The sequence below is a fragment of the Nicotiana sylvestris genome, chromosome 3 (assembly GCF_000393655.2).
Source record: "Nicotiana sylvestris chromosome 3, ASM39365v2, whole genome shotgun sequence".
Classification (NCBI taxonomy): Eukaryota; Viridiplantae; Streptophyta; class Magnoliopsida; order Solanales; family Solanaceae; genus Nicotiana; species Nicotiana sylvestris.
This window is the reverse complement of record NC_091059.1, coordinates 111355029-111426499: the sequence shown is the minus strand read 5'-3', so window position 1 is coordinate 111426499 and position 71471 is coordinate 111355029. Positions and strand designations below refer to the sequence as shown.

At 37.4% G+C, this 71471-nt stretch overlaps 6 protein-coding genes across 6 annotated transcripts; 3 read left to right on the top strand and 3 right to left on the bottom strand.

The window, feature by feature from the left end:
- Positions 1-27416: 27416 nt before the first annotated feature.
- Positions 27417-28939, bottom strand: LOC138887834 (MAR-binding filament-like protein 1). The gene is made up of 3 exons (XM_070169623.1): positions 28552-28939; positions 28309-28464; positions 27417-28051 (listed from the first exon to the last, which is right to left on the bottom strand). The coding sequence occupies exons 1-3, from the start codon at positions 28937-28939 to the stop codon at positions 27417-27419; spliced, it is 1179 nt and encodes a 392-aa protein (XP_070025724.1).
- A 9614-nt stretch (positions 28940-38553) lies between these two features.
- On the top strand, positions 38554-44240 carry LOC104238908 (cytochrome P450 714A1-like). The gene is made up of 5 exons (XM_009793412.2): positions 38554-38962; positions 41927-42153; positions 42259-42509; positions 42628-43000; positions 43367-44240. The coding sequence occupies exons 1-5, from the start codon at positions 38605-38607 to the stop codon at positions 43799-43801; spliced, it is 1644 nt and encodes a 547-aa protein (XP_009791714.1). The 5' UTR covers positions 38554-38604; the 3' UTR covers positions 43802-44240.
- A 1417-nt stretch (positions 44241-45657) lies between these two features.
- Positions 45658-47664, top strand: LOC104238906 (uncharacterized). The gene is made up of 2 exons (XM_009793409.2): positions 45658-46133; positions 46301-47664. The coding sequence occupies exons 1-2, from the start codon at positions 45692-45694 to the stop codon at positions 46819-46821; spliced, it is 963 nt and encodes a 320-aa protein (XP_009791711.1). The 5' UTR covers positions 45658-45691; the 3' UTR covers positions 46822-47664.
- On the bottom strand, positions 46991-51756 carry LOC104238907 (uncharacterized). The gene is made up of 6 exons (XM_070170946.1): positions 51552-51756; positions 49971-50466; positions 49123-49462; positions 48157-48255; positions 47898-48018; positions 46991-47506 (listed from the first exon to the last, which is right to left on the bottom strand). The coding sequence occupies exons 1-6, from the start codon at positions 51718-51720 to the stop codon at positions 47292-47294; spliced, it is 1440 nt and encodes a 479-aa protein (XP_070027047.1). The 5' UTR covers positions 51721-51756; the 3' UTR covers positions 46991-47291.
- Positions 51757-52386: 630 nt separating this feature from the next.
- On the top strand, positions 52387-59599 carry LOC104248745 (uncharacterized). Its single transcript, XM_009805058.2, has 6 exons — positions 52387-52884; positions 54106-54214; positions 54329-54420; positions 54501-54759; positions 55656-55799; positions 59265-59599. The coding sequence occupies exons 1-6, from the start codon at positions 52538-52540 to the stop codon at positions 59358-59360; spliced, it is 1047 nt and encodes a 348-aa protein (XP_009803360.1). The 5' UTR covers positions 52387-52537; the 3' UTR covers positions 59361-59599.
- Positions 59600-63121: 3522 nt separating this feature from the next.
- On the bottom strand, positions 63122-63694 carry LOC138887833 (uncharacterized). The gene has a single exon (XM_070169622.1). It carries the CDS (start codon positions 63692-63694, stop codon positions 63122-63124), a length of 573 nt encoding a protein of 190 aa, XP_070025723.1.
- Between the last annotated feature and the right edge of the window lie 7777 nt (positions 63695-71471).

Here is a 71471-nt window from a genome sequence, read left to right as displayed (position 1 = left end):
TCTTCAGCCCCATCGTCTTCAAAAATCCCCTGCCCGTAGGTTTTCTAGTACCAATAGCCCGGGACTGTCCCAAGCCAATCCCGCAAGCCCTCCAATTTCCTCTAGAAGCGATGTCATTTCTATGTCACCGAAACGAAACACAACTCTTTCACTATCCCAGAATAAAGTGGCAGCCTCGATCAATTTGTTGTTTGGCTCAATATTTAGCAAGGAAGGCAGGTTACTCTGGTATTTTCTCACATGTTTCTTGTCACTTGAGGAAAGGTCCTCCCAACAATCTAGCAACAAAGGTGGGATGTTGCTAACCATACCGAATCTGAGGACCTCGTGCCTCATTTTCTGCAAAACAAAAGGGTTAGACCTTTCCCTCACCGGACTCGACTATTTATATATTTATGATAAACATATCGACATTTAGTTCTCCAAATTAATGCACAGAACGTGGTTGTGTCCGTTGGGATTATGGAAAACCCGATGGACTTTGGATAAGGCTTATCTTAAAGGATCATTATATGAACAACATAACTGATTCAACTAGGTTTGACCATGATGCATGCACAATTTTAACCAGAGTAAGGTTTTTATGGGGTTTTAGATTAGTACCCTCGAACGGACAACTCGAGGGGGAAGGCACGGAACCGTCGACTGCATCACTGATCGACTAGTTTTACCGCAAATAAGCCTTTTCGAATTTAAGGGTAGTAAATAGGAAGAGCGAAACCACTCAATAAAGCGTTGCTACAGGATTTGATACGCACGAGTGGAATATGATTTGAAGCATGATTTATGCAGCAGTTAATAACATGTAGTCAAGTATTTGCACGTAGGAAAAATAAATACAGTATTTAAATAATTGAAAAGACAGTTACATGAAAAAGAAAACAAAGAGATAAGTCAGTTTCAGGGATAAAGAATCATAAATGCTTAAAAGAAACGGACAATTAAATTCAAGTAAGGGAGAAGGGTACGGGATAAAGCATGCTTGTACTAATTCATAAAAATAAGTACGTTATGGTAAGATCCTAAAAGGTATTCCCCAGCAGAGTCGTCATGCTGTCGCGCTCCCTTTTTCCCCTCTGCGGAGAGAGATCCGGGTTTCGACATTCATGGGGGTAATAACTCATTTCCTTTTAGGAATTGGGTATTTGAAGAGTCGCCACCTAACAGGTTATGGTGCGTTAGGGCGCCTAGAGTGATTAACTCTTAGATTGGTTTGCATTACTAGAGATTAGAGTAAGGGATCGAAATGACCTCGAGGGGAAGGTGTTAAGCATCCCTCTTGGTCCACAATTATGGGTCCCGACAGAACTCATATTTACGAATTAGTCCATTAACAAATAAATAGTTGAATCAAATAGGTTGCAAGTAAAGCACGTTGTATAACTCAAATAATAAGATAAAGATTTTGAACAAGTTGTATAAAACAAAGTTTTAAACAAAAAGGAATTTTGGGAAAATAAGGAGTCCTAGGTTGGTTAGCCTATAGGATCACCCCACACAATGTTAGGTAAACACTCCTCAATGAGGGGCTACACGTGACATTAACGCGTAGTCATCATATCCTATATTTATCCTTCCCATCTCCTTAGTGGTCATTAAAGCAAGTGTTGGTCAGCGATCTCTATTGCGTGCTGTTACCGTCCCTTCTTAATGGTCCTGGAGGAATTTTAGAACCTCTACCTATAGGTAGTTCTAGACAGACCCCTAAGGTTTTAAAGGTGAAAATACTAAGGCGAGAGGCAAGAACAATTAGGACTTTAGCACATAAGATAAAATGGAGTAATTAGAGGCTCAATTTTACATCCTCAAACAATACACATAAGCAGCACGACTCAAGCACAAATAAGGGCCTTTTGTTAAACAGTATCCTTAGGCATGATGTCTAAGTGAATATCAATATACAGAAGACGTGCATTTTATTTTATAAACTCGGAAGTAATGACCCTATCAGTTGCCTACTGATTTTTAAAGCCTATTTTAAAAAGATCAGAAAGACATTAAGTCACAGAAACAACTTCAGAGTTACAGGATTTGGGAAACGCCCTATAGGCTTGCCTATACGCGGGATACTGATAACTACATTTTATATAGTAAAAATAGGGCAGATCTTAAAACGGACTCTTGAATCCCTATAGGCATGCTGTCTAATGATAGATTAGAGCAGTTTTGAAAGAACTCATTTTTTAGGGAAAACAAACCATTAATTAGACCAGTTTCGAAGTGAACTAATCATTAACCGGATTAATTTATTTAAATTTAACTAGTTTAGATCTATAGGCAGAATTTTTGGTGTTGTTCCCTACAGGCATGATATCTAGTTGTTTAATACTGATTTTAGAAACTTGCAGGCGTGATGACAAATAAAAAAAACGCATGTAAACACTTGTTATAACATAATTTGGATTGGATTATATCCTATAGGCATGGCATCTACTTGTAAAATTGATTTTAAGACCTATAAACAAAATTTCTATTATGGAACCACTTAAGACCTATATGCATGATTTCTATCATAGCAAAATAAAGAGTCCTATAGGCATGGTTTCCACTTGGTAAGGCAAACATAGCAAAATATAAAGTACTATAGGCATGGTTTCTACCCGGATTACCCCACAAGCATGTAACTACCCGCCCTTTTTCACTAGTTATCCCAATATTTGTTTACAAATTATTACAGACCATATGAATGAATTACATAAGTAGATAAGAAAAATAAGATGTTATTCTATATGGAGCCTATAAATAGGCCCAGATTTCCAAAGCCTCCAATAGCCTCAAATGCCCAAATTCCTTGGACGGTATCATTGCCTAGGTACATCAAAGTTCCCTAAGGATCTCAAGGATCCCGGGCAGTGCTTACACCTAGACTTGGTAACCAAATTGAGTAAGTGCAGTGTGGAATGGCCAACCACAGTATGCCAAAGTTCAGAGGGTTCTCAAGAGGATCCCAAGGCAGTACACATACTGGAGGGGGAAGAACTTATACTTAGGAGTAGAGTGAGAGTGTTTGACACAGTTTGAAAGGTTTCAGTAGGAAAATAGTATTAAAAGGAGGTTTGTTTGAAATAGTTTAGTAAAACAACAAAGACAGTTTTAAAAAAGAGTGGAGTAGTAAACAACAGTCCAAAAACAACACCCCTAAAACAGGTTCATACACAGCTAGAGATCATAGAGCCAAAGCAGGTTCAGTACTCACAAACAGGGGGGAAGGGATTTGGGGACACATAGGTAAACACATAGTTATAGGAGCACTTAAGTACAGAATCAACAGCATGCTAAGGAACCCCAGACTTAATGTAGAATCAGGTCACTTAAAGATGGCCAACTACTTTGCATAGAACATTAAGGAGAGTCATATTGGGATACGCTAAAGGGTTTAACATTTCATAAACATGTTGAATCTAAGGGGTAGTATATAATTAACATAAAAAGATTAATTACATGTTGAACAGCAGAAACAGAGGTAGAAACAAATCAGGAACATGATGAACTGGAGGAGAAAAAGAAACATATTATTTTGAGACTTAAATTGAAATCAGGACATACTAGTAAAGTGACAGCACACAAAAAAAGTGAAGGAGCAGGACAGCACAATAGTTAGTCTTGGCGTGCAGCCGGCTAACTCAGAATAATAGCAAGTAGCACAAAAGAGAGCAGAAAGTTTAAGTGTGAGAGAGAGCTTTTGAACCAAAGTTTTCGTGTGTTTGTGTTAATGAGAGAGTGTGTACATATAGTAGTTCAAAATTAGATAAAAATAAGGCAAGAATCATAGTAGCATAGTAATTATGGAACCAAATACTAATCAGAATCAAATCAGTGCAAGTACTCCTTTAATTAAGGGGTAGTTAACCAACGGTAATAGGCAGAAATGGTTAAGGAAAGAAATCAAGTAGAGCATAAGATACAAAATAGACAATTAGGGGTAAGTACATAGGGGTTCAGTTAAGGAAACAACTAATGGAAAATCAGTAAATACTTGGTTAACCAAATAAGGTAAGAAAAAAAAGTTGCAGAGTATGGAAATCAGCATATAGTAAATCATGGAATCAAGGATTCAAAATTACTGATTTAAGGAGAGTAACATGGGTTCCCAAGTTTAAACAAGAAAATTGAAGGTCTAAAGGGAAGTCTTCCAAATCAAGCCCAGAAACAAGGAGTTCAGAGTCAATCAAAGAGAGAGTTTTAGCATATAAAAAGAGTGAGATAGGAGTAACCAAACATAGCAAGAAAAGAGGCAAGTATCGACCAGTCAAGATGAACAAAAACACATAGAGGTAATATAAGTTAGGCTAAAAACTCAGTAGGAACATATTTGAAGCAAGATAGTCACACAAACTCAAACAAGCAACGATTAGTCATGTTAACACACAGAACCAAAAGAGGAAAATCTAGAAAATTAGGGCTTTTAACATAGGCGAGTTGAAGAGGTAGTAAAATCACAAAATTAGTTGAAATATGTAGAAAATAGAAGTTTAAACATAAACAATCAGTTCAAACAAAGTTTTAAAAGAAGTTCCGAAAACCCTAATTTTAGAAGAAGACGAAAACACTTGAAATCACATGGTTCTTGTAAAGAGTTCCTAGGATATTGTAAAACAACAAAGAAACAAAATCAAATCGTGTTAAATTTGTATAGATCTAGGAGATGTAGGCAGAAATTAGGGTTTCAGAAGAAACCCAAATAGAGATGAAAGAACCTGCCTAGAATCCCAAGGATCGTAACAAATACGACGTGATTTTGCTCGAAATCACACTGGAGTAGCCAAGAATAGATAGGTGATGAACCCTAGGTGCAAGTCGGCGTGACCCTGGGCCCTTGAAGACGTTAGAGAAGGCAAGCATGGCAATAGAGGAGCCATTGGAGGCTTAGGAGTTGATGGGAGATCACCGGAGAAGACCGAAGAAGAGAGGTTGGCGGTTGAAAGGGCTAAGGTTAGGTTCAGTTGCTGAGAGAGGAGAGGAGATAAGAGATACAGGGGCGGGGGATTTAGAAAATGAGATAGGGTTAGGGTCGTTTAGGATTAAAAAGGAAAGGATTAATACGGGTCGTTGATCTCTCAAATCAACGGCCATGATTTAATTATTAGTTCTGGGTCGGGTAGGTGGGTTTAGGGTTTGGGTCGGGTAATCTGATTAGGAATTGGGCTGGGGTTGGGTTAAAATTGGGCTAAAAGTGAAATGCTAATCTGGCTATGTTTTAATTAGCCAATTTTATTCCTATATAATTTGTAATAAATAATAGATAATTTTTGAAAAATAATTTTGTACACTAAAATGATTAAAAATAGATATTTAACATTTTAAAAATATAGAAGGTTGATTTTATGCATATAAATGTAATTATACATTAACAGGGCTAATATTGCAATTATATGCAATTTAGCTTTAAAAATCCCAAATGCAATTATAAAAATGCATAAAAAATATTTTAACCATATTTTGGCATAAATATAGGAATTAAATGACTAAATCATCCCAACAACAATTTGAAGGATAATTATTGAGGATTTTATGAGTAAAAGGGGAGGAAATAAATCAATTAAAAATCTTTGAAATTATAGGAAAATTATAAAAACCTTATGCATGCTTATATATGTATATATATGCTATTTTGAAGATATTTATGCATATAAAAAATATAGAGAAAAATTGGGTATCAACATCGATCATTTTTGCAGTATAAAGAGGCTTAACTTCTTTTTTCCTTTTTTGGGACTTAGTTATTGAAATAACAACAATGCATTCCTAATTTTTGTAACATATTATTGATAGAATATAAGAGTCCACCAAACTCTATAGAGAACCGGGTTCTCTATCGGCTCCACTAGAACACAACATACAATAGTAAGTAAATGACAAAAGGAATTTTACGTGGAAAATTTCCAGCTCAACGAGATCAAAAACCACGACCTACCCTTGTAGGATTTCAACTTCACTACTGAGCAACTTTTAGATTACAACCTATTACAACCTAGGAATTAACCTCTTAATCCCTCACTAACTTATAATACTCTATTACAAGCCACTTTGTAATAACTCTATTACAAAGACTTTACACCTCGACTAAATCTAGCCAAGACTCAAACACGAAGGTTTAAGGTTTACAAAGAGTTTCCTATATAATACTTCTAAACAAGCTAAGTAGGAATTACAATTGAAGAACTATTACAAAGTTACAACTCAACTAAGGACATATAATGACTTGCTGTGGGGAATTCGTCCGTAGTAGTGTTGTTCTTTGTTCTTGATGCACTTGAGAATTTCTTGTTGGATGATCACGTGAGAGAGCTTGAGCAAATTCTCTAAAAGTTCAATTGACTTTGTTTTACCTTCCTTGATGTTAATAATACATGCGTGACATCACTTACAATGATGTAAGCAAGGTAAGGAAAAAGTCTTCCACAGAAAGTTGATTGTTGCATTGTTCCTGTATAGTAGCGTGTGCAGGCAGCAACTTTACAACTAGAGAGTTGACTTCGTATAGTTGCCTTGGGAGCTGGTAGAGATCTGTTCCCTCAGTTGTTCCTTCAACACTGGAAATTTGAACCATATCCAAATCTAGAGCCTTGTGATCTTAAGGTCTTGAGAATATGTAACAGGTTCCTTATTTTGTTCTTGATAGTAAGTTCTTGATAGCAAACTATAGTCTTGGGAGCTGGTAGAGATCTGTTCCCTCGGCTGTTCCTTCAACTCTGGAGATTTGAACCATATCCAAAGCTGGAGCCTTGTGATATTAAGGTCTTGAGAATGTGTAACAGGTTCCTTATTTGGTTCTTGATAGTAAGTTTGTTAGACTATCAAAATATAAAACAAGGTACTTGTAAACTATTAATTTCCCCTTTTTTTATGATGACAAACTCATAATTGAAAATCCTAGAAACGAACCAGAAAGACCTTAAGTTTCCCCTTGAATCTCTGCATTCCCCCTTAATTAGTGCACATCACAATTATGCAATTATTCTTCCCCCTTTTGTATCATAAAAAGATTAATAACAGGCTTTGAAGCAAAAAACAAGTCTAGCTTTAAGTTAACTCATGCCACTTATGTGCACACAATCATGATTAATAACAGAGCATAAAAGCAAGGTATAAACAGCAAAAAGGGAAAAGCTTGCATTAACATAATTTGGATTTTACAGCAGGAGGAGAGTCAATGTTACTACCACATCCACAATTTAGAACAATTAAAACAAGAATACCACAATAATCATCATAAGAACTGACATTGAGGGACTTGACCACAAACTAGATTATAGACTTGACCTAAGGGAATAGTATTTAGGGAGCACTGGAAGGAGAGGGATTGGAGGCAGAGGCAAGAGTGTTGAGGACTAAATCGATTTGAGCATTTGCTGACATTTGCTCATTGAGCAGTCTTTCTTCCAGGTCCTCCACTTGTTTCCTGAGCTCAACATTCTCCTTTGTCAGGCAAGCAACCTCTTCGCTTTGAGAGCTACTGGAACCAGGTGCCTCTTACAGCTGACTTAACTAAGTCTCAAGGATAACATTCCTTGCTTTCAATTGCCTTATCACAGTAGTAGCACTATTTTGAGCATTTATCAACTAAGATATGGTAGAAGTGCTTCCAACCCCTCCAACGTTCTCAATACACTTGCATTATTCAAGAGTGGCTTTTGAAAAAATTTGCTTCTTGGTGCCCACTTTAGCTGGTCCTAGAAGAACCTTGAAGTGTTCCAAGACCTTAGTAAGAAGGAAACCATACGACATCCCATGATTACCATCTTTAAAGTCTGCCACTTTATTCATGTGTTCTATCATGATCCCTGGTAGATTGATGGTAGTGAAGTTGTCCAGTGCTTCCATGAGGAACAAGTTTGCACGAGAAGTGATAGATCTTCTCTCAGATCAAGGCAGCAATACTTTGTTCACCATCTTAAATATCAGTTGGTATACAGGAAGGATGGCCTTCTTCTGAACCCGTTCCCCCTGTTGAACTGCTCTATCCTTTAAGATTACGTTTTTGAAGTTTTGAGTACATGCTCCCTGAAAACTAGACAACCCTTTAACGGGCACACCAAGAATAGACCCCAACAAGGCAGAGTCCATTACCATATCAACTCCATTCGCCAAGACACAAATGTGATCATCCTCAACCTTGAACAAGTTGGCATAAAAACTTTGAACTTCCTCCTCATACACCCTAGCAGCATCACTTGTGAACAAGTGTGTCCATTGTTGGAACTCACAGATCTCAACCAACTGTCTCATACCAGCCTCCTCCAAGATATAAGGGGCAAATGTGCGACCCCAAACTACCTTTTGATTTCTCAATCTCTCTTTCCCCACACTCTCTGGATCACCAACTCTGGCCTTCTTTGAGGAACCGTGTTCCTCATCAGTATGAGTTTTTCTCTTAGTAGACTTGCAAACACTCTTCCATTTTTTATCAGACTTCACAGATTTTTCACCCAATTCTTCCAGCACATTCTTACTAGCAGTAGCATCATCAGACTTAGTCAGACATTTAGCAGGCATAGAAGATCCCCCTTTTGGCTTGGAGATACCATGCTTCTGTGATAACTTTCTAGTCAAGGAACTAGATTCCTCGGCTTCTTCCTCATCCACATTCACAATAGGCACTATTTTCTCATTCACAACTTTGCCATCTTTCATTAATTTTCTTCTCCTTGACTTAGCTTAACTGTTCTTAAGTGCAGACTAAAGAGCCTCCTTCTTTTGCAACCTTGTTGTGGGTCTCTTAGGAGTTGGCTCTTCACTAACAACTGATCTACACCGAGGCACACTGGCAATTGGTAAATCATCAGAATCCCCTTCACTATCCTCCTTTTGTTCTTCAGACACAGGTCTTATCTCAGTCACAACCACACTCAGAGGCTCAACATCTAAATGAGGAGAGGAAGTAGGGTTAGCACTGACTTGGAGTTCCTGAGAAAACCTCTAAGTTTGATCCTCCGAAGGGGGATCAGGTCCTCCAGCAGATTCCCCAATAGCACCTTCATATGCCAATGGTTCCACAGGTATAAGCTCATTACCCTCTCCAATAGTCTCGGACTCTTCCCCCTGAGTCTTAAGACCATCCTCACTTCCTTCGACAAAAACCCCTTCATTAGCTATGGACAATATATTTTCTATGGCTTTCTTTTCTCGTAAGTCCATGGGAAACTCAAGAGAAGTAGGAGTGTTACCTGTGGACACGGTATCAGGAGTAGTATTTGTTGAGTCAATGCTTTCGAACCTCTCAGTTTGATCTACCTTTGACCTTTCTTCCATAGGAGAACTTGAGATTTCCTGATTTTCTTCATTCTTAGCAGCACTCTTTTCATTCCCTTTTTTCGTTGAAGTAGGAGAAGAGCTCTAGGCTAGAAATCTTTTGGGGGTCAATATTTTACAACTCCTTTGAGAACCAGAACTCGATTGGGTAGGAGAGGAGACGGGATGTGAGGGCGACTCTGTTCTAGGGCTTTGTCTAGTAGTAGTGTGGAGAGAGTAGTCTAGGGTTGGTGTTTCAACTGGTGAGGACTTAGAGGGGATGTTGCTTGGAACACAAGAGGTTATCTGATTTTCATCCATGGTGAGAAGAATTTATAGACTGAAGAGAGAAAGAAGAAGAACCAGATTTTTTTGAACTGTTGATGTGAAGAGTGTAATGACAGTGAGAGATGTATTTATTATGAATGAAAGACCGGTTAGGAAGGGCGACAGTATTTAGGGAGTTGGGTCGATTACTAACAGGTGAGACATTTGGGTTCAAAGGACACAAAAACTAAAAACAGACAAGCTGATGACTTGGCACTTGTTTTAATCGTTCAAAATTATGCATGAGAGCCAGGAGAACCAGGTTCCCTGGCTAATCTTGTATCTGTAAGCTTTGCCCCTTTTACCAGCGTATACGGCCTCAATTTCTTATTTGCTCTGTAATCATCAAATGTGTCTACCTGTAACAGTGATAAGTAGGGATTTTGACCGCTTAATTGCTCTCTTTTACTTGCATTTTAGCTTAAAAATGCTTAAAGATATTCCCGGAAACTAACAAAATGTGCTTACTTGCAGGAATATTGGGAAACGAGCCAAAGAAGTCAAAATCAACTCATAAAGGAGTCAAAAGTGAACAAAAACCAAAACTGGACAAATAGGCTAGTAGTGCGGACCACACAATTTTAGTGTGATCGCAAAAGAAAGGTTTAGAGAGTGGTGTGTTGGCCAACTCAAGGAGTGCGGACTGCACTTAAATTGTGCGGTCGCATCCGTTATTATGCGGACCGCAGAGTTGAGATTCAGAGAGCTGGAATGTTTAGGAGTGCATACCGCATCACTTTTGTGCGACAGCATAATCCTAAGTGTGGCCGCACCCACTTTTGTGCAGACCACAGAAGCTTGAATATTTCAAACCCAATTTCCCAATACTGTGGGCCACAACACTTTTGTGCGGCCGCACAACCTTCGCAAGGGTATTTTTGTTAGATATTTTTAGCTTAGTATAAATAGTACTTTTTGTCATTTTTAGGTTAAGTTCAGTTTGTAGAGGTGCACCTGAGCTATTTTCTTTACTTCTTTAAGCAATTTTTTACTAGATTGACTTATTAACATTAGATTTTCTTTGTTTAATCTATTATTACGCATTCTATCTTAATTTCTTCTTGTATTTCTTCATTTTTTATGAGTAACTAAATCTTTAGCTAGAGTTGTGACCCAACCCTAGTGTGGGTACTTGATGGGTATCTAATTTTAGGGCTTTTTTGTGATTGGGTTAGTGATATTTAGCCTTGTTTATGCTTAATTTCTAGAATTAATGGTTGCAAACATTGATCCATGCCTAATTGTCCTAGTCTTTGCTTGAGAAAGAGAGACTAAGTTTAGGAAAACTTGGCTAACAAGGAATTGGGGTGAACTCAAGAAATTGATAGCCCTAATTAAATGGGCAAATCTAGAGATAGTAAGACCTGACTTGAGCATATATCACTTGATTTGAGCAATATCCATTTGGACTTGAGAAAGCCAAATTTGGCAAAATCACTCAAACTACCGAGAGGTATAGAGTGGGTAATTGCATGTGATTGTTATATCACGACCCCGACTAATCAAACTTTTCCTATAGTCTACAACTCGTGAGGAAGCCACCTAGGTAAAAGTCACGACCCTAGATTCCTTTATCAATTGAAAAACAACTCAAAACCAAAAATATTATCCTTTAGTTTTACCATCGCATTCAATAGAGTAAAGTAGAAGTAGTACACCAATCAACATTATGGAAGTGCAATTGAAGCCAAAACTTTCAATCAACTTAGATATACACCTAATCCCACATTCTAACTCCCTGTGGATTCGATCCCAACCTTTGTTGGGCTATTATTGCTCGATCGCCTTGCTACTTAATTGTGGTATGGGTTTGGCCAACATCAATATTTGGTGCCATTGCCGAGGAGTTAAATGGATTTAGCTATATATATAGGTTTTTGTGTGTTTTGTCTTTCTTTCCTTCTGAGTCACTAATTTTGTGTTTGAATTGATTTTAGGTACAAAATGGCTCTCAACAACGATCTCATTGGAAATATGTCACTGGGGGAGGAAGTGGACGATGATGTAATGGATGAGGTTCCTCTTGACCCTCAAGCTAATAGACGAGGCCGCCCGCCTCATGATAATGTTCCGTCCCTCCCCCACCTCCACCAAGAGCAGCACAACGGGTATTGCCAAATGAGGGCTATGCAAATGCAATAGTCCCGCCATGGATTAGGGCAGACAACTTCCAAATAACCAAAGTGATGCTTACACTGCTTGAGCAGCAGGGTTTCTTTACCGAAGCTCCACACCAAAATGCCTACAAGCATCTCAAAGGGGTCGTTGATACTTGTTGGGGGAGCAAGCAAACAAATGTTTCTGAGGACGCGCTGAGGTTGAGGCTATTTCCCTTTCCTCTACGGGGAAAAGCATTGGACTGGTTAGAAAGGTTGCCTAAACATTCCATCCACACTTGGGATGAGTTGGCAGAAAAGTTCATTTCCAAATTCTTTTCTCTGGGACATATGGCGATGCTTCAGGATGAAATTCTTGCATTCAAGCAAGAACCCAATGAGCCATTGCACGAGATTTGGGAGAGATATCGTACCATGGCTAAAGAGTGCCCGAACAATGATATGACTGAGGCCATGATCCAATAGACCTTCTAAAAGGGGGTCAACACAACAAACCAATGTGTGGTCCAACTCACCGGGGGGAGACTTTATAAACACGCCATATGCCGAAGCTTTTAAAATTCTTGATGAAATGGCAGATACCTCTTCGGCGTGGCAAAGTAGAGTCAATGTTCCGCAAGGTGACCCTAATGTTATTCACCTACACAAGGAGCTACATGATCATGAGCAACCTATTGCCTAGTTGAAAACCACCATGAACCAATTGGCCAAAGCTCAACTTTAACAAGTTCAAGGGCCGAAACAAGTAAATGCAATGGAAGGTGTGAATATGATAGTAAACAAGAGACAACAACAAGGTCAACAAATGCAAAACCGTCTGAAACAATTTATGCAAGATGATAGTGGTTATGATCAAGGTGATTCATTCAATGAGCAAGACGAAGAAGTTCAATATGTCAACAATTACCAAGGTCAAAAAATAATGCTCAAGGACAAAACCAACAACAACGGAGGTCACAAGGGAACCAAGGTAATTGGAACAACCAAAACCACCAAGGCAATTGGAGTGGTGGTAATGCTAATCAAAGCAATTGGAACAATCAAGGAAATCAAGGCAATTAGGGTGGAAACAATCAAAGCAATTAGGGAGGAAATAACCAAGGAGGATGGAACAACAACAACAACAACCGGGGGTCGGGTTTTCAAAGGCCTCCAATGTTCCAACAACCCAGAAATCCACCCCCTATCCTTCTCAAGTATAAAGCTCTTCTTCCAATGAGATGAGTAGAATTGAAAACATGTTTAAACAGATGATGGAGAAGAATGCTGACTCCGATGCTCAAATAGACTTGCACAACACTTCTATTCGGAATTTTGAGGTTCAATTAGGCCAAATCTCACAAGCGTTGAACACTAGTCCTAAGGGGGCACTACCTAGTAATACGGTGGTGAACCCGAAAGGTGGAATAATACGGGACATACTATGGCCCTAACTACTAGAAGTGGAAAATTTGGAGATGTAACCACCTCAAATCAAAGAAGGATTGTGGATGAAGATGTTGTGGATAAAGAGGATGAAATCCCAAGCAATGTGGTTCAAGCTAATAAAGAAGTGAGAATTGACATAGATGAAAGTGTGGAGGAGACGCAAGAAGAGGTTAAGCCATCTAGGGAACATACGATTGACATGACGGAACTGGTGATGCCAAAGGTTAAGGCACAAATGCCAAGGCCTCCTCCTCCATACCCTCAAAGGCTTGAAAATCAAAATAGTGAAACCCAATTCAAAAAGTTTATTGATATGATGAAAAGATTTTTGATTAATGTGCCGCTGGTTGAGGCATTGGAAAATGCCGGGATATGCAAAATTCATGAAGGATTTGGTAACCAAGAAAAGTTCAATGAATTGTGAAACCATCAAAATGACTCACCAAGTGAGTGCTATTGTGCACTCAATAGCTCCAAAGTTGGAAGATCCGGGCACTTTCACAATCCCTTGCACTATTGGGAGTGCCGATTTTGCCAAAGCATTATATGATCTCAGGGCAAGTATAAACTTGATGCCCTTCTCGGTGTTCAAAACTTCGGGAATTGGGAAATCAAGACCCAGATCCATGAGGTTGCAAATGGCAGATCGGACAATGAAGAGGCCTTTGGGTATTATTGATGATGTATTGGTTCGGGTTGATAAGTTTATCCTCCCAGTGGATTTTGTGATCCTTGATTGTGAAGGGGACTATGAGATGCCTATCATTTTGGGTATACCTTTTCTTGCTACGGGGAAAGCTCTTGTTGATGTGGAGGCCGGTGAGCTCACTTTGTATATGGGTGACGAAAAGGTGATCTTCCATGTGTGTAAATCAATGAGGCAACCGAATAGTAATGAAGTTTGTTAGTTTGTGGATTTGGTGACCAACGTGATAGTTGATGATGCTAGTGCAACAATGAATGTGAGGACAAATTGGAAGCCATTTTTCTCAACCTAGATGATGAGGAGGAGAATAATGGCTCTGTGGAGTGTGTAAATGCATTGCAAGGTATGGGGTCGTACACTTATGAGCCCCGAAAGCTATCTTTGGATCTTGAAAGCCGGAAGACTCCTTCAACAAAGCCCTCAATCAAGGAGCCTCCTACCTTGGAGTTAAAGTCATTGCCCCCGCACCTCAGGTATGAATTCCTTGGCCCTTCTTCTACTTTACAAGTTATCCTTTCTTCTTGCTTAACTAACATGCAGGTAGAGTCCACATTGGAGGTGCTACAAATGAGGAAAAGAGCAATCGGTTGGATTTTGGCGGATATCCGGGGCATAAGCCTCGCCTTTTGCATGCACAAGATTATTTTGGAGGAGGGTGCCAGACCCTTCGTTGAACATCAAAGAAGATTAAATGAAGCAATGCAAGAGGTGGTGTAGAAGGAGATAATCAAGTGATTAGATGCCAGGGTTGTGTACCCCATTTCCGATAGTTCATGGACTTCTCCCATGCAATGTGTCCCAAAGAAAGGGGGCATGACAGTGGTAACAAATGACAAGAATGAATTGATCCTAACAAGAACTGTCACCCGGTGGAGAATGTGTATGGACTATAGGAAGTTCAACAAAGTTACTCAAAAAGATCATGTCCCGCTTCCATTTCTTGACCAAATGCTTGATAGGTTGGTCGGGCATGCTTTTTATTGCTTTCTTGATGGATACTTCGGTTATAACCAAATCCTTATTGATCCAGAGGACCAAGAGAAAACCACTTTCACTTGTCCCTATGGTACTTTCCCATTCTCACGGATGCCTTTTGGGTTGTGTAATGCACCGGCGACTTTTCAACGGTGTATGATGGCTATTTTCATCGACATGGTGGAGGACATTCTTGAGGTCTTTATGGATGATTTTTCGGTGGTTGGGAATTCATTTGAAGATTGTTTGAACAATTTAGTTAGGGTATTAGCTAGAAGTGAGGAGACTAATTTGGTGTTTAATTGGGAGAATTCTCACCTCATGGTTGAGGAAGGCATTGTCCTCGGCCAAAAAATTTCAAAGCATGGTATTGAGGTTGATAAAGCCAAGATTGAGGTGATATCCAAACTCCCTTCCCCTACATCCGTGAAGGGAGTGAGGAGCATTTTGGGTCATGCAGGTTTCTATCGCCGATTCGTCAAGGATTTTTCCAAGGTGGTGAACCCATTGTGCAAACTTTTGGAGAACGATGCCAAGTTCCATTTCAATGAAGATTGTATGAAGACATTCGAGTTGCTTAAGTTCAAGTTGACTACTACTCCTATTATTACCGCACCGGATTGGAGTTTGACTTTTGAGCTCATGTGTGATGCTAGTGATGTAGCGGTTGGAGCGGTGTTGGGTTAAAGAATCAACAAAATCTTCCATCCGGTCTACTATTCTAGCAAAACCATGAATGATGCTCAAGTCAACTATATAGTGACCGAAAAGGGGCTACTTGCTATTGTCTTTGCTATGGAGAAGTTCCGGCTGTATTTGATGGGTACTAAGGAGATTGTTCACACCGACCATGCGGCGCTTCGATATTTGATGAGCAAGAAAGATTTTAAGGCAAGGTTGATGTGGTGGGTGCTTCTATTGTAAGAATTTGATCTAAAGATTCGACCGCGAGGGTAGTGAAAACCAAGTGGCGGACCTCTTGTACCGATTGGAGGAGGAGGGGAGGCTACATGACGTCCTTGAGATCAATGATTCATTTCCCGACGAGCAACTGCTAGCCGTTTCAATGAACGGGATGCCATGGTTTGCCGATTTAGCCAACTATCTTGTGAGCGGCATTGTCCCGAATGATTTTTCTTCAAACCAAAGGAAGAAGCTCAAATAGGATTGGCTTGATTATTATTGGGATGAGCCATATCTCTTTCGGATATGTACCGATAGTATGATCTGGCGATGTGTGCCGGAGGAAGAAAATATGGGTATTCTTGAGGCTTGACACTCTTCACCGTATGGTGGTCACCATGGTGGAGCAAGAACGGCGGCAAAAGTTTTGAGTTGTGGATTCTATTGGCCTATGCTCTATAAGGATGCTAGAGAGCTTATCAAGCGTTGTGATGAATGCCAAAGGGGCGGTGGGATTTCTAAGAAGAATGAAATGCCTCTTACCACCATTTTGTAGATAGATATCTTCGACGTGTGGGATATTGATTTCATAGGTCCATTTGTTAGTTCTTGTGGGAACACCTACATTCTAGTCATGGTTGATTATGTTTCCAAGTGGGTCGAGGCTGTCACTTTGCCTAACAATGAAGCGAGGCGTGTGGTAGCATTTTAAAGAAAAGCATCTTTACAAGGTTTGGTACTCTGAGGACCATTATTAGTGATGGGGTTTCACATTTTTGCAACCGAGCTTTTGACACCTTACTCACAAAGTATGGTGTCACTCACAAAGTATTGACCCCCTACCATCCTCAAGAAAGCGGGCAAGTTGAAGTCTCCAACCGGGAGATCAAGAGTATTTGATCAAAGACTGTCAACGCCAACTGACGGATTGGTCAAGAAAACTTGATGATGCTCTTTAGGCTTATAGGAAGGCCTACAACACGCCGATTGGGATGTCTCCATATTGATTGGTGTTTGGGAAGGCGTGCCATCTTTCGGTAGAACTTGAGCATAAGGCCATGTGGGCTTTGAAAAAGTTGAACCTTGAGTGAAATGTCGTAGCAAACCTAAGGGTGTCACAATTGAATAAGCTTGATGAATTCCGGTATCATGCCTACACAAGTTCGTCCCTTTACAAGGAGAAGATGAAGTACCTCCATGACAAGTACATCCACAACAAGGAGTTCAAAGAAGGTGATCTTGTGCTATTGTTCAATTCCCGATTAAGAATGTTTTCGGGAAAGTTGAAATCAAAATGGAGTGGCCCTTTGAAGTAGTGAATGTAACCCCCTTTGGTGCTCTAGATTTGAAAAATAAGAATGATGAGGTCTTTAGAGTCAATGAGCACCGGGTTAAATATTATCTTGGCAAGGTTGATGATGGCCACATTGTGACAGTTCTTCATTTCAAGTGATTAGTAATTTGCATCGTGCCAAGACGTTAAATCCGGCACTTCTTGGGAAGCAACCCATGTCTTTTTCTTTCTTTTATTTTTCTTCTTTTAGATAGGCTTGGTTTTATGCTAATCAGTTTTGAAGTGTATGCAGGAATGGGCGTGCATTGCAGTCGTGCATGAAAATTTTGGCTAAGTGTCAAAATACATAGTCTCTGAAGTTGCCCTGTCAAAATTGCTTAAAGATTTGCGACCACACATATTTTTATGCGGTCCGCACTGATGCTGCAGCCGCACTCAATTTTGTGCGATCCACAACGTGACTTCTCAGAGGGCAGGTAAGGAGTGCGGTCCGCGTCAAAATTATGTGGCCGCACTCATGTAAAAGATTGGGTCCCAAGGGTAAAAGTATAAATATGACTCTTCTCTTCTTTTTATACTTTTTTCTCCTCTGAGACCTAAAGCCAAGTTTGCACAGTAAAATTCCCATTTGATCTCAATTGTTCCCTCATTTTATCGCCTGCATCTTCATTATTGGTATGTTTATTTCTTCATTAGACTCTTCATCTTTTATTTGCTTTTGTTCTTAGATTTAGGGTTAATTACATGCTCAAAAATGTTAGTGTTTCGTTATTTTTGCTCCGAATAATGTGGGTAGCTTGTTGAACATTAATTGGGGTTTGGGTAATTAGTTTTGATTGCTAAAACTATGATCAATTCAGACCAAAATTGTATGAAACCTAGGTCAGTGCCAGTGAAATTCGAATTGTGCGGTTCGCAGTGGAGGCTGTGCGGCCGCACACAATTTGTGTTGTCCGCAGCCCTCTGAATTCAGAAAATAGTGAGCATAACTTATGTGGCTACATTCAAATTGTGCGGTCCGCAATGGACTTATGCGGCCGCACTCATTTTTGTACAGTCCGCAGTGATGGAAGTTCAGAGACCCCAGTAGTCTGAACCTGAGGCTCTGCGGCCGTACTTATTTTTGTGCGGCCCGCAATGGGCAGTTTGCGGCCGCACTCACTTTTGTGCGGTCTGCACCGCCCTTCTGAGAATTATTTCCTGCAACTTCCAATTATGTCTAAGCATGCATTATAAGCTTCAATTGTAACTAATTTCTAGTTCTTATGCGTACATACAATGGTTCGCTCACGTGGTAAGGGTGATATGTCAAAAGGGAGGGCAGATCCCTTCCGAGGCCGGGGTCGAGACAAAAGCAATCTCCCCTTAGCAATCCAAAAGGTCATAAGCAAGAAAGCCATAGCTAGTAGATCCCCTAATACCTCGGAGACCAGTGATTATGTCCCATCCAGGGAAGCTTCTGAGGTAACTCCGTGCAAGCATAGCCGGAAGCCCAATCACAATAATTCCCAGGGAGACTTCATTTGGTCGATGAGTCTTCTTCAAGTGCCAGTTCATCCGAAGGTTCGGAAGAGGGTAGCCAAAACTCTAAACCCTCGTCCTCACCTACTCCCCCTGCTCCAATAAACTTAGATGATGATGATATTCCAGATGATGGGAGAGGGGGCGATACTACAATGCCAGGGTTGGAAAGATCAAGGAGGCCGGAGATATGGGAGGACAGATTTGTTAGTGCCAATGCATTTGCAAGTTTAGGAAATGGTGGACACTAAGGTCGCTCACTCTTGAGCGACAGTTCTTAATGAAAGACTTGAACAAACACAATCCCAATGTCCTCATGCAATTCCAAGAGCGGAAAGGGTATAGATGGTTCACCAACAAAGTTACTAGATGCAAATGAGTACCTGGTCAAGGAATTCTACATGAATGTTGCTCATATCAAAAAAGGTACTAAGGTGACCAAAGTGCGGAATCTAAAAATTTGCTTTGACCCTATTGCACTGAACAAATATGTGGGGTTTGAAGAAGTGGAGACAGTGCAGTATTTAGAGAAGCTAGCCATGGGTGATGCAGCTCGTCCATGGTTGGCTGAGATTCTGGTAATCCCATGGTCAAAACCTCTGTGGATCACAGCAAGGGTTCCAATTTTCGGGGCCACCCTAAACTTTGAAGCAAAAGGGTGGCAAACATTCGTGTGTAGCCGCATTGACCCGTGCCTCAATAAAAACTTGTTTCCACTTCCCCGTGCAGTCTTGGTGGCTTCTATTATGGCGTGGTATCCGATAAATTTTGGCGCCATCATGTCTGCCAACATCACTTTAGCTGTCAAGAAGGGAGAGAGATCCTATCCGTACCCAAACTTCCTCATCGAATACTTCAAGGATCAAGGGGTGGAGTCCATGCATTATGATACAGATGTGAAGGCCAAGAAGCTTTTCTCCTGGTACCACCTTCAGGGAGCTGACAACCCGAAGTTCAAGGGTAAAGCTACTACCTCCACTGGCCAGTCTGAGTATCTAGAGGTAGTGGTTACTGATTCATCTGCCGAGACTTCCACAACAGCTGGTACTTCCATTGGGACAGCAGCCATGCTACCATCTTCATCTACCGGACCTTCTGCTTCTGTTAGACTTTCAGTACCATTGCCAGTGCCAACTTCCTCTACTTATACTCAGACTGCGCTGCGAGTCTCCCAAACATTGGCGAGTTTCAACATCTGGATGCAGGCAGCTACTATAAAGCTGATTGATATCCAGTGCTATTATAACACAGTCATCAGCCCCAACAGCCCCGACACAGCCACAGATACCTCCGTCAGTGGATGAAGCATTGAAGAAGATTCTGGAAAACATGAAGACTATTACAGATACTCTAGTGGCGCATGAGAAGGTCATTGCAGACTTGATCAAGTAGGTCAGAAAGATGAAGAAGTCTCAAGCATCAAAAAGGTCAGTGGAGAAGTTGACGAAGGAGGTCGAGAAGATTGCATCTGCCGGAGATTTGCCATTGGACCTGCTTATGGAGATAGCACCACCAGCAGCAGAGACAGCACCAGAGGCAGTAGCCGGCCAGTCGGAGGAGCCGATTGCCACTTCCCACAATGTTGAGGAGATGATCCGAATGCTCAACAACCTAGTTGACCCTTAGCCCGGCGATGCTGAGATATAACTTAAGGCTGAGGTTGCTGATGATCGTATGCAGACTGAGACCACATAGGGAGTTTTCTTAACTCTCTACCCTTTCCCTGTCCTTATTTTTGTTAAGCATTGGGGACAATGCTTATTTTTCATTTAGGGGGTGGTCTATTCTGATTATTTGACATTTGTGCTGTAATAACTCTGATACTATTTTTATTTCATCTTTATTTTCCTTTGTATGTATATATTTTCTCCATATGATCTAAATATTCTTCCCCCTTATGTATATATTCATTCGACTTCGGTTTGTATATTCATTCATCTCGCTTTCTGTAGTTTATTTTATAGCTTCTTTAGTTTGCTTTTCCTTAGTAGTATAACTTCTTATTTACTTCAATAGCTTCTTTTTAATTTGTTAGCTTTATTTTTACGTTTTAAGTGAACAATAAGCCTTTGGTTTTCTTAATGTCACGGTTCTTTCCAAAGGTTGATTATGTGTGAACCGGGTGGATTTTCCCAACGATGGATGGCGTGACAACCTTCTTAAGGGATTGAGTCCATTTTCTTTTCTTTTATGTTTTGGTAGATATAATAGTAATGAATAAAAGGGGTCTCAAGCATTCTTCATTTGGTACCAACATATTTACCTATGATTGTATGGTTAAAAACAAGTTGTTAGCAGAAAATAGCTCTAGTTGTGACTCTTTTGACTCTTGTGTTGACTTAAGCAGTCATCGAGTGGTTTAAATCGAGCCATTTGTGATTCTCATTCTAAGCTAGGGTTGTTATGGGCCCTCAACTCTGTTCCCTTTAGCAATCCAGAAGTGTGAGAGGTGAGATGTTTAGTTGCAAGTCCAAGTACCCGTGCTAATAGTCTAGAACTTGCCCCTGAATGCTTGTCTAGGCAAACCTTTAAGTGTAGCTTGGCTTGAGAAATAATCGTAGGCTCTCCTTGATCTAATTTGAAATTTGAAATCTTCCATGTCCTACCAATGTGATATCCCTAGTCAACCCCTTTGATCTGAAGCCCTTTTTCTTTCAATAACCACGTTACAAGCCTTCATCCGTTTTGTAATGATCCTCTCTTGGCACTCGATCTTTCCTTAGAATTCTTGAGAAACAACTGGCAAAAACATAAGTTTGAGGGAGAGAAGAGGAGTTTGAAAGTGATGAAAAGTACAAAGAAGAGAAATAAATGAAGAAAAAAGGAAGGCAAAGAAAAGAAAGAAAGAACAAAAAGGAAAATACCAAAAAAGAAAGCGAATAAAGTGAAGAGTTGAAGGGAATTGAAAAGAAAATAAGGAGGAAAGGCTGAAGTAAATAGAAAAGGAGAAAAATGAATGTCAGGCTCAAGAAAGAATGATGTTACGTCTCTCTAGTTCCCCCGGGGAAGAAAAAAATGACTCAAAGAGTCGAGAAAGTATGAGCCGAAAAGAGAAAATGGAGTGCTTAAGGAAAGATGAAACCACTCTATTCCAACAAGTCTTACCATGGTCGAAAATCCTTCATTACATCCCGCAAAGCCCTACATGATTTCAAGTTGAGTGAGCTTATATTAGTGGTGATTTACATTAGGGGCAAGCTTATGGTACTTAAAGCCGGACTTGTGACGTTCTTTTGAAAGAGATGAGTGAACTTTTCACAACTTGCTTCGAGTGTTACATTCTAAAGTGAGATTTTCTAATGGAGAGTAGAGGAGGAGGAGTTTGGGATCCACAATGACCTACGTGAAAGTGCGAGCTTCCTTGATGAATAGAGTCAACTCTTGATGCTCTAGAGTCACACTAGAACTATGGCACTCAAAAAGTCATATCATGTTGTTGTTGATAACTCATATGTGTTGTGGGTAATTGTTGGTCTCAATTGATGTGTAATTGATTCACCTTAGGCTAGCTGAAATATCCTTTTTTCTAGTTAAAGTGATAATTGCCTTATTTGCTGGAGGACAAGCAAAAGCTTAAGTTTGAGGGAGTTGATAAGTAGGGATTTTGACCGCTTAATTGCTCTCTTTTACTTGCATTTTAGCTCAAAACTGCTTAAAGGTATTCGCGGAAACTAAGGAAATGTGCTTACTTGCAGGAATATTGGGAAACGATCCAAAAAAGTTAAAATCAACTCATAAAGGAGTCAAAAGTGAACAAGAACCAAAACCGGCCAAACAGGCTAGCAGTGTGGACCACACAATTTTGGTGAGGCCGAAAAGAAAGGTTCAGAGAGTGGTGTGTAGGTCAACTCAGGAAGTGCGGACCACACTAAAATTGTGTGGTCGTAGGAGGTCAAGTTCAGTCGCATCTGTTATTATGCGGACCGCAGAGTTGAGATTCAGAGAGCTGGAAAGTTTAGGAGTACGGACCGCATCTGAGGCCGCATAATCCTAAGTCCGGCCACACCCACTTTTATGTGGACTGCAAAAGCCTAAAGATTTCAAGCCCAATTTCCCAAGAATGCAGACCGCAACACTTTTGTGCGGCCGCAGAAGCCCATTGTGCAGACCGCACCAGAATTATGCGGCCGTACAACCTCGTAGGGGCATTTTTGTCAGATATTTTCAGCTTAGTATAAATAGTACTTTTTGTCATTTTTAGGTTAAGTTCAGTTTGCAGAGGTGCACCTGAGTCATTTTCTTTACTTCTTTAAGCAATTTTATACTAGATTGACTTATTAACATTAGATTTTCTTTGTTTAATCAATTATTATGCATTCTATCTTAATTTCTTCTTGTATTTCTTCATTTTTCATGAGTAGCTAAATCTTTAACTGGGGTTGTGACCCAACCCTAGTGTGGGTACTTAATGGGTATTTAATTTAAGGATTTGTTTGTGATTGAAGTTAGTGATATTTAGCCTTGTTTATGCTTAATTTCTAGAATTAATGGTTGCAAACATTGATTCATGCCTAATTGACCTAGTTTTTGCTTGAGAAAGAGAGACTAGGTTTAGGAAAACTTGGCTAACAAGGAATTGGGATGAACTCAAGAAATTGATAGCCCCAATTAAAGGGTCAAATCTAGAGATAGTAAGACCCGACTTGAGCATATATCATTTGATTTGAGCAATACCCATTTGTACTTGAGAAAGTCAATTTGGGCAAAATCACTCAAACTACCGAGAGGTATAGAGTGGGTAATTGCGTGTGATTGTTATATCACGACCCCAACTAATCAAACTTGCCCTATTATCTACAACCTGTTAGGTAGCCACCTAGGTGGAAGTAACGACCCTAGATTCCTTTATAAATTGAAAAACAACTCAAAATAAAAAATATTGTCCTTTAGTTTTATCTTCGCATTCAATAGAATAAAGTAGAAGTAGTACACCAATCAACATTGTGGAAGTGCAATTGCAGCAAAAACTTGCAATTAACTTAGATATACACCTAATTCCATATTCTAACTCCCTGTGGATTCAAATCCCGACCTTTGTTAGGTTATTCTTGCATCGACCACGTCGCTACTTAATTATGGTGTAGGTTTGGCCGATATCAAACGGTATAGGGATGACTTAGACTTTGCCAAAAAATACTTTTTATCTAGTTTTACCTGAATATTTCTTTCATTGCCAATCATTGAGGGACCAGGTTCTCAATTGGGTTTTATCAACCCCAATGCCAGACGATTTTTCTCAAAGTGTTCTCTGCTCAGGGCTTTGTGAATATGTCTGCAATTTGATCTTCAGTGCTGCAGAATTTCATGCATATAAGCCCTTTTTCAACATTGTCTTTGAGGAAGTGATGACGTACATCATTGTGCTTGGCCCTCTTATGTTGAACTGGATTTTTTGCCATGGTGAGTGAACTTGTATTATCACATAAGAGAGGCACATGGTCTGAGAACACTACAAAGTCTTCCAGTTGTTGCTTGATCCACAGAAGTTGAGCACAGCAAGAGGCAGCTGCTACATATTCCGCTTCTGTAGTTGAGAGTGCCACCGAATTCTGCTTTCTTGTACCCCATGAGATAAAGCAATAGCCCATGAAATGTGCCATTCCAGATGTGTTTTTCCTGTCCACTAGATATACTGCATAATCCGCGTCATCATACTCAATAAGATCAAAGCTGTCACCTGAGGGATAATAGAGGACCATGTCCTACGTTCCTTTGAGATATCTCAGTATTTTCTTGGCAGCCTTCAGATGAGATTCCTTTGGATTGGATTGAAACCTTGCACAAAGACCCACGCTGAAAATAATGTATGGTCTGCTTGCAATGAGATATAGAGTGACTCTATAATCCCTCTATACATGACCTGATTAACAGGGGAACCAGGTTCATCTATGTCTAGACGGGTAGCTGTGGCAATACGAGTGTCGATGACCTTTGATTCTTCCATATCAAACCTTTTCAGCAGCTCTTTGATGTACTTTTGCTGACTTATCAATGTCCCTTTTGAGATTGCTTCACTTGAAGTCCTAGGTATAAATTCAATTCTCCCATCATACTCATCTCGAATTCACTCCCCATGAGTTTTGTAAATTTTTCACAAAGAGAGTCAGTTGTGGCTTCAAAAATGATATCATCAACATATACCTACACAATGAGCAGGTTCCTCCCTCATTTCTTCAGAAAAAGAGTGTTGTCAATTTTCCCTCTTGTAAAGCCATTTTCTAGAAGGAATTTTGACAGTCTTTCATACTAAGCCCTGGGAGCCTGCTTTAACCTATACAATGCCTTGTCCAGTTTGAACACATGCTAAGGATACTCGTGACACTCAAAACCAAGAGGCTGTTTGACATAGACTTCTTCTTTCAGACATCCATTTGGAAATGCACTTTTGACATCTATTTGGAACAATGTGAACTCCATATTAGATGCAAAGGCAATTAGAATTCTAATGGCTTCCATTCGAGCTACTGGAGCAAATGTTTCATCATAATCGATCCCTTATTCTTGATTGTAGCCTTGAACCATAAGCCTTGCCTTGTTTCTTGTTGTATTTCCAAACTCATCAAGTTTGTTCCTGAATACCCAGCTGGTTCCTATGATAATTCGATCTACAGGTCGAGGAACCATGTGTCGTACCTTGTTCCTTTCAAATTGATGCAGCTTCTCTTGCATGGTTGTGATCCAGTCTGCATCTTTCAACACTTCTTTGATATTTTTGGGCTCTATTTGGGAAAGAAAGGCTGAGAAGGCAAGTGAGTTTCTTGCTTTTGATCTGGTTTGAACTCCTCAGTCAATAGGAGTTTATGTTGTCAAGAGGATGTGAGCTTTTGTGCTTCCAATTTGGTACATGAATCTCATTGATAGAGGACCCATGTATGTCAGACTGAGATTCTTGGGCGCTTCTTACTTCAGCAAGTGGAGTACTTTGGACTGCATCAACAACTCTATTTTCAACTTCAGTTGGTGTGATCATGGGACCAGGTTCCTCTTTAATAGATGGATGAACACTTGCATCATCTTCACTGGGTTCCTTTACATGACTCATCTTGTCTGCTTTTCCATTTGCCATGTCAATGACTTCTTGTGGAACAGATAAGGGTTCTCCATCTTGATCAACATGTCTGTCTTTCTCATACGAAAGGTGAGATTCATCAAAGATCACATGTATATTTTTCTCAACACATTGAGTCCTTTTGTTGTACACTTTGTAAGCTTTACTTTGAGATGATTATCCCAGAAAAATTCCTTCATCACTTTTGGCATCGAATTTTCCAAGAGCTTCCTTTCCATTGTTGTGAACAAAGCATTTACACCCAAAAGTCCTTAGATGTGTCAGCTTGGGCTTCCTTCCATTCAGTAGTTCATATGGAGTTTTGTTCAGAAGGGACCTGATCATGCACTTGTTTACCAAATAGCAGGCAGTGTTGACAGCTTCTGCCTAGACGTTCTTTGCAATCCCACTGTCAATCAATAGTGTTCTTGCCATGTCTTCAAGAGTTCTATTCTTCTTCTCCACAACATCATTTTGTTGAGGTGTTCTTGATGCTGAGAAATTATGAGTGATACCATTTTCGATACATAACTCATCAAATTTGGCATTGTCAAACTCTGTCCCATAATCAGATCTGATGCTGGCTACCTTATTACCCATCTTCACTTGGATCTTCTTGACAAAAGCAACGAATACTTCAAAGGTTTCATCCTTGGTCCTGAGAAACAGAGTCCATATGAATATGGAGTAGTCATCAACTATCACAAAGATGTACTTCTTTCCTCCGCTGCTTGGCACCCTCATAGGTCCACATATATCCATGTGAAGGAGATCAAGTGACCTTGAGGTGCTGATTTCCTTTTTGGCCTTGAATAAGGATCTGACTTGCTTGCCTTTTACACATGCATCACACACTTTGTGATCCTTGAAGCTTGACTTGGGCAGACCACGAACCAAGTCCTTCTTAACTAATTTGTTCAGTAATGTGAAGCTTGCATGACCTAGCCTCATGTGCCATAGTTCAGCATCATCATCTATAGTACTTAGACAGCTGATATCACCATTCTCCAAAGACTCAAAATCAGCAACATAGATATTTTTGTATCTTTTTGCTACTAGCACCACCTCACCAGTCACTAGGTTTGTGACTGTACAGATTTTTGACCCAAATTCCACTTCGTTTCCCTTGTCACAGATCTGGAAAACACTTAGCAAGTTGTACTTCAATCCGTTCAAATAGTACACACTTTCAATTGAGTATGAGAGAGAATTCCCAATTCTTCCAACTCCCAGAATGTATCCTTTCTTTCTATTTCCAAAGGATACACTCCCTTCTTGCAGGGCCTTAAGTGAAAGGAAATCATTTGTACTTCCAGTCATATGCTTTGAGCAGCCACTATCCATGTACCATTGTAGGTTACTTCCTTTCACTGTTCTCTATACAAGAAAATCAGGAGTTAGACTTAGGAACCCAAACTAGTTTGGGTCCCTTATAATGAGAAAAGGGATGAATAAGAGATCTTTTGGTCCATGCAGGCATCATGTGTTTCTTATATGAGGGACTAGGTTCTCTACCAGTAGTAACTTTTTTAGCAAAAGATTTATTTTTGTTGCTGTGACTAAAATTCGGCATTACAATTTTCTTTAAAGTGCCCATTGTTAATGCATTGAGTGCAAAGCCAATTGTTAGATATAGTAAAGCACTTGCTATGAGGGTTGTAGGAAATCTTTTTCCTTTGAAACCCAATCCTCTGCCTGTTTCCCCCATTGTTGGTGTACATGGCAGTGATAGTATCAGAGGACCAGGTCCATTTGAGTGATTTTTCAAGATCACTCTTCACTTTGCCTAGTTCTACCTGAAGTTGTTTGTTTTTCTCAAGCTAAGCACACAAACTAGACTTCACTGAATTTAACTCACTTTCAAGCTTAATGCGTGCCCCGTTTGCAACTTCCTTTCCCTTTTTTAGAATTTTCAGGCCTACTCTCCATTTTAGGTTCCCCAATTGTTTCCTTCAAATCCACTATCACTACTAATAGATCATCTCTCTCGTGCTCAAGGTTAGTAACTTTCTCAGATAAGACTTCTTTTTCCCTTTTTACACACTTAATGGTCTCTTTTAGGTTTACCACAACTATCATTAGATCATCTTTTTCATGTTTTATATTTGCAATTTTTTTATCTAAGGCATCCTTCTCTTTCTTTAGGTTCTCAATTGTTTCCTTTAAATTAACTACACCGTCTACAAGGTCATCTCTGGTCTGTTCTGCTTCTCCTAACTCCACAGTTAAAGCATATTTATCATTTATAAGACTGTGATAAGCATCAATTAACACATGTGTTAACGAGATGAGTTTTTTAGGAGAATAAGATTTCAGATTTCTCTGAACATCTAGAAAATTTAACTCATCATCGTCGTCATCTTCATCATCATCAGACTGGGCCATCAAGGCAAAGATTGTATCATACTCAGTTGCTTCACTTTCCACTGCCATCATTGATCTATCGCCATGATCATTTTCTTCATCAGATTCGCTGGAAGAGTCTCCCCATGCAGCAAGTGCTTATTTTACAACATTGTCAGCGACATTCTTTCTATTAAAGCATTTATCAGGAATCGGGTTCCTCTTAGCTGCTTTCTCAAAGTTGTTTTTGTACTGATCTTGCTTTAGAAAAGGACAACCCTTGATGAAGTATCCTGGCTTGCCACATTTATGACTGAGGTCATAATTTTTTGGCTTGCTAGAACTTCCCTTTTTTGGAATGCCCCATTCCTGCGAAGCATCTTCTGGATTCTTCTTGTCAAGTAAGCCATTTTACCATCCTCACCACTTGAATCATTCATGTCCGTCTTGAGGACTAGGTTTTTCTCCTTCTTGGGCTCTCTTCTTTCATTGTCTTTCTTCTTCTTCATTTCATATGTTTTCAGATTGCCAACAAGCTCATCAATGGTTAGCTCCTGCAAGTCCTTCACCTCTGTAATCGCGTTCACTTTGCTTTCCTAAGAAATGGGTAGTACACTAAGGATTTTTCTGACAAGCTTGTTTCTTGGAATAATTTCACCAAGAGAGTGAAGCTCATTGATGATAGAGGAGAACCGAGTATTCATATCTTGGATGGATTCATCGTCTTTCATCCTAAAGAGCTCGTATTCATTTGTGAGCATGTCGATCTTGGATTGCTTCACCTGTGTTGTTCCTTCATGAGTAGTCTGAAGGGCTTCCCAAATTTTCTTGGCTGACTGATATGCTGATATCATGTTGTATTCGTTAGGACCAATGCCACAAACGAGAATTTTCTTTGCACAAAAATTCTTCTCTACCGTCTTTCGATCATCATCATTGAATTCCTTCCTTGTCTTGGGAATGACTACAGCTGGGTCACCAAGGTTCTTGGTAGGGACAAAGGGTCTGTCACAGATGACATCCCATAGCTTAAAATCTTCAGCCATGATGAAGTCGTGCATCCTAGTTTTCCACCATCCTTAATATTGTCCATTGAAACTAGGTAGTCTGTAAGTAGACTGGCGTTCTTCTAAGTTTGGAGGAGCAGCCCTGAGGATCCTTTCTAGGTGTTAACCTGATAGATAGAACCCGCTCTAATACGAATTAATAGAACATAAGGGTCCACCAAACTCTATAGAAAATCATGTTCTCTATCGGTTCCACTAGAACACACGTACATGGCAGTAAGTAAATGACAAGAGGAATTTTATATGAAAAAATTCCAGCTCAACGGGATTAAAAACCACGCCTTACTCTTGTAGGATTTCAACTTCACTACTGAGCAACTTTTAGATTACAACCTATGCAACCTAGGAATTAACCTCTTAATCCCTCACTAACTTGTAATACTCTATTACAAGCCACTTTGTAATAACTCTATTACAAAGACTTTACACCTCGACTAACTCTAGTCAAGACTCAAACACAAAGGTTTAAGGTTTACAAAGAGTTTCCTACAAAATACTTCTAAACAAGCTAAGTGTGAATTACAATTGAAGAACTATTATAAAGTTACAACTTAACTAAGGACATATGATGACTTGCTGTGGGGAACTGGTCTGTAGTAGTGTTATTCTTTGTTCTTGATGCACTTGAGAATTTCTTGCTGGATGATCATGTGGGAGAGCTTGAGTAAATTCTCTAAAAGTTCAAGTGACTTTGGTGTAACTTCCTTGATGTTAATAATACATGTGTGACATCACTTATAATGATGTAAGCAAGGTAGGTAAAATGTCTTCCACAAAAAGTTGATTGATGCACTGTTCCTATACAGTAGCATGTATAGACAACAACTTTACAGTTGGAGAGTTGACTTTGTACAGTTGCCTCGGGAGTTGGTAGAGATCTGTTCCCTCAGCTGTTCCTTCAACTCAGGAGATTTGAACCATATCCCAAGCTGGAGCCTTGTGATCTTAAGGTTTTGAGAATGTGTAACAGATTCCTTATTTGGTTCTTGATAGTAAGTTTGTTAGATCATCAAAACATAAAATAAGGTACTTATAAACTATCTAAGTATGTGCTCGGTTAAGTTGTCAAACTACGGTTGCACATCAACGACTTTTTTCACCACCTTTTAAGCTTGTTATAGAACGGTGTAGAAATGAAAGTAAAGGTTTTTTGTGTCTATGATAATTCTTGAAATAAGATTGAGAAATTAACAAATCTAATTCAATTTTATACACCCAAGAGTATGCCTAGTTAAGAGGGATCACAATAAAGTATATTTGTGAAGGCTTAACAAAAGTTGTGAAGGACTCTCATCAACTAACATTAATTTGAGGTAACTAACACTAATTAGGAGTAATTCATTAAATTAGTTAAATCTAAAGTAATAACAGAGTATGTTTTATACGATTTCACTATACATATACCAATATACGTAGAAATTTACCTAAGGGGATAATAAAAGAAATGCGAAACAACATCTTACGCTAATAAAGTAACCAACATCCAGCAATTGCCCAAAGCCCCAAAATATGTACGAGCGCCAGTGGTTTAAATTTCTGAAACGTGCTCTTTAGCTGGAAAAGAAATGACTTAATAATAGACGGTTAGAAACTAATTAACACATCTTGTCAACAATTATAAGGATAAAATGCTATAAAGCAAAAGGCCCCTATACCCAATATGGCTTGCGCACACGAAGTAGGTCTAGATGTATGTTTTTTGCGATACATCCATGCATTGTTGAAAGTGTATTTGATAGGCTAGTCCCTTCCTATTTTCACGTTCTTCTATTGTGTTCTTAGAAATAATTCAACACATTTGTTGTCTTCCGCTGGATCTTTCTTTTTAATAATTGTTCTTGCTATGTTTGATATGAAAATTTGTCGCATTGACATAAACATATTGCTCGAGTAGTAAGTACTCTCCATTTCCAACTCTAAGGTTGGGGGTTTCAAGTCAGCAAGGGAGTAAAGTGACAAACTTCTTGTTCTTGGAGGGATAATAAGAAAAAGTTGTCGCATTGCACTGTGTTTTGGGAGATAAACTACTACTAGTCCTTGTGTTTTTACTATATTTGCACAATTGGCCATGTAATAGTACTGTTTTTTTTAAAAAAAAAAAAAAAAAAAAGGGTAGAACATTTGTTCTTTACTAAGAAATTATCACCTCATTTATAGATGTTTAGTATTGAACTCTTATATGGAAATAATATATTTCTACAAGATTTCATTTAAACAACACAATTTATAAACAAAAGTAGAACAATATAATTTCTAAATGGAGAAACGCAGAGTGAAATGGCAAAAGGAGAGCTACAGCATGGAAGGCTTTGACCGGAAAAGTTACTTCTTTTATATTCTAGTTTCACTACTGACCTTGACGATGGTGTATGCCTAAAATTTATGTTGGTCTAATTACCTCTCTGAACTTTGTTTAATAATCTCGACCTCCCTAGATGTTGATGTGGCAAAAAGCGTGAATATATTCTCTTTTAAGTACACGTGTGAGAAAAGAAAATCGAAAATCGGCTTCCAAATGAAGTGTTTTTCAACAATTAATTGCTACTTGATCAAATACACAATGATTTAGTTGTTCCAACTATATTCTCTCCTCGTTTCTTCTTAATAGACGTTGCATGTATATTTTATCCAACTGTGTTTGTTTTCCATTTTAATACAATGGTTATTTTTTCAACTGTGTATTGTTTCTTCTTTTTTTTTTGACCAAATTTATAAAGTTTAGCTAAAACTACTTTTGACAAATAACAAAAGGTTTAGCCAATGTAATGGAGTTTAAATGGTATATTTTCTAGAGAAAGAAGAAAACTACTATGTTTTTTTTGTGTTCATGCAATGGTTATTTGTTTTAACTGTGTGTTTATTCTGAATATATATGTTGACGATTGTTGAATTTTATAAATAACGCTTCCTCCTTTTAATTAATGAACTTTACGCGACACAAATATAAAATATTCAACATTCGAGTTTTGAATACCAAATAGTTATATAAACAAAAGAAATCAAATAAATTGTATCTCCTATACAAAAAATCTCTCTCTTATTTTATGCGATTCGACATTTAACAGAAAACGTCGTTATCGACTCCAAAGAGTAAAAGATGAGAAAGAAATGAAAGGAAAAGAACATAAGAGGGAGCCTACAAGGCTAGGAATGGAAGGTGCTAAGGCATATGGCCCAAAACATAAAAATGGTCCATCATCTTTTAGTGCAAGTTCCTTGTACATTTCCTTGTTTTTGTTGCCACTTCTAACATAAATTCAGCATATGATCTACATGCATGCACTTGCTGCAGGACTCGTCAACATTGCAGATATTATTATTTCCTCTTTCAAAGGAAGGAACTTTAACAAACTCGTGGAGTAGATTAGGCATAAATTTCTTTAGTGGAAACATACATCAATACTCTAACCTGCCTGCTTCCCCTAAAAAGATACAGGTACCGGTCCAAAGTTAAGGAAAGAGATAGGAGATTCGAGCAGAGGCGGATCTAACATTTCTCGAAGATCAGTACACCACTAAAGAAAGGAGAAAAAAGAAGTATAAAGTAGGAATTGATTCTTGTTCATTTAGGTAAATAACTCAAGTATTCAATCAAGTGCACCAATCAGCCTTTTTGAAGTATGAGTATATCAGTAGATAACATTTGACCAACTTTAGAAAATATATACATAAAATACCTAGTTTGCCGGGGAGACCATAGGTTCATGTGTTCCATAGTCTAAACTATAAATCCGCTCCTAGATCTAACGTTGATCTAATACAAATTGTGGGAATTCAGCTGAATTTATTAATTTTTACTCGAATTATATGTATGTGCAACAAATTTAAAAATATAAATAATAAGATACCACACGCTTATTCTCAATTTATGAATTCTAAATCATGGATCCGCCTACGTCGAGGAGAGAAAAAAAAACGACAACCTTGGCGGTTGATGACCGGTCTCGATTTCCATTTCAAGGCCTTGGCGAGACCCAAATACTATTAAGTTAGATCTGTTCAATGATGGCATTAAACTGTCGGCATTCTCTTATCCCATTCCACCATCATTAATTAATTTTTAGCACAAAATTAAGTTCCAAATTTTTTGGTTCTTCTATCGACTTTAGTCTTAGAAGATTTGAGTGATATGCGTTTTAATTTAAATTACTAGAGTGTTTGTCAATTTAATGCGTTAGGCTCCTAAAAAGTATCAAACACATGTACTTACCGCATTTATACTGTTTTAATTCACGCAAGTCTTTATCAAGAGATGCCTACTGTATATTTAACAGCTTATTTCACTATCCGGGGTTCATTAGTTTAATTATTCTAGCGTAATTAGTGACATGGTGGGGAAGGAGAGTTCGTAGTTTTTATTAACTCTTCTCTCTATCTATCTCATTCTTTTCATATGTCACTTTAGCTTTACAATTTTGGTCTTAAATAGTTGTCATCTTAAAAATTTAAGAACATACTAATCTTTTCTTGAATTCTATCCTTACTACTTTACGAAAGTATACAATCATTAATTTATCATTTAAGGAAGAGACACGAATAATTAGTATACATCTTATGATTAATTATATGAAATGATTTTCTTGAAGGCCAATAAGTGTGTTAAAACCTTAAAATAAGTGCCAATATTAGAGGCATATGACGTGTGAAAGTCAGTTCATTAATTAGTTTAATCATGCGGGGGAAGGGGAATTCATAGTCTCTAATAAATCTCTCTCTCTCTCGGATCCTTTTTATCTTCACTTTAGATCAAACCTCTTGTTTTTATATATTATAATATTAGTACCCGCGCATAAATATTTAAGTTATTTGGATTGTATGTAAATAATCTTAAAATTTACACTTTCTCAGTAAATATAGATAATCATTGGATATTAACTACATGAAAAATTAACCATTTATTCTATTTTTCTTTTTTGATACCATTCTTGCAGGTGTCATTGGATCCTAAAAATAGTCAGGAAGCAAAATAATAATTCATATTTCTGGCAAAACAATCAAATGTTGAGACAATAAATGACTATTTGGATAAGATTTAACTCTTTTACTACTACTTGAACTCTTATTTGGTGTGTTGATATCTCTTAGAAAATATTTTTTTCTTAAAATTTCAGTTTCTAAAGCATTATTTTTCAATAATAATTATTTTTTATAATAATATAATTGAAAATATTATTCTTAATTCAAAACTCAATTTAGTTGGCTATCTAAAAATATAAAAAATTCTTTAGCTAGTGATTTTTTTTATTCCATTTTGATATTTGACATTAACCATGTTAAATATCCGAGTTATTTGAATTATATGTAAATAACCTTAACATTTAAATCTTCTAAACAATTATAGATAATCGTTAGATTAATTAAGAAACACTACATGAAAAAAGACTAACATTTTCTCAATTCTCGTAGTGATAATTTTATTTTGCATTATTCTCATAGGTGTCATTGGAACCTAAAAATAGCCACAAAGTGAAATAATAACTCATATTTATGGAAAAACACAAAGGTTGACACGATATAAACGATTCTTTGGTTACGACGTGACTCTTATACTACAACTTGAACTCTTATTTGGTATGATTTTTATCTTTCAAAAAATATTTCTATTTTGAAATTTCAATTTTCAAAACTTTACATATATTATAATAATGATTATTTTTATAATGATGCAAGTGAAAATATTATCCTTAATTTAAAATTTACTTTAATCGGCTATCTAAAAATTTAAATGATTCTTTGGCCGGATTTATTTCTGTATGACTCCACTTTAAGTTTATCGATATTTCTAGCCCCAAAATTTAAATTTTTAATACCCTATATATACAAAAAAAAAAATCTTCGAATTATTAAATGTTAAATTAGTTTATTATTGCATATATTGTCTTAAAATTATAAAGTAGTTTATTTTTCGACACCATACTTGGTTTAACCTCAATGCAAACTACTCAAATTACATTTCAATTCAAATTTGAATATCATATTAGTTTGTTAGTAATAGTAATTTTTTTAAAAAGACACATAATGCAAATTAAAAAAAATATTCAAAGATATCCTTATCTTATAATCTATGTATTTGAGTTGAAAGAAAATATTTGAAATCGATGAGATTAACTTTCAAATTTTTTATACTCAACAAAGATGAAACATAAGAAGAAATTTGTTGTCATCTTTTATTTCTCGTTTTTAGATCTTTCTAACATTTTTTTCAATATTTATTTTCTTTTATCTTATTTTTTATGTCATTATTTCTGTTGTTACAAAAAAATTAATTTATTTCACTATAAAAGGATAATTTTTAATAAAAATTGTCTATATATGAACTTTAATTATATTTTTAGTCTTTGGTTGAAATTATTTCATATTTTTCTTTTGGCTTTATCTAATTAGCCTAGATAGGTGCTCACCCGACTACTTAAATTAAAAAATTGAATGATGTATAATTTATATTTAATCCATATATAATATGTGTATAATCGTGTGTTGTTGTTATATCATCTATTTATATTATCTATAAAAAGTAAACAATAAATATGACCGGATATTATGTAAATATTCCATAAGATTTCAGTTTTTTGAGTTTATCCATGATATGACTTCTATTATAATAATTTTAAAACTCTCTACTAATGTTCACAATATCTTATCTTTTTATTATCTTTGAATTAAAAAAAGTAAAGAGATTTTTTGAAATAATTTGTTTACATTTAAAAAAAAATATTTCACGGCATACCAATTTTTTATTTATATATACTCTTTGTTACACTTAAAAATCGTTATAGAAACTATCAATTAGAAATCAATTTATCTCTTGCTGAGTTTGAAAAAAAAACCTTTCACATAATCTAATGATTAAAAACTAATATTCTTCAATGAATAAAATATTATACCATTGCAATGGCTTGACTACAGCTAAATGAAGGGGTTTCAGCTTATACCCCTTTAATTCCTTGAATGTGCTAAATTAAAATTAATGATAGCAATTATATAGCCAAAGTTTTGTTATTTGTTTGATGTCCATTTATGCAAATTGACTCTTCAAACAAATATTCTTCAAGAAGAAAAAAGAAACAATTTTTTTTTAATATTGATTGATTTTGTGATGTTTCTTTCTCCAGCATATATGTTTACTTTATTATATATGTAAGTAGACTTTTATTTGATTTTGTAAACTCTTTTTTGTTATTTAGATAAACATAGACATGTACCCTATATATTACATTTATTTTTAAGAAAATTTGTTTTATTCAAATCTAACTACAGTGTTTCAAAGAATTATACTTATAAAATTTTAAATGTGAAAGAATTTGTATAGTTATATGGAGTAATTTTTTTTGCTAGAAGTATTTAAATAATTATAAAAAATAACAAAAGTTCTTAACATGATTGCACATGATCATTAACGAATATATGATAACATGATAATAAATTTTATTTTTAATTTAAATTCTAATTTTAGAACTTTATTTATAAATTAAAAATTATCTTGTAATTCAAATTCCATATATATAAATTATATATATATATATATATATATATATATATATATATATTATTTTTATTTAACTAAAATAGTCAAATATATAATAAAGTTACCATATACTATTGACATTTATTAGCTTGCCACTTGGCTTAACCATAATGTCAATTATATATGGTAACTTTCTTGCTTTAATATATATAGATAGATTTATCACCTTAGAAAATTTAAAATTTCTCTCAATTCTACCCGTAGTTACTACCCAAAAAGGCATGTGATCATTAATTTCTCACTTAAGGTAATATAGGAATAAATATCACCTCTTATAACTAATGTATTTTGAAAGATTTTTTTTAATAGTGTGTCAAAACCTAAAAAGGTGCCAATATTAAGGCACATGAGGTGTCAAAGTTAGTCCATTAGGTCTAATCATTTATTCTCTCTAGTCCATTTTAATTGTCATGTTTCTCTTTTACACGTTCTTTAAGAAACTATTAATAGGAGGATTTTTTTACTATTATAACGTTATTTAACACTCTTCACTTTTAGGTTTTCTATGCTATGTAGTTAATATTTTATTTTCAAGAACATTTAATACTAAGGGCAAAAAAGAAAAAAAAATAATTAATTATATCTTAATTTTCTAAAACGATAACTATTTTAGACCAACTATATTTAACAAGCACGACAATAAATATGGACCGGAGGAAATACTATATATATGAATTAAGGGTGTCAAACGGGTCAGGTTGACCCGTTTCAGCCCGGGCCAGACTGGTTGAAACCCAGATCGGTACTTAGGGGCCGGGTGGGCTGGGTTAGGGGGTTGGTCCATTCACCTTAATACATCCGGTTAACCGGACCGGTCAAATTTCTGTCAACCAAAATTCCTGAAGACTCGGTTAACCGGCCCGGCCCAGACCGATTTAACAGCTAGATTTCTGATTTTTTTTAAATGTCATATGACCGTTGCCCAACGGGTTGATTGCAAGAATAGTCCTTTTTTGGGCAATATTTTTTCAAAAATAACTTTTAGTAATTATTAATTTAGCCATTTGAAAAACTATAAATATACCCCCCCCCCCTCTTCTTCATTTCTTCGCTCATTTCTCATTTTTCAAACTCAAATTTTCAATTCAAGTTAAATCATGCCTCGTACTTCTAGAGTGCGCTCATATGTTTGGGAATACTGTGAGGTGGTAGAAGAAAATGAAGAAGTTCACAAAGTAAAGTGCATGAACTGTGGTCTAGTCTTAAATCTTCGTCTAAAGTGGGTAGACACAGGCTGTTTAAGGAGGCATATGAAGAGTTGTCTTGAGCGTCCTCCAGAAATTCGTATTTAAGTTGATTTGAGACAATTTGTGTTATTTTAAAATTACTAGACGTACTTATGCTTAATGTTTTAGTTTGTTAGATTAATTTGAAGTATTGTTATGCAATAAAAATTTAGTTTTACTCTTTTTTCGTTAATTTAGTTGTTGTTAAATGTAAACTTTAATTTGTAAGTTTGAAAAAAAAAGAACTTGTAAATTATAAGTGCAATATTTTCCATCTTCATTATATTCTATTATCTTAAATTCTTAATGAAATATTCAAAATTTCAAATATAAAGATTTTAAAGCCTTTGCATCCTTTTATTCAAACAGTCTTTTTATAAGATTTTTTTTTGGTTTGATATTTTTACGTTGTATTAATATAAATTACGATAGTTATACAAAATACAAAAAAAAATATTAACCCGGCCCGGCCCTGCCCCGACACTTGGACCCATAACCCTTACGGTTCATTTTTTACCCGGATGGACCCATTAAACCCAGTATAGACTAACCCGTAACCGGCCCAGATTAAAAACCGGTCAGTTTTATTTTTTTCCACCCCGGCCCGGCCACCCGTTTAACACCCTTAATATGAATCGTGATAATTTAACTAATTAATTTTAAGGGAGCGTCACAGAATAAGGTGCTATATATGACACGCCCGTAGTGCCAATCCCTTTTTGTTACAGTGTAATTCATAATAATAACATATCAATAATAACAAAACCAAATAAGGTGACAAAAGGCTGTCAAAATCTCAACGTATTATATATATATATTCTCTCCCCAATACTGCAACCTGATTTATTATATAATGAGTGTGTATCCAAAGAAAGGCGCAAGAAAAGCCAAAAATGAAGGCTGCAGCTTTTGTACTACTCTCCCTTCTCCTCCTTCTTCTTCCTCTTCTAATTTCTCCTCCTTTTTTCAAGAGCTTTATTTCTTCATTGGTGTTAATTCTACTGGTTCTTGGTTTTGGAGGTTTTTATATATTTAATATTCTGTGGTTAAAGTCAGCTCAAAGACTTCGATGGAAACTTCAGAAACAAGGAATCAATGGACCTAAACCATCTTTTTTATATGGAAATGTTCCTGAAATGCAGAAGATTCAAGCTGCTTCTCTTAAAGCTCCAACCAACTATGGTGAATTTGTAGCACATGACTATACTTCTTCTCTCTTCCCCTACTTTGAACAATGGCGAAAACTCTACGGTAATTAAATCTTTTTTATTATACTCCATCTTTTTATTCTTAGGGAGCCTTAGATTACCGATAAAGTTGGCTTTGTGTAACCTATAGGTTACTGATTCGAGCCGTGAAAGCAGTTAATAATACTTGCATTAGAATATCTTTGCATTAGAATCCTATATGAAGATTCTTCTTTTTTTCTTATTCTTCTACTTTAGGGCTTGATTGATGGAAAGTTTTACGTCATTCCACGTGACTGATGCACCCAGAAAGAACAATGAAAAGATAACCGACCTTCCTGTCCAAAAAAAAAAAAGAAAAAAGAGAAAAAGAAAAGAAAAGGAAAGATAGCAATAATTAGCTTGAAAGAAAGGAAAAAATGGTTTGCTTCTGTACTTCAAAACTTCCAGGCTGTCACCAAAAATCATGTCTTTAATGGAAGGAAAGAGGATTCTAAATTTTGTCCATTTGTTCTGTTTTTATAAGAGAGTGCTTGCATAAAATCATAAGGGAAAAAAAGACAGAAATTCTTTCTTAAATAAACTTTAATTTGTTCCACTAAGATTTTGTATAAAATTATGTTAGCACTTGAGTAGGCTGTAGGCTTAGCCTTTCCATAGAGAAACTTTTAAGCAGTTGAGGGACCTTAATTCTCTTTTTTTTTTTTTTTTGCTAACAAAGATTAAACTTTTTTTTTATATCAAAAGGCAGTAGCACAAATAGCATAGTCATTATAGATATTTATGTATCTAACAAAAGTAGTTCCTAATTAGTTGCATGCTATATGTACTGTGAACTAAAAGATCTTAAAGCATTCAAAATTATGATCAGTAATCAGAGAGATGTGCTGGCATCTTTGCTACTGTTTGAATTATTGTCTCTTATTGGTAGTACTTGCAGTCCAGATACAAAAAGAAAAGAAAAAGAGTTAAATCCAAAGCTTTAGTTAGAATGATTTCATCATATGCACCAATTGGTGTCTTCTTGTTATCATTAAATGTTGCCCCTCTTGGCATTTTTCTATTCATCTCTAATTATTCAATACTTAATACAGTAACAAGGAAAATGGTTGTCATCACATGCTTTTGCAGCTTTCTTTCACAATTTAATTTGAAGGATTAATCTAAGTAGCCATCCACTAAGTAGCTTAAACTAAATATAGCCGACAAGTGTATAATATATGTATATATAATCTATATATAAGATGTGTAATAAACGTGTATAATTAGTAATTTAGTATATAGTCCATATATACTGGCTCTTAAAAATGAACAGTTAATTTGATAGACTATTTGTGTAAAGATCCCATTTAATTTTCTAGATGCGCATGGCACATTTGTGTTGATGACTATATAAGTCATTTTCATTTACTTTACCCCCCTGGGAAAATAATTAAGAGGGCATGGGTTAGACAACTGTATTCCTAAGAAGTTATAGTGATTGAATTAGAAATACTTCCAATTGCGGACTGCATTATTGTTATGCTACAATTTGCGAACCACAATGAGATGATAGTATTATTTAATACTGTGGACCTATAAATGATTGCCACCAATATTAAATATTTTAAACACATTTAAATATATATTTGTCGGGATTCGACGGGAGGAAAGAAAAAGGGACCATATTTTGTTAGAAATATAAAAACGTATAGGGTATCAAATATTTTATCCCGTCTTACTTTTTTCCTAAATTGTGTTTACATTCTTCTACATTTATCATTTCTATTTACGTATTAACAAAAAGTACTTCGGGCTCTTCCTTAATTCCAAAAATATTTTTTAAAAAATTTAAAATCTTATTTAAATGGTACTATTAAACTTTAACTCTAACTAGATCCACTGGTTGGAAGTCAATGCATGGATCCCAGTAATTCCTGAAGCTTGTACGTACTGAAGTTTTGACCAAACTGCGGTACATGTAATATCTTCAGTAAATATAAGTCAGATTTTGGCCATTGGCCACGTGATATCCTTAATCCACTGACAGATCTAGTCACTAGATCTCATGGAGTAATAAATTGTAGCTAAAGTAGGATAGAAATTAACATCAATCGAAGAGAATATGTTATATATTGTGTGCAATTTTATATTATCAAATCTAATTTAAATAAATATATCAAGTTATTACTCTTATTTTCAAATTAGCATACTGAATTTGTTATGAAGAGTTACATTTTGGTGTAAGTTAATTTTATCCATAAAAAACTCTAGTCGATGAGTAGGTTTAGTGAACTGCCTAATGTAAGGTCAAAATTTGAGGACCTTTCCTATTTTGGTGTTATAATATTGTTAAATCAGACTTCCTTTCAAAGGGACAATTGACTGGATGGGTGGGTCATAGTTAAAAGACACATGTAAGATTGAGTACAAACCTTCCTCATTTACAGGTTGTCCAATTGAGGTAAGAGTTAGAGATTTAGGGAACACATGGACAGTAACAGTGTAACAACATGTGCTTCTTCACTGTTACTACTTTTAGCATGTACTTGTATAATTACATTAAAGTTGTGACACGAAGGGTGGACTACCTCTCATATAGTTGTGTCGCTTTTGGCGAAAGTCATGTTCCTAAAAGAAAAATGACCCTCTTTGTTTTCTTTGCGGGTCAAAGAGAAGGAACATGATTCCTTAAGCGCATTCCACATGCGACTGGAAGAAGAAATTGAAGAGCTTTATAAGGTATAACACAAACTCATATCATATGGTACGCGCGCTCGATAACTGCACAGCCCGAGGGACAAATCCGTGAGGTCTACTACGCCATAGAGAACAATAGTTGCCTTGGGATTAGGTTATGACAAGAGCTCTTTTATGAATTTTAACCATTAGTGTTAGACAAGTTTCATTTCATATGTTAGTTAAAAATTCAAATCATTTATCAGAGGCTAATAACCCCAATGCCTACTTCAAATTGAAATAATCTGCATAACTGATTTTTGATCCTTATTTTATGTACTGAGTTTTTTGCTGGTGTGATTAACTGCAGGTCCTATATATACATATTCAACAGGAAACAAGCAACATTTGTACGTGAACCAACCGGAGCTAGTAAAAGAAATGAACCAAAGTAAAAGCCTGGATTTAGGGAAGCCTTCTTATGTCACCAAAAGACTTGCCCCTATGCTTGGTAATGGTATTTTGAGGTCTAATGGCCACATTTGGGCCATGCAGAGGAAAATTGTCGCGCCCGAATTCTTCATGGACAAGGTCAAGGTAATCGACGAAAAAAAGAAAATAAACAGAAACTTAATACTACCAATATAGAATAATTAATGGTTCGATGGGAAAAAATGAAACTTGAATACTATGAATTTACAGCGTATGGTGAGCCTGATGTTGCAATCAGCTGAGCTTTTGACAAGAAAATGGGATGAAAACATTGAAGCTGAAGAGGGTAAAATGGCGGAAATCAGCGTGGGAGAGGATCTGAGAAGTTTTTCAGCAGATGTGATCTCAAGAGCTTGCTTTGGAAGCTCTTATTTCAAAGGCAAAAAGATTTTCTCAAAGCTTCGAACCCTTCAGAAAATCATATCAACCCAAAGTGTTCTTTTTGGTTCTCCTGCATTAGGGTACATACATTCTCTCCTTCTCGTCCCTATTATCTGTCTTTTTCAGATTTTCGCATATCTTAAACGAGTTTGTGTTTTTCTAAAACGTCAAATATTTGGGATTTGGACTATGTTATAGGTTTCTACCAAGTAGGCAGCAAAAGGAGATTGACAACTTAGAGAAAGAGATAGAGTCATTGATATGGGAAGCAGTGAAAGAAAGAGAAAGGGAATGCTTAGAGACATCCTCAAATGAGAAGGACTTGTTGCATTCGATACTCGAGGGAGCTATCAACGATGATAGTGTAGGCGAGAATTCGTCCAGGAAATTCATAGTTGACAATTGCAAGAACATATACTTTGCAGGTCATGAGTCCACTGCTGTTGCTGCATCATGGTGTCTCATGCTTCTGGCTTTACATCCAGAATGGCAATCTCGTATACGTGATGAAATGGCTCAAATTTGCCCCGATGGCGTCCTAGATGCAGAGTCAGTCTCCAAAATGAAAATGGTACTCATCACATTTATCGTTCACTACTCAACCATAGCATTCTGAATTACTAATCTATATTGAACTGTTCTAAAAACTTAAGCTGTTAGAGAGATGACATTTTTAATTACTTTTATTTCTCAACAATCTAAATCTAACAACTAAACCTGATATGAAGGTGACAATGGTCATTCAAGAAGTGTTGCATCTGTATCATTCTAACTGCGTAAAGAGTTTTTACAATATCAATGTATTTTAGGTTGCTAGTCTCATTTGTTATAAATGGGCTGTTACATGTAGTTGTTTTTTAGGTGACTTGACAAGTGCACAGAAGTTATACTCTTCTAAAATTTTGATTTGCATCTAATACTGAAACTTGATATGAAGGTGACAATGGTTATTCAAGAAGTGATGCGTTTGTATCCGCCAGCAGCATTTGTGTCAAGGGAGGCATTGAAAGATACACAGATTGGTCATATTGTTGTGCCAAAAGGTGTATGCTTATGGACTTTGATCCCAACGCTGCATCGTGACCCTGAGATATGGGGACGAGACGCGAATGAATTCAAGCCGGATAGGTTTGAGAATGGAGTTTCGGGTGCTTGCAAATTGCCACAAGTTTATATCCCGTTTGGACTAGGTCCTCGGCTTTGCTTAGGCAAGAATTTCGCGATGGTGGAACTCAAGATTGTGATTTCACTCATCATTTCCAAGTTTCGTTTCTCTCTTTCTCCAAAATACAAACACTCGCCAGCTTATAGGATGATTGTAGAACCAGGCCAAGGAGTGCGCATTCTTGTTGAGAGATTGAAACAAGGCTGACATTGGCTTATATGCTTTAGCATCAGCACACTCTTCTCTTATTTTCCCCCTTCTTTTTCTTCCTTTGAAAGTGGAACACGAACCTATTTCCGCTATTCTGCGTTCTTATTAAGCATAGAAAAATCAAGGTTGATGATAAAATCAGCGAAGTTCCCATGGTATTTTACCTTTGCGTAGTCTCGAGTGGAAGGCTCCGCACCTGAACCTCATTAGACTCAGCTGAGGTGTAAGGTGTAAGTGAAGAAAATCAACATATTGATATTGTTTTAGCTCGGTGGAACAAATTAAAACCCTTTTCCTCAGGATCCTCAGTTAGTGTTAAAGTGTAAATGTCGATACATAAATGATTACATAGTTGTCTGTTACTTAGATGTGTAGACTATTTTCCTTGTTCACTAACATAAAAAATGGTCTCTGGATGGGCTAGTGATTTTGGATAGAGCATTGTCTTCTAATGACTGTATCCTTTCTTTAGAAAAAGTTGAGAAATAATAGTTCATCGAATAAACTGTTTCCTATGTCACCACTTGTAAATAACTTTAGTTGGTCTTTTTGGTTTTAATTAGTTACCTAAAGATCCTTTCTACTTTTTAAAATAGAGATATTCTTGCCAAGAAGCAAGACATTGTTGGACATAAGAAAAAGTGGAGAAGCTGGAAGCTAAAACCTTTTGAATCTATGCAAATTTTCACAGTAGATAAGAAAAGGGAAAATACATAAAGAGATACTTAAAGTTGGCTCATTTGTATATCTCACACTCCAACTTACTGAATTATCAAGTAGACACTTCAACTTGGCACATGTGTGTCTCGTAGAGAGTGTGAATTACAATCGCATATGACATGGAAAAGTGATAAATAAAAAAAGGACACGTGTAATTTTTATAAAAAAGAAAAAGAAAAAGACATTTAATTTAAAAAGAAAAATAAAAATGTTAGAAAATCCTCTTTACCATCTCCTTCACCACCCACCCTCTTTCTTCTTCTCCATAAAGTTCTACCAAATTTCCATAAGACACACCTGTGCCAAGTTGAAGTGTTACTTGATCATTGAGTAAGTTGGAGTGTGAGATAGACATCTGAGGCCACTAAAAGACCTTATACCATTAAGAGTATCCAACTTCTTAGAAGTAGATCATTTTTCTTTTTTACTTTTCATGTGAGATTTTATTCACAATTCCCCCCTTAAACTAAGTTCCACATAATCCATCATCATTTATGGGCGAATTTGGAGATATGCATTTTTGAAACTACGAGTAAAGGTAGCAAACCGGCTCGTACACGGGCAAAGTCACTAAGCCAGACCCTACGCCATCAATCCTCCATCTCCATACTCATCCCACTAAATCATTGGTTTTGATATCAATTGTTGGGCTAGAACTGTTCAATGATACTCTTAATACGGTTTGATATTGTCAGCTTTGAGCCAAGCCCGCACAGTTTTCCCAAAAAAGGTCTCACGCCATTAAGAGTATCCAATTCATTATAAGTAGATCATTTTTCTTTTCTACTTTCCATGTCGGGCTTTGTTGTTACACCTAACACATGAAATATTGTTGTAATTGCAGTACAAGCATAAAACTGGTGGATAAATTACTTTCTTGTGGACCCTTGAGTTCATTTTTCAATGGTGTTATGTTGCAAACTTTTGACTAACATTCTGAGTCCTGTCCCCTCTGGTAGACTTCTGAGTCACAATACGGGGAAAAGCTACCTACATTACTCTCAACAGAACTCAAAATAATGTAAAGTAATTTCTTAGCATAAAGTAAGGTAGCCTTATTATGATGCAAAACAGTACACCTTTTTTTCTTTTAATCAAGAAAAGAACCTTTGAGGAGCACATATTCTGTCACCATTTGTATCAATCAAGCAAAAAGCTTTACCTGAAATGGGGAAAATATGGATTGAAGTCTGCCTGATTTCCGCCAGGGGGCTACGACGAACATCATCTTTGTGGAAGCTGCAATGGTATGCTGTTGGATGGATTGATCCAAACAATAAGTACTGTTCCAAGATTGATTCTTCAGGCAATGCAAATCCTGTTTGGAAAACCAAATTCTCAATGTTGGTTGACACTTCTGAATTAGATACCCTCCATGTTGAAGTTTACAGTAGAGAGCCCATTTTTCTTAGAGAAAAGCTCCTGGGAACAGCTACTGTAATTTTGAAGGAATTTCTGGACAAGTACAATAACAACACTGAGGTTTCAAAGCCTATTGAAGAGGTGGGGAGCTTTCAATTGCGGAGAAAAAACTCGAATAAACCTCAGGGATTTGTTGATGTATCGATACGAATTTCAGAGGAAAGGGAAGAGCCAAGTTCACTCCCAGGTATAAAATTTAACAAGCTTTTTACATTTTAAGGTCATGAATAGATTGTCTTTGCTCCCTCAGAATCAATGAAAAAGATCCTTGATTCAAGTAGTGCTTTGGACCAAGAACCATACTCTTATGAGTCTTAACTGAAGAGTTAATTTTGATCAAATCTGGTTTACTAGGTGACAATGAGGGATTTAAGCTTGCAGATAACAGCAGTGGCTTCAACTTGGCTAATGGATATAAACCTGCCACAGCATACCCACAACCACAATCCTTGACCCCGTCTCAACTGCAGAGAAACCAACCACAGCTAAATCACCAATATGCGCGTCAAGTACCATATGCTACAAATTATTCCCACCCATTGGTGGGGGGAATGAGCTACACGCCAGCAGCAGGATCGAGCTATCAGCCACCGCGTGCTCCACCACCACCACCACCACCACCTCCACCTGCTAATGTTGGTTACATTCCAACTTTCCTCCCAAGAACAGACAACGCGTCGTCTAGTTATTTAAGCATGCCACAAAGTGGAGCAGCAGCAACACGAAATGCAAGACCTGGTTTTGGAATGGGAGTAGGTGCTGGGGCATTAGCAGCTGGTGCTGTGATATTTGGAGAGGATTTCATGTCTGGTTTTGATATTCCTCGTGGTTTACCGGATCCCTCTCTCACCATATCTCTTGATCCCCCTTTCTGAAGATGGAATACCATCTATTGTATTATGATGCATACAATGAGATATTGTAAAATTAATATGCTTTCCGTACTGCAACTATCACAAAAATCTGCAAAGAAGTTTCAGTTTGTAGCAGCAAATCACGGGCTTCTTGTAAAACTGCAGAGGTTTCAGCTACTATGGAATAAACTGAAGTACAATTTTACAAGTCTCAATATACATGTATTGTATTACATCATAGAACTTTGTCATAGTCTCAAGGGTGATCAAAGAAATAGATGTTTACTTGCACAAACTAGCAGCTACCTACCTTTCATATAGGATGAAATGATAGGTATTTATAAGATTGATAACATTGACAAAGAGCTATAACGTTTTCCTATAAATCCTATATATGAACTTGAGTAGGTAACTCTTCTCTCAAACTTAATGTTCACCAGTCACCAATAGGTGTCAATCCTGGCCAAGTTGAACTAGACAAAATATCAATCTCAAGTTGCTGGTTGCAGACGAGGCTCTTTTTGCACCCCAAAAACTCTTTCAAGGAATCTGTCAACAATGGATACAAATTTGTCCACCTTTTCTTCATGGGGCAAGTGGCCACAATTCTTGATTATTTCAAGACAAGATCCAGGAATGGCCCGTGAAAGTCTTTCAGAGTTCCATGGTGGAACAAGCCGATCGCTATCACCAGTGACAATCAGAACTGAACCTCAATTTGCACATAAAAGAGAAAAAAAAGCATTAGGAAGTTTTTTTGTGTATTCATTGTGTAACTGGAGTCTGTTGTTTCTCATGTACGTTTAAGACTATGTTTCTTAGAACATGGTGTTATAACAACACTAAGAATGTAAAAAGAACATGTTGGAACAAAGGCTCATATGACGAGCACTTTTTCAGTATTAGTTGGGGCGTAGCTTAGAGAAAATGGTGCAATCAAAGGTTATTTGGTAGTCAAGAGATGTTGGTTATATGTCGTTTTTAATACTTCATAATAACTTGAAATCTTGCTTACTTTTTCAATTAATTATTTCGAAATCTAATGTTTCCTTTTAGTTATCAAACTCAATTTGCTGGCACAGAGATGATTTTCTAACCAGGACATGAGATTTCGCCCAGTTTCTTTGACAGCGGCAGCTTTGATTCAGATGCAGAATCTGTAAGCATAGCCACGGTATACTCCACCAGAGCCTTATCCCAATCTTTTGCTCTGAGAGGCTGTAAATGTTGAAAGATTCAAGATGACAACAATGCACAACGAAACTAGGTTGCATACCTGAAAAACCAAATACAAGCAAAAAGACAAAAACCGAGCCTATCCTCAAGGTTGGAAACAACTAGCTGTCAAGGAATCACCTTTGTATAGCCTTGCAAGACATGATCATCAACTTGTTTAGGATCGTACCAAGCATTCCTAACTGCAGCTAAGCCAAATTTATCGATTATCATTCTTACCTGAAAGAAAATGGCAGTCAATAGTCATTTTGAGTATCCATAACAATCAAATTTTATAGAGTGCTGATCAAGTATTTTCTCATTTTTCATATATTGCAAATGACTGATAAGAACTGCTAAGACTTCTTCCATCTATTCTGATAACATAAATATCTCAAATTTATCATCAAATGAAATGTCAGAAAGATCAAAGGAGTAAGGCTGAATACACAGGCAGCCCCTTAAACTTGCCCACATATTTCACTTAAACACTTTAACTGAGCTCATTACCTATTGGCCACCTTAACTTTATTCAAAATGTTCAAAATCTACAATACGAAAAGAAAATACTCTTTTTGTTAAAATAAAATAAAATACTTTTTCTACAACATGAAAAGAAAGTACTCATTTTGTGAAAAAGAAAATACTTTTTCTACATCATGAAAAAAAGTACTTATTTTGTTGAAATAAAGGAAAATATTCTTTTTGTTGAAATGAAAAACAAAATACTGTATCTACAACATGAAAAGTAAGTATTCTAAATTTTAATATTTTTATTTAGGGTTGGGGGGAGGGGGGTTTGGGGGTAGGGTGGGGGTTGGGGTGGTGGGAGGTGGGTTGGTGGGAAGTTCTAATTTTACTACTTTTTTATTATTCTGTTCTTTGTTAGTATTATTAGTGAAAACTGAATTAGCATCCCCTTCTTGTTTGACTGCCATCTTCCTTCAAAATGGCAGGGAGGATTTCTCATTTAAAAACCTTTTTCGAAATTGAAAAAATGAAGTATATAGACCTAATTTTGCTTTCACAAAGCTTCAAGATGTCAATTTTGAGAAATAAAATTTAGGTTCAACAAATAGATTGGAAGATCCAAAATAGAGTACATACCAACATAATACCAATGGTAGAACGCAAGAACGCAGATAAAGTTTTCTTATATAAAGAATTTATCATGTCTCCCATCCCTTTCACCAATTGCATTATTGCTTGTCCAAGATATTGGGATAACTTTGACAAAATGCTGACAACCGTGGTAAACCAATTCCCTTTAGAGTTCACTTCCAAGTCATCGCCTTCAGTCTGGTTACTTTTTCCACTTGGATTGTCCTTAGCTACAGGGCATGAATTCAGGGGTGCTAGAATTGCTGGCGCAACAAGTATAACGGCAGCAACCCGCTCAGGTGCTTCAAAATATGCTTCAACTGCTACAAGGGAACCAGCTGAGTGTCTGGTGTCTCATTAGTTACCAATAAGAATCAAATCTTTGAGAATGAAATAGGAAGAGCAAAGGAAGGAGGGCGATAATGCAACCAAAATGACAATTTGAACTTCCTCTCAATGGAATCATGTATCTACTTCGTCTGACCAAGTAAATACATTTTCTAATAGTTGCAGAGACAGATGGGAGGGGAAAGGTAATGAAGATAATGATTGAGAATAATAATTATTAACTTCTGATCATGTAAAAGTTCATCGGAGAGTAGGCCAGTCATTGATTTAGGAACACACGTCTGATTTTCCACAAACATCATTTTCACCTTTCCTTCCTTTCATACTTCTTTCATTTGTGGTGTAGCAGATGGACCATTATTTTGAAAACTGAGCTAGTGAAACTAATAAGAACTATAAGAATGCTAATTCAGTTTTCACTGCAATAATTTCAAGCTAAATAAAATCACATCCATAACATGTTCATGAAGGAGATTGTGGGGGAAAAACTATAAAATAGAACTTACCCCACTAGAATTGCCTTCTCAGTTGCTAAGAAGTCAATGAAGTATAGAGTGGCCAGCACGGAAAATACCATAGAGTAAGGATTAAAGGGTCTGGTGTCTTCACTTCCCTGAGATGAATCGTTGACATGATTCAGCCTTGAAGTCAACCCAAAGGCTGGTCTGTCAAAGGCCAAAACTTTTGATCCTGTGACCTGTGCCAATGGCTTCATAACTCGATTCCATGAATAAATAGAGGCACCAAATCCATGTAACAATATCATGGGAATGTTCACTCTTTTATTGGCATTAGGAGATCGAGAACTATCCCCTTCTTCTGACAAGTTTGTAGCAAGTGATTCTGAATCATATATCTTGTGGTGTATCTGTACTCCTTTAAACTCGCAAAAGCAACTATCAGGATCTGCTAGAAGAGCTGGATCTTGTAATTCATCTTGATCTATTCCTGCTATCTGTTTTTTCCGCTTTGGCCTTGTCTCAGGTAGTTGTTCTGGATTAACTTAGAAAAATAAAGAGACGGATAAGATGAAAAGAGCGAAGACTCCCAGCTTTATCAATTTTCTCAGCTGCTTCTAAATGCCAACAAAAATCTGATTGAACTCCCATATGTTCCATTCAGCGTTAGCAGTTCTCCAGCATTGCTTAGCCTCTAATAACAGACTTGATATTACTCTCACATTTTTTTAGTTGACTTCTCAGGAGGAAATAGATTGGTAAACAAGCATTCAATTGCTGAAAGTTAATTTGCACTATAGAGCATTTATCTAATATATATATATATATATATATATATATATATATATATATACACACACACACACACACACGCGTGTATATTCTCTCCAGCGGAAAAGGACTGCTACTACTATTAGAGAAGTCAAATATACTTTTTCTTTGACAACAATACGTATGGATTCTTGAGATGAGAGGAGCCGTTGTGGCCCCCCTTGACTGCCTGGATCCCAGAAGTGAGTCAAAAGTTGGATCTGCATCGGATCTCACCACAATTGCCACAGCTATCTTCCCAAGGAGGAGTTTGGTTTCAACCTCATATGGAACATGAGACTTTTTTTTTCATTGTCCAAGAATGTTTTCAAAAACAAACATCGGATTTTTTTTGTTAAAATTTTATAATTCCAGCCATCAAAATTATCTATAGAAAATTAGACAGAACTGCAACTTGTGAACTGCTAATGTAAGAACGAAATCTGGTATATACCAATATCCAATAGGGGTAAAACGAATTCAAATTATTTTAAAATACTTTCAACTCAACAAATTGGCATTAGTACTTTCATATAGTTCCTAATACTTTTTCGATTATTTCAGAAGAATTAAGAAATCCATACCGTGAAGTAATTTTTGTCTTCTTTGCATAAGCTTACTAGGATCACAGTTACACTAATGGAAGAAAACCAACAGACACAAGTAAAGTTAAAAATCAAACAATGTCATATGAAATAAATGAGTAGTACTAACAGAAAAGGATAGAAAAGAATGTTTCATCTTAGAATATGGTTGAGTATCTTACTGACTTGAATCAACTAATAAGTTAAAATGGTGAAAGATATTAGAGCTATTTACCTGGATATTCAGCAGGTGGGAAAGAAGTAGAAGAAGCAGAGGCTATAATTGGGAAAGATTTCAAGATGGGTTTTCTCCAAATAGAAGGAATTTGCTTCCTCCTGGTTTGTAATTGCAATTGAGGATAGGCGAGACAATTAGGCAGCAGATGAAGTACACAAATACTCATGTTGGCCAGCTGGTCTTCCGGTAATTGACAGTCAGACTCGAGCATGTAATTGAGTATTTAAACCTCCGATACAATAAGGGACAATAGACGTGGCTAAATGTAAGCTGCACTTTTTAGCTTATCTTTTTGGTGTTTGCTTATAATAATAATAATAATAATAACAATAAGTTACTCTAAACATGTCATATAATTTATGGCCTTAAATATATCATAATACCTACTATATAATTATAAAATCTTCTTGTTAAAAGCAAAATAAATTTTATTTACATTATCTTTTAATCCTTTGATTCCTTTCTTAGTATCTAAGCTGAGATATTATACCCCACATATAAGATTTTAGTGGGTTGTTGTTGTTGTTTTAATCCTTTCTAAAAAATAATTTTTTAAAAATTAAATGAAAACAAGAAAGAAATAAGAAAAGTGTATTTTTGCATTAGAGTTTGCCATATAATAAATTTATATGTTGTAATCATTTTATTGCTATTTTTTGCGAAATATAATCGCCAAAATTTGTTACATATTTCACGGGAATTAAATATGTTTATTTTTGATAAATTTAAATGATCAAAACTGCTCAAAATATATTCATGTTTTTTACATAATCGACTATTTTGTCATTTTCACTAGAGTTTCCATAATGCGTGATAGCACATACCAAAAAACGAGATGTCAATTAAATTAAATACACTGAAAAGGAAAAAAAAGAGAAAAACAAAATAGAGACTAAAATTTTATAGAATCTCAAAAACCAAACAACCGTATTACAGAAACCGAGCATATCTGGAGTGTAGATGCACAAAAGATACTGTGGAAAATGGAAGCTCTACTTGTAAGAAAACTCGGCGATCCTACTCTACCACCGAATGCCTCGGAGAATTCACCATTCGATCTCTCAACCTCTCATCCAATCCCTAATTTGGGCTCACCTACCTCCGTTAGAGTACGAGTCAAAGCAACCAGCTTGAATTTCGCAAATTACCTCCAAGTCCTCGGCAAGTACCAAGAGAAACCTCCTTTACCTTTCATCCCTGGCTCCGATTACTCCGGCGTTGTTGATGCCGTTGGCCCTAATGTTACTAAGTTCAAAATTGGTGATCCCGTTTGCTCTTTTGCTGCACTTGGCTCCTTTGCTCAATTCATCGTCGCCGATCAATCCGACTTGTCAGTTCTTCCTTAAACTCTTCTGCTTTATTTTACAATAATTAAACAACTCAATAGCAGTTTTCGTTTTCGAAGTTTATCTATCAGTATTGGAATTGATTTTGGTGGTTTAGACCGCACTCTCCTTTTATATAGAAATGAAAGGGCATAATAGAAGAATGGGTAAATGGTTTATAGATTCCACTATTACTAGTTCGATTTGAGGTGTAGTTGATGTTGGAAAAATTGGATGATTATGGAGAATAAAAGGTATAGCTTGAGGCGTATCAAAGATACTCTCACACCGTAATGAATAAAGTTAGGCGTATCCCCAGGATTCAACAAGCTCTTCTAGTATAAACTAGGAGCAGAAACAACAAAGATTAATCAAAGACAACCCAACACAATAAAAAGAAATTGAGAAGAAAAGTGTTTGCTTTTTCAACTCTTTCACACCTTTTTTAAAAAGAACACAATATACATATATATAGTCCAAAGTGGACATATGATTGTCAAGAAAGAATCGTTACAAAACCAAAGGCAAAAAACGTTACATATTTAAAGGCCATTAAGAATTGAACGTTACCAAATGGTCAGATTCAAAAAATTAGTTGATTTTGATAGCCATAATAAATAATAATAGCCATTTAAAACTAATAAAAATATTATATTCAAAGCTATTCAAATTTACTATTACACACATTAAATATATTCAAATTAATAGTATAATAAAGATCCATTCATATAATATAACAAGAATAAACCTAGACAACAATTTGAATATCTCTTTTTGAGTTACCAAATTATTTTTCTAACAGTTGATTGATTGATTGGTTAAACAATTGAAATTAGTGTAATAGGGCTTGGATACTAGTGCAACAACAACAACAACAACAACAACAACATACCCGGTGAGTTCCCACAAGTGGAGTCTGGAAGGGTGGGGTGTGCTTGAATACTAGTGCATATCTATCAATATACACTAGGGATCATTTGGTTCAAAACCAGGTCTAGGATAGATAATCCCAAATATTATACTAGGATAACCTCCCTAGTCCTTGTAACCAAGCGGCCCCTAAAAATTTGCTAAGAATGGGAAGTGTACCCCTACTTGATTTCGCATGACATAGGTCAATGGTCACTGTATATGAGACAAACTAGAGTTATGCTTTTTTTCTTACTTTTGGGTTGGTTTTATGGTTTTAGTGTTCAAAAATGTCTTAAGTTTGCTTATAATTGAAGGTTTCGAGTACCTGATGGGTGTGATCTAGTGGCGGCTGGTGCACTTCCTGTTGCATATGGGACATCCCATGTGGCTCTGGTGCATAGAGCGCAGCTGCATCCCAATCAGGTAGGGTCACCTTCGTCCTTCCCTTGAGCTTTAGGGCATAAAATGCTAAGGCTGTTTTGTTACATGATTTTTTATATACCCGAATCATGTGACATACTGGTTTACACACGGCAGGTGTTAATGGTACTTGGAGCAGCTGGAGGTGTTGGGCTCTCAGCGGTACAAATTGGGAAGGTTTGTGGAGCAACAGTTATTGCAGTTGCTAGGTACTTTTGAATTCTCAAGTGTACAAAAAAGTTTTTTTAAGGTTGTTGTGCTAAAAGTTATCCTTGTCTGTTAATCTTAGGGGAAATGAAAAGGTGCAATTTTTGAAATCTTTAGGAGTTGATCATGTAGTAGACTTGAGCAATGCAAACGTCATCGAAAGTGTCAAGGGCTTCCTGAAGTCAAGAAAGCTCAAAGGAGTTGATGTCTTGTATGATCCAGTCGGGGGGAAGCTTACAAAAGATAGCATGAAGCTATTAAATTGGGGAGCACAAATTCTGGTTATTGGATTTGCAAGTGGAGAAGTACCTATCATCCCAGCGAACATTGCTTTGGTGAAGGTACTGTTTCTAAGCACCCTGATCTTTTTCTTTTTACCCCCTTTTGGTTCTTTCCTTCTAGTTGGTTGACTGTACCAGGCTTAATTAGTCCGGTTGCTGGTCAATTGAGTAGCTCTTAATTAGACATGTCCAAGGCTGCTAAGTTACGCATGTGGTGGCACCACTAGCTCCTTGAAGTTCCTACTAATAGTTTGAAATTTGAATACAAGCAGTAAGTTAAAAGATCATTCTCAGAATATAGACTGTCTTGCCATAATCCTGATTGCATATACTATGTTGAAACATGCTAGCAACATAACATTTGTTAGTCTCAAATCAACAATTTAGAAGGATCTTGCACCGAAGGGTGTGACTTAGTGGTCAATGAAGTGAGTGCAAACTTGGAAGACCATTCAAATTCCAGTAGAGACAAAACACTACGTGAATTCGTCCTATATTCCTAAGCTATGGTGGACAGAGTTATTCGGTACCTGTGTTGGTGGGAGGTAGCGGGTACCCAATGAAATAGTCGAGGTACACCCAAGCTGGCGTAGGTACCACTCTTTCAAAAAAAGAAAAAGAAAACCAATCTTGAAGGATCTTAAGAGTAGAAATTTCACGCTGTTGTCACAAGAGGATGTCAAGGCATGTAAGTATATGGTTTCTTTTAGGACATGCTGCTCCCAAATTATTGCATGAGAAGTTTTCTCCACCTTTCTTTTCATTATATGGACAAGCTACTATCAATTATCCAGGTGTCTCATAATACAAGCAGTATGAGCAGCAAATAACTTTCATTTCTTTTTATCTCTCTTTACTCCATCATCCCAGCCCCCAAAAGGAGAAAGCTTATTTATTTCTTTCTTTTGTCCAAGAGTAATAACCATCATTTTTTATACTTTTTTTTTTTGGTTCAGAACTGGACGATTCACGGACTCTATTGGGGAAGCCATAAGATTTATCAACCTAATGTGCTTGGAGATTCTCTGAAAGAGCTCCTATCCTGGTTGTCTAAGGGTTTGATTGCTATCAACATTTCTCATACATTCAGCCTGGCAGAGGTAAGAATCTTTTGCATTTATCACTTTTTAAATCCAGAAAAAAGTAAGAAAAGATCCTAGTAATGTGCAGGGACTAGCATTTAATACGCGAAAAACGGCTGATATACAATTCACCTGAATTAATATCCTGTCAAGAAGAATATAATGTAACAGTATGTACTTCTTGTGCATGAAGGATTATGTCACTGGCCATGCACAAATGCACCAGACTACCTCTCTCGATACAAGAAATTCTTTATAGTAACCCTACAACCTAGACCTCTAAGTTTCCAGAGGCCATTGTGTTTCTCTGGTGCATGATGATCCAGGGATGGACCTTGAATAGCTAGTAATCAAGCATTGAATAGCTTGGGAAGCCCCCATTCTTTAGGATTAATGTTCAGAGCTGGGCACCTTACTTTAGGATTTTAACTATCTTGAAGGTCCGTAAGGATCAGACAGTGTTCAACTGAACCCAGAGTTCTGAACTGAAAGAAAGCCAACACATGGCTTATCTGGATGCTCATTATTTCTTCTACAGTATTTGATATTTCTGCTTTCAATAAAGAAGAATTTCTTGAAAAAGAAAAAGTAAAATCTCAAATGAAGTTCCATTCAACCTGGAAAATTTCTTGAAATTGGTAGTGACAATGAGTAGGACTAAGCTTGATCTTGCTAGTCTCACACTTCTCTAAGGAACACCATGGCTAAAGTTGCTTTCTTTCTTTTGTCCTGTTGAAGAAGTAGGGCGATTGTATTCCCTGAGTTTCCAGTTGTAGCATATATGTGGGACTTCTTGTCAAGAATAGGAAAATCAATAATTTAAACTGTCCGGTTGTCAGGCACACTGGTAGCATGAGTTCAGACCTATAACGTAGGACACCCATAGAAAACTTAGTAAGCTATTGCTCATTAGTTTTTCTGTTTTTGTCAGAAAATTCTAAAAGTGTTAAGAACTATTTGGGATTTACGTGCTATAATTGGGAACTTAAGGACTAAAATTCCCACTAACCCTTCAACACACAAGGACCAAATTTTAGCTATGTACAAAAGCAGTTATGTACTGTATATCACATGTAAAAGCTTGAATCTTCTAAATTCAAAATATAATTTATGGTCTATCAGATACATCTCAGCTAAGTTGCTCGGACTCGGGTGCGGGTATCCGATACAAGGACGGATCCGAGTATCGGATTTGGCAAAATCTAAATTTTAAGATTCGGGGGTGCGGATCCGGATATGAAGGGGATTCAGCTAATAAAAAATAGAGCTATAAAAATATTGTAAATTTTGAGAGATATTCTGTGAAAAACTTACATGAATATTGTAGAATTCAATCTTTCATTCTCCAAGATGGACATTATTCTTTGTCGATGGACTCCGGTCAAAGTGTCCGAAGTCAGTTGACCGTATCTGGGACGTATCCCGCTCCCGCTTCCGTCCCGGTCTCGTATCGGGACGGGGACGACATCAAAATTGAAGAGTCCGCGCAACTTAGCATCTCAGTGTACAAAGTCCCTTTATTTGCCATTCCTAAATAACATGTCAGTCAAATCCTAAGTTGCTTGAACTCTTCACTTTCAGTGCCGTGCCAGTGTCGACACGACGTGGGTGTGGGTGCGGGATTCGTGAAAGATCCGACCTCTAGATCCGCATCCATATTCGAATACTCGCACCCGAGTTCGAGCAACTTAGGTCAAATCAATCAATGTCAGTTCAAAGGGCATAATAGAAACTGAAGTTAAATAGTTTCTTTACAGGTTTGGATTTTGGTTTTTAAAGGAACCGGAAATGAAAAAATCCTTTCAACTTATTCGAGGCAGAAAAAAGTAGTTAATGATGCCTCATAAAACGCGGGTCGACCGACTAAATGACTTTCCCAAGGCTTTGGGGAGCCAGTTTTTTCTTCTTTATGCTGTTAGAAACGTAGCATAGTGGTTTCCGCCATGCCTTCGCAAATTTAGTAGGAAACTGTAGTGTTCTTTCCCTGTTTTATCTTTACTTGTTAAAGAAAGGAAGACTAGAAACTAGTGCAAATGAATGGAGACTTCCAACAAGTAACCACTTTTTGGTGATGATAATGCGACTCAGAATACAAATTAGAGTAGAATTATGAGGGTTAGTGGTCAATGAAGTGGGTTAGAATCATGAGGTCTCAAGTTCAATTCCCAACGGGGACAAAAAATACTAGGTGATTTCTTCACATCTATCCAAGCCTTGTGGATAGAGTTACCTGGTACCTATTGCTGGCGGAAGGTAGCAAGTATCCCGTGGAATTAGTGGAGTTACGCGCAAGCTGGCTCAGATACCACATTATTTAAAAAAATTCAAATTAGATTAGAACTAGGAATATGCATGACTGTATGTCAATATCAGTGTTTTTAGGGGCGTTTATGGGGCGAGTCTCGGGGCGTGAATCGGGGCGGGGCGTATGTAAAACGCATCTGGGCGTTAATGAGAGGCGTAGATCCTTTGGGCGCACGCCCCAAGAGATGAGGCGCACACTTAGGCGCAAGACTCGCCTCAGAACTAAGACTCACGCCCTAGGGAACTTAACCAATTGAAGGATAATTTTGACAATTGCCCTTATATTTTTTAAAACCCTTTTTGGTTTTACCCCAAATCTGTCTCTACCCCATTTAAAAAAAAGAAGCATTAACCTCGTTATAATCGTCCACACTCCATACTCCATAGAACCTTGAGCTTTCTCCTTGTTAGATAGTGAAAAAGCACTAACATGCATTTCTGCTTTTTTGTTGAAAATGAGTGCCATTTGTGCTCTTAGCAATGATATCAATATATCTCTGACCAAATTAATTTGTTTGCAACAAAATTTTCTCTAATATTAAACTACTAGAAAGTTATCCTCACTCATATTTTAAAATATTATATTCTAAGGCATCTATAATGTTTGTCTTTATAGTTTAGAACTGCATATCATTGCCATGAACTTGTTTGATTTTATTTCATTTTTGTATTTTCTTACAAATAATCAATGACGCATTTTGCTTATCTTGTTTGGAATATGGATTGTTATTTCGGTTAGAACATTATTGACTTATTGTTAAGATGTATCTCATTTACTAGTATATTGTTTATTGTTAGTTCATATAATTATAATAATTATCTATTTTTTGTGATTTCTATGGATTTTCTAAAAGAATTATGTAATTTTTAGATTTAAAAATAATTTTAATTTTATTTTATTAATTATAAATTAAAGATCTTTGGGACTTACGCCCCGTGTCTCGGGGCTTACTCCTCGCCCCATGTTGGTAAAACGCCTCGCCTCACGCCTCCGCCTTTTGAAACACTGGTCAATATCACCTGAAAGGGCTAAGTTCACAGTAAAGTGTAGGTTTTCGAAAGCTAAGTTACATATTTATGTCATTGGTGCATGTATTTTCATTGTACTTGGATTTAGTTCTTATTGATCATGGGATCAAGACAACTGCACATTACACACATTATTGTTCGCTTTGGCAGGCCCATCTTGCCTTTACTGCCCTCAAAGATAGGAGAGCAATTGGAAAGGTGATGATAACATTTGATGATGGGAGAACACTCAAGTCTAAGCTTTAATTGGACTTAGGAATGAAACGAGTAGCAGAAGATTGTCCTTGCTGCGTGAATATCCAAATTATGTACTACCTTATGCTAGCTGCTACTATAATTGTTTGTCATATAGAGGTGCTGAAACCAATAAATATGTTCTTGTAATCAACCAAAGAAATGTTAAAGCATTAGATGCTGTTTGAATGTAACAATAGACGTACTTGGGAAAATTGTGGGAAATAATAATAGAACATTTGTTAATTACATATATTTCTCTTAGGTTCCTTGCTGATCCTGACTCGTTTATGTTTTTTTTCTTTTTAAATCTTAATCAAGTAGCACTTCTCTTATATTCTTTTTTAACTATATAATAAGTGAATTTTCTTTGTGTAGGAATTTAAGGAATAAAACAGTAGAGAAATTTTCTGTATATTTCTTTTGTATCCATTAAGTTTCTGTACAATATTTATATACACAAAGAATGAAAGAGAAGAATATTCCTAAGCATTTTATTTGTACAATTGTTGCAATCTAATTGGCTCTTGCATAACCAACTAACCAACTAGAATAAAATAAAAGGAAAAGAAAATATGTACAAAGGATTATATGTATCCACGTGTGCAAGGAGAAGTCCTAGAAGCTCCTCAATTCTTCTTGTGGTCAAATGGCTAGGATTAAATCAGGCAATCTCATCATATTCTCTTATCAACGACTAGGATTTGATCAAGACATCTTGAGTCCTATGACTTAGTTTTGTTCGAAGATAAGTCATACTTAGTTTTGTCCGAAGATAAGTCATATTTGAACTTTATTTACCTTCGAACCAGCCTCTCCTTCATATTGTATAGATCGTCAAATCCTTCATTCAAATCGGCAGCTTCTTCTTTCAGTGAAGAACTAATAATACCAACACCCCCCTCCCCTCAAGTTGGAGGGTGGAGAAACAACCCCCAACTTGTCCAAGATGGAACGATGGTGAGGACCGGAAAGGGGCTTTGTAAATACATCAGCAATCTGAGAAATTGACGGAACAAACTGAAGAGATATGAGCCCAGCAAGATATTGTTGACGCACAAAATGACAATCGAGGTCCACATGTTTGGTACTCTCGTGAAAAATCGGGTTTTTCACAATATGTATTGCCGCCTGACTGGCGGAATGAAGAGTTATTGGAAGAGAATGAGTGACTGAGAAATCCTCAAGCAATCGCACAAGCCAAATGATCTCGGCCACCACTCGACGCATAGAGCGGTACTCTGCCTCCGCCGATGATAGAGACACTAAAGACTGTTTCTTTGATTTCCAAGAAACAGGAGAACCCTCAGGGTCACAAAATACCCACTGATAGAACGACAGGAATCAGGACATCGTCCCCAATTGGAATCACAAAAGGCAAGCAATTTGAAGGAGGGATCAGAAGAGAGAAAAATGCCCAGACCTGGATCAAGAAGCAGATATTTGAGGCATCAAATGGCTGCATCAAAGTGTGGTTGGCGAGGGGATTGCATGTATTGACTCATATTTTGTACTGCAAAAGTAAGGTCAGGACGAGAATGTGTGAGATAATTAAGCTTGCCTAATAGCTTTCGATAGATAGTCGGATCAGATAGGAGAGCACCTTCATTCACACGAAGGTGAATGGAAGGATCGAGAGGGGAAGAGACAGGCTTCATGTTCAGACATCCAAACTTAGACAAGAGGTCTAAGGTAAACTTCCTTTGACTTAAAATTATTCCTTGAGGTTCTCTGATAATTTCCATGCCTAAAAACTAATAAGCTTTCCCCAAATCCTTAACTTTAAATTCAAAGTCAAGAAAATCCTTTAATGATGCAATTTCAGTAGGGTCATCACTTGTTAATAGGATGTCATCGACATACACAGCAATGATAGATGTTCTGCCCCCTGATTTCTTATAGAAAAAAGAGTAGTCATTGAGAGAATGTGAGTACCCTTTGAAGTTTAGAGCAGCAGTGAGCCTTGCATATCATTGACGAGATGCTTGTCGTAGACCATACAATGATTTCTTAAGTTTGCACACATGATTAGGAGAAGGAGGAGTGACACCAGTAGGGAATTTCATATAGACTTCCTCTTGCAAGTCACCACGTAGGAACGCATTGTTCACATCTAGTTGAGAAATGTCCCAATTCTTCTTAACTGCCACTGCTAATAAACATCGGATGGTAGTCATTTTAACGACCGGTGAATATGTCTCATTAAAATCAATTCCTTCCCTTTGGATGTCACCTATGATTACCAACCTAGCTTTGAATCTTTCCACTGAACCATCCTGTTTGTATTTCACTTTATAAACCCACTTGCAAGGTAATGCTCCGTTCTTAGGTAATTCTACCACTTCCCATGTTTTGTTGGCTTTTAAGGCTGCAAGTTCTTTGTCCATTGCCTCTTGACAACTAGGGTGTAAAGAAGCTTGGGAAAATGTAGTAGGCTCAGAAATATAGGAAATAGAGTTTAAAAGGGATTGATTGGAATGTGAAAGAGCAGAAAAGGAAATAATCGTGGGTGAAACAGAAGAATCAAAAAAGGCAGGTGTGAGATCAGTAAAAAATACAGAATTACATATATAGTCATTCAAGTAGGCTGGTTGGTGATGATCTCTAGTTGATCTTCTTAGTGGAGGAATAAGATTGGTATTAGAAATTTTCTGAATAGATGAACTTGGTGAAGGAGATAAAGATAAGTGCAAAGGTAACTTAGAGAAAGATGATTCAGAAACATTCTGAATGGATGAACTTGGAGTCCTGGACATAGGAGACGTAGAGGAGAATGGTGAAATGAATTGTGGATAAGGTTGAGACTGTTGAGAAAGAGAGGGAGACCTGAAATGATGAGGAGAGAGAGGTGAGAATGAAATAGAAGATGTGGTAGGATCTGTACATGGAGAGGAATATCCAGTAAGGAACACATGAGTTGATGATGTGATTGAAGAAAAAGGGAACACGGATTCATAAAAGACAACATCCCTAGAAACAAATACTTTGTTTGTTTGCAAGTTCAATAGTTTGTACCCCTTTTTCCCAAATGGATATCCCAGAAACACACATTTTATTGATCTAGGATCCATCTTTGACCCGTGTAAGGGAAGCGTAGAAGCAAAACAAAGGCACCCAAAAACACTAAGACTGTTATAGTTGGGTGGTTCTCCAAAAAGAAGTTCATAGGGAGTCTTCATTTTGAGTATCCTAGATGGGAACCTATTTATTAGATGTGTGGCTATAAGTAAGCAGTCCCCCCCAAAATTGAATAGGTAATTGTGACTGGAAAGTAATGCTCTACAAGTTTCAAGAAGGTGTCTATGCTTCCTCTCAACAACATCATTTTCTTGGGGAGAAGAAACACAAGAGGTCTGATGAATGATCCCCTGTGAGGCAAGAAATTGTGAGCTTGAGTGACTGCTTCCCAGTTCAAGTGCATTATATGATCTTAGAATCTTAACCTTTGTTTGAAACTGTCTTTCAGTCATAGCAAGAAATTGTTTTAAGACAGTAAAAGCATTAGATTTGGTACTAAGCAGAAAAGTCCATGTTGCTCTGCTATAATCATCTATTATGGTTAAAAAAATATCTGTGACCATCATAAGTATGTGTCTTGTATGGTCCCAACGTGTCCACATGTATAAGATCAAATATATGTTTTGAAGAAATTGTGCTAGAGGTAAAGGGTAGAGCATGAGCAAGTTGCTCCTTGATCCAGCATAGGCCTCATTGAGTCCCATAAGGAACTGTATGAGTCTGTCATCCTGGTGTGATTTGTACAACTTTTCCTTTCACCCACAAGTACAATCACAAGTACAGGTCTGACAAGCATCAAGACTATCAAGTCCATCCCTAAGCTTTTTTAACTTTGTGTAGTAACCTGCTAAGTCCAGACTTCCTTGAAGTAACTGAGAGATTTCCTTTTGTAGGTGATAAAGTTGAGGGCCATTGCTTTGGCCAAACCTCTCTTCAAGCTCCTTCCAGATCTCTATAGTTGTTTTTGAATAGAGTACACTTTCTGCAATCTCTCTTGAGAGAGAGTTAAGCAACCATGAGATGACCATGTCATTGCATCTCACCCAAGGCTTGAAAGAATCAGAGGATATTTTAGGTTGAAGAAAGGTTCCATCTATGAATCCGACTTTGTTTTTGGCTGATAATGCAATCAAAATACCCTTGCGCCAACCTCTATAGCCCTTCCCGTCAAAGATAGAATTCACCAGGATCATCCCAGGTGAATCAGAAGGGTGAAGGTAAAAAGGGCGAGATGAATCAAGGGGTGAAACTGCAGCTGCAGTAACAGTGGTGAGCTGTGGGGAGTTGATTGCATCAGAAGGAGGAGAGTGTTGAATTTCATCTCCCATCTTAGCCCAGAATGAAGAGAAAAGATGAAAAGAGTAAAAAAAAAAAAAACTGGATCTTCCTGAAGCTCTGATACCATGTAGGAATTTAAGGAATAAAACAGTAGAGAAATTTTCTGTATATTTCTTCCGTATCCATAAAGTTTCTGTACATTATTTATATACACAAAGAATGAAAGAGAAGATATTCCTAAGCATTCTATTTGTACAATTGCTGCAATCTAATTGGTTCTTGCATAACCAACTAACCAACTAGAATAAAATAAAGGAAAAGAAAATATGTACAAAAGATTATCTGTATCCACGTGTGCAAGGAGAAGTCCTAGAAGCTCCTCAATTCTTCTTGTGATCAAATGTTAGGCAATCTCATCATATTCTCTTATCAACGGCTAGGATTTGATCAAGACATCTTGAGTCCTATGACTTAGTTTTGTCCGAAGATAAGTCATATTTGAACTTTATTTACCTTCGAACCAGCCTCTCCTTCATATTGTATAGATCGTCAAATCCTTCATTCAAATCGGCAGCTTCTTCTTTCAGTGAAGAACTAATAATACCAACACTTTGTGTCCTTGGTGGGATGGACAGAGGCGGATCTAGAATTTTAGATCTATGGGTTCAACATTTAAAGTTATGGGTTCATATCTACTATTTATTGCAATTTTACTGATTTTTTATACATAAATTTATGCTCCCCGTTAAAAGTATTGGATTCAGTTGAACCCGATGGTTCTATACTGCATCCGCCACTGGGGGTGGATAGAGTTTGTAACTAGCTTCAAGATGGGTAAAATCGGATAGTAATATTTTAGACCTAATTATATTGTGTAATTTCCTCTAATAGTAATGACGAAAAATATACTTTTAAATTTGATCACTTATATATTTCATGAACCAAACTATATTTTTAACCACATTTAAACAATGCAAACTCTTTTCTTCCGTTAGAGAATCATTTCTCCAGCTCTTCTTCTCTTCCACAATATTGAATTGGTTAATCCTTCATCAAACCCGCAGGGGCAGATCTATCATGTAAGCTGCCCGTTTAGCTTTTGCTTAGATCCTATATATGTATCAAGAAACTCACTAAATATTACTAATAAATATTTGATCGTAAACCTAATTATTATTATATATTAACTTGACGTTGTTAGGAACCCATAAACTTCAAATCTTTGATCCGCCTCTTATTTAACAACACACAACCATATGCCATGTTTCGCTGCCCATTGCTTTTAATGGAAGTAGAACTTGATCACATTAATTTTTCACTAGCTGGTTGATCAACTTGAAGGGCAGAGATGAGAGATATATAAACTATTTAAGTAAAACAATGCCGTAGTAAACTACTGCATCTACCTGTCACGAAAAGCACATTATCTAACAACTAGGCTGATTCCAAGTCTAGTAATGTCTTTAAGTTTACAGTACACCCGATATTTGTCTTTGGCAAGTATAGAAAACCTGAAGGGTCCAGCAAAATGAAATGAAAATTGGGTGTTGGAGTTGAAAATAACTCTTCCTACCTAATATATGAGATACTTCATTCCGTCTTATGTGATGGTACGTATTTTATTGCGTACAGAGGTTGATATGTTAATATAACTTAGCTTGTGCAAACTTTAGCTTCAACTTTTTTATTTCAACTTCAACTCAAATATTGTCTCACAGTTTAATAAATCTATATCATCTCAACCTTTTCTATTCTGAGAAGACATAAAGAAAAACAAGGTACAATGAATTAGTAGACATTTTAAATGAGAGTAGGATATGCTGCATGTATCTGAGAATAGGGTAGTAAAACAAGAGGTACATGAACAGTAGTCATCCCACCATCAGCAACCAGTTGACAGAAAGCACAAATACTACAAAGCAAATTCAAGATTCCATTTAACTACAATCTACAATAAACAAAAAGTTTAACTTCCATACCGCTTTTTACACTGTCAAGTTAACTAAAGATACTATAAATAACTGACCATTATAAGTGGAACTACCTGTCTAGCCCTATAGTTATAGGCTATATAATATTTTATTTCCTCTGCTTTGAATAGTTAGAAGCAAACTCATTGCTCATTCATTAAGAGCTCTTGTCGGTAAAGTAGATCTAGATCGAGAGAGAGAATTGGCTTCTCGAGAATCCACTGGAGTCAGATCAGTAGGGAATTCACACCGGGACTTTCTTAATTGAGAAAGAACCCCATACCCTGAACCGGGGAAAGACGATAATGACCTAGGAAATGGTGAAGTACGTGAAGTGACTCCCTCTTCGAGTCCAAACCTTATAACATAAAATAAAGAATAAGGGACTGACTTCTTTCTTGACAAGGATCCTGAATACGTCTGATACAATTAGTTAAACTATACTGATAGAGCGAAAATTTGCGTGTATAAAAGTTAAATTAATAAATGGATACTTCCCTATTTTGACATATCATTGAAGCAACCACCTTAGTTTTACCTCAGTAGTAAAGCTGGAGTTTCTGGTGTTGAAGTGTCCGGAATGATTTTGACAAAGGATGAAAAGGTTGTTTTAATGGCACCATGATATTTCAAGACTACCTGAAGTGTTGAACACATAACATATGCTATGAAATTGTGTTTGGGGGAGGGGGGGTTGGAATTAAGGATACATCAAAGATAATAAAGAATTTGATTATCTTTTTTATAGACACCCAAGTTCCAAATTCAGAACTTTTGGTGGAAGTTTATACACGACTGAAAATGAGATAGCCTTACCTCTAATGTCTACAAAAGAGAAGGAGATGACCTCCTACATTTGAGTATTCACTCAGCTCACAAAAAAATGCTATACAATTCCTAATGTTAGCATTAAAGTATACAAGATGATTTCTAGCTCACCAGATCCTTTACAGTAAAGTGACCTCTCTAGGTCTAATTCTAAAGTTAGCCACTTCCTTTTGATCTAACTTTACTGTGGCTAACATGAGCAGGCAATGAAATAGCCTCAGTAAAGATAGTCAATCTTCTTGTTTCAGCATGTCACGATCCGGATTTCCCACTCTCGGAGTCGTGATGACGCCTACTCTTGAAAGCTGGGCAAGCCGAGTATTATAGATTCACTAACTCTTTTATTTAGCCCTTTCTAATAATTTAAAACAACATACGATCAACAGTGAATTATTAACAATAAATAAAGACATGCGGAAGACGTAATCTGATAACTTAGCCAAAAGCAAGTACGACAATACCAAGTACATCTCTACTCGGAACCGGTGTCACAATAATACTACAAACAATTGTCTGGAAAGAAGATACAATCTGTCTCTGAAGTAAATGAAAACAAAATATAAAGATAGAAGAGAACGCCGGGGCCCGCGGACGCCTGCAGGACAACCTCGAGATCTCTGACTGGACTGAAGGCAGCCACCCAAAGCTATGGTCCAAAAGTTGCCGCTCCGGGATCTGCACACAGTGCAGAGTGTAGTATCAGCACAACCGACCCCATGTGCTGGTAAGTGCCTGGCCTAAAACCGACGAAGTAGTGACGAGGCTAGGACTAGACTACCAAATAAACTTGTGCAGTTATATAATATACATCGCAAAATAAAACAAAAATAAACAAGTGAAGATGGGAGGGGGACAAGCAGCGGGGGAATATCATTTACCAACAGTAATTAAGAGAAAAACCTAAAGAACAATTTAGAATTCACAGCAAAAGAATAAGGAACTCGTAACCAACCAATAAGCACTTTAATTAACTATTGTTGCGGCGCGCAACCCGTTCCAAATCATAAAAACACTGTTGCGGCGTGCAATCCGATCCATATGATTTATCACTGTTGCAGCGTGCAACCCGATCCAATCATATTATTGTTGCGGCATGCAACCCGATCCAAACATAATATTGTTGCGGCGTGCAACCGATCCAAATATAATATTATTGCGGCGTGCAACCCGATCCACATATACAGATCAACACCAACCACAGAGAGAGTCCCGACAAGGGATCAATAAAGAAACAACACTATCCCGGTAAGGGAATCGACAGTATAAGTAAATACGTCCCGGCAAGGGAGAATCAGCTATAACCAAACTTGTTCCAACATCTAACTTCCTCAACTAGCACCAATTCTCAATCATAAGTAATTTCCACGAGAATAATCATAATCCTTGCTCAACACAGAGAATCAACAACTTAGGCATTCGTAGTATTTGTTAAGAACACAACAATTTTAATTTAAGACTCACAATCATGCTTGACACCAACATATGGATACTCATCACCATGCCTATACGTCGTACTCAACAAGTAACACATAGCAAATAGGACACAAATCCTAATCCCTCAAGCTAAGGTTAGACCAAACACTTACCTCGAACTTCCACGACCAACTCAAGCCTCAAACACCGCTTTTCCTTTAGAATTCGCCTCTGAACAACTCATATCTAGTCCAAATTGATTTAACAACATCAATAAATGCTAAAGAATTCATACCTAATGCCTAATTATAGATTTCCTATCATTCTTCCCAAAAAATCAAAAATCGACCCCGGGCCCGCTTGGTCAAAATACGAGGTTCGGACCAAAACCCCATCACCTATTCAACCACGAGCCCGAATATGTAATTAGTTTCGAAATCCGACCCCAAAACAAGGCCCAAATTCCAATTATACAAAAAAACCTAACTCTACCCAAATCCCTAATTTTCTACCCTTAAGAACATGATTTAGGCCTAGAAATCTAATGGGTGTTAATAAAAATTGAAGAAAATAAGTCTAAGATTACATACCTATGAATTTGTGGTGAAGTTCCCTTTCAAAAATCGCCCAATTTGGAGTTTGGAAGAAGAAGTTATGAGTTTTAGGTTAAATCCCGTTTCTGTTACTGTTTAAAAATCACTGGGCAGACCTTCATCGCGTTCGCGATGGGTCTGCCGCAAAGAGCAGCCTTCCTCAGGCTTACGCAATCGCGAGATCCTCTACGCGTTCGTGCAGGATAATCCCTCTGGCCTTCGCGTTCGCGGACAGCAGTACGCATTCGCATAGAAGGAATGACAAGTCCCCAACCCACCTCCATTTTACACTACGCGTTCCCGTGACACTGGTCGCGTTAGAGATTAGCAGCCCCCCAGTGCTCCACGTTCGCGACTGTGGCTTCACGTTCGCGAAGAACAAATCCACCCCAACCCAATTTTCCCTTTCGCGGTCGCGTGATAGGGTTCGCGATCATGAAGCACAGAAGGCTTGTGCATCAGAACAGTAGTTTCTGCAATTTTTCTAAGTTCAAAAACCTTCCGAGACCTATCCAAAACTCACCCGAGCCCTCGGGGCTCCAAACCAAACATGTACACTACCTCAAAAATACCCTACGGACTTACTCGCGCGATCAAATTGTCAAAATAACATGAACAATTATGAATTTAGCATCAAAATCATGAAATCACTTAAGAACTTCAAATTTTCCAATTTTCTCAAATACAGTCTGATTCACGTCATTCCAAGTTCGCTTCTTACCAAATTTCATAGACTCGACTTAAACCACAAATAAGAACTGTACCGGGCTCCGAAACCAGAATACGGGCCCGATACCATCAAATTTTAAACACATTTCATTTTCAAAACTCATAAATATTCCAGAAAATGATTTTTCTTTAAAAATTCATTTCTCGAGCTTGGGACCTCGAAATTCGATTCCGGGCATACACTCAAGTCCCATATTTTCCTACGGACCCTCCGGGACCGTCAAATCACGGGTTGGGTCCGTTTACCTAAAATGTTGACCGAAGTCAATTTAAATTTATTTTAAAGTTAAAATTCATCATTTTCACAGATTTTTATATAATGGCTTTCCGGCTACGCGCCCGAACTGCGCACACAAATTTGAGGTGATGCTGAAAGAGGTTTTAAGGCCTCGGAATGCAGAATTTATTTCTAAAATAAGTGATGACCTTTTGGGTTATCATATTCTCCACCTCTAAAACAACCGTTCGTCCTCGAAGGACATAAGAAGGAAGTACTTGAGTCAGGGAAAAGATGGGGATAACGGCTCCGCATGTCGGACTCAGACTCCCATGTCGATGCCTCGGCAGGCTGACCTCTCCACTGAAGAAGGAAGTACTTGAGTCAGGGAAACGATGGGGATAACGGCTCCGCATGTCGGACTCAGACTTCCATGTCGATGCCTCGGCAGGCTGACCTCTCCACTGAACACGAACAAAAGAAAAACTCTTCGATCTTAACTGACGAACCTGTCGGTCCAGAATAGCTACCGGCTCCTCCTCATAAGACAAGTCCTTGTCCAACTGGACAGTGCTAAAATCTAACACATGTGATGGATCGCCATGATACTTCCGAAGCATGGACACATGAAACACTGGATGCACGACTGATAAGCTCGGTGGCAACGCAAGTCTATAAACCACCTCTACCATTCGATCAAGAATCTCAAATGGGCCAATGAACCTAGGGCTAAGCTTTCCATTCTTCCCAAACCTCATCACGCCCTTCATAGGCGACACTCGAAGCAATACCCGCTCGCCGACCATGAAAGCCAAATCACGAACCTTAGGGTCGGCATAACTCTTTTGCCTGGACTGAGCTGTACGAAGCCTATCCTGAATAATCCTGACCTTGTCCAAGGCATCCTGTACTAGATCTGTACCCAACAACCGAGCCTCTCCTGGCTCAAACCATCCAACCGGCGACCGACACAACCTACCATACAAAGCCTCATAAGGAGCCATCTGGATACTCGACTGGTAGTTGTTGTTGTAGGCAAACTGTGTTAAAGGCAAAAACTGATCCCACGAGCCTCCAAAGTCAATGACACAAGCTCGGAGCATATCCTCCAAAATCTGAGTAGTCCACTCGGACTGCCCATCCGTCTGAGGATGGAACACTGTGCTCAACTCAACCCGTGTGCCCAACTCTCACTGAACTGCTCTTTAGAAATGTGAGGTATACTGCGTACCTCGATTCGAAATGATAGACACGGGCACACCATGAAGACGAACAATCTCCCGGATATAGATCTCAGCTAACCTCTCGGAAGAATAGGAGACTGCCACAGGAATGAAATGTGCTGACTTGGTCAGCCTATCAACAATAACCCACACTGCATCAAACTTCCTCTGAGTTGGTGGGAGTCCAACAACGAAGTCTATAGTGATACGCTCCCACTTCCACTCAGGAATCTGAATCTTCTGTAACAAACCACCGCTCTTCTAATGCTCGTACTTAACCTGCTGACAGTTCAAACACTGAGCCATATGTGCAACAATGTCCTTCTTTATTCTCTGCCACCAATAATGCTGCCGCAAGTCCTGATACATCTTAGCGGCGCCCGGATGAATAGAGTACCGAGAACTATGGGCTTCCTCTAAAATCAGTTCTCGGAGTCCATCCACATTAGGTACACAAACTCGACCCTGCAATCTCAGAACTCCATCATCTCCTAAGGTAACCTGCTTGGCACCTCCGTGCTGCACTGTGTCCCTAATGACACACAAATGAGGATCATCATACTGCCGATCTCGGATACGCTCCAATAAAGAAGAACGAGCGACTGTGCAAGCTAACACACGGCTGGGCTTAGAAACATCCAACCTCACGAACTGATTGGACAAAGCCTAAACATCCAAAGAAAGCAGTCTCTCACCGATCGGAATATAAGCAAGACTGCCCATACTGGCTGACTTCCTACTCAGAGCATCGACCACCACATTGGCCTTTCCCAGATGATATAAGATGGTGATATCATAGTCCTTCAATAGCTCCAACCACCTTCTCTGCCTCAAATTTAGCTCCTTCTACTTGA

Excerpts from the sequence above, each read along its gene's own strand:
- LOC104238906 (XM_009793409.2), top strand. The coding sequence starts at position 45,692 with ATGGGGAAAATATGGATTGAAGTCTGCCTGATTTCCGCCAGGGGGCTA. Across the intron at positions 46,134-46,300 it reads AGAGCCAAGTTCACTCCCAG|GTGACAATGAGGGATTTAAG; the intron begins GTATAAAATTTA and ends CTGGTTTACTAG.
- LOC104248745 (XM_009805058.2), top strand. The coding sequence starts at position 52,538 with ATGGAAGCTCTACTTGTAAGAAAACTCGGCGATCCTACTCTACCACCG. Across the intron at positions 54,421-54,500 it reads ACAGTTATTGCAGTTGCTAG|GGGAAATGAAAAGGTGCAAT; the intron begins GTACTTTTGAAT and ends TGTTAATCTTAG. Across the intron at positions 55,800-59,264 it reads ATACATTCAGCCTGGCAGAG|GCCCATCTTGCCTTTACTGC; the intron begins GTAAGAATCTTT and ends TCGCTTTGGCAG.
- LOC104238908 (XM_009793412.2), top strand. The coding sequence starts at position 38,605 with ATGAAGGCTGCAGCTTTTGTACTACTCTCCCTTCTCCTCCTTCTTCTT. Across the intron at positions 42,510-42,627 it reads TTTGGTTCTCCTGCATTAGG|GTTTCTACCAAGTAGGCAGC; the intron begins GTACATACATTC and ends ACTATGTTATAG. Across the intron at positions 43,001-43,366 it reads CAGTCTCCAAAATGAAAATG|GTGACAATGGTTATTCAAGA; the intron begins GTACTCATCACA and ends CTTGATATGAAG.
- LOC138887834 (XM_070169623.1), bottom strand. The coding sequence starts at position 28,939 with ATGGCTGAAGATTTTAAGCTATGGGATGTCATCTGTGACAGACCCTTT. Across the intron at positions 28,465-28,551 it reads CAATGAGCTTCACTCTCTTG|AGGTGAAGGACTTGCAGGAG; the intron begins GTGAAATTATTC and ends ACGCGATTACAG. Across the intron at positions 28,052-28,308 it reads TGATTCAAGTGGTGAGGATG|CACTTGCTGCATGGGGAGAC; the intron begins GTAAAATGGCTT and ends TTGTAAAATAAG.
- LOC138887833 (XM_070169622.1), bottom strand. The coding sequence starts at position 63,694 with ATGGGAGATGAAATTCAACACTCTCCTCCTTCTGATGCAATCAACTCC.
- LOC104238907 (XM_070170946.1), bottom strand. The coding sequence starts at position 51,720 with ATGAGTATTTGTGTACTTCATCTGCTGCCTAATTGTCTCGCCTATCCT. Across the intron at positions 48,256-49,122 it reads CTACCATTGGTATTATGTTG|GTAAGAATGATAATCGATAA; the intron begins GTATGTACTCTA and ends ATTTTCTTTCAG. Across the intron at positions 48,019-48,156 it reads TCTTGCAAGGCTATACAAAG|CCTCTCAGAGCAAAAGATTG; the intron begins GTGATTCCTTGA and ends CAACATTTACAG.